The sequence below is a fragment of the Lytechinus variegatus genome, chromosome 5, assembly GCF_018143015.1.
Source record: "Lytechinus variegatus isolate NC3 chromosome 5, Lvar_3.0, whole genome shotgun sequence".
Lineage (NCBI taxonomy): Eukaryota > Metazoa > Echinodermata > Echinoidea > Temnopleuroida > Toxopneustidae > Lytechinus > Lytechinus variegatus.
Genome location: NC_054744.1, coordinates 2,149,217 through 2,210,164, shown reverse-complemented (window position 1 = coordinate 2,210,164; position 60,948 = coordinate 2,149,217). Strand labels below are relative to the sequence as shown.

Below are 60,948 nucleotides of genomic sequence, written 5' to 3'. Positions count from 1 at the left end.
AATACTGAAACCCAACAGAAAAATTGCAACCTGCCGTATTTTGAAAACCTTGTATCAAAGGAAATGAATTTAGCTGTAGACTTAAACGATAATAATGACAATAATTATCACAGTTCAAATTAATTTACCATAAATCAATTTAAATCTCCGGAAATGTCAGCGAATACATTTTCAATCATGCACATGAACATAAGGAGCCTGAGCTGCAACTTCGATAATTTACGTCTTTTAACTGATACATCTCCACAAACGAATTTGTCTGTAATCGCGTTAACAGAGACATGGTTATCTCAGGAATCTAACACTTTATACCCACTTCCTGGTTATACCTTTGTAGAAAATAATAGAGCTAATAGGAGAGGAGGAGGGGTGGGTCTCTATATTAATGAAAAATTATAATTTTTCATACATACAGATCTTAATTGTATGAATGAATTTGCTGAATCTATCATTATTGAAATTCAAATCCAAAAATCTAAAAACATTATTATAGCGGTATTTTATAGACCTCCGAACTCCAACACACATATTTTTTTAGAATACTTCCAAGATTTTCTAAAAAATCCAGTTTATATAAATAAAGATTGTTATATAGCAGGAGATTTCAACAAAGACATATCTAATACTAACCATAATGCCTCACAAGAATTTTTGGACATTATGATATCCTGATCTTTTTTACCATTAATTACAAAACCAACCCAGGTTACTAACCAATCTGCAACCCTTATTGATATTTTTTGTAATGTTACTCCTTTACCCGAGTCGGGAATTATTTTATCTGATATCTCAGACCATTTTCCGATATTTTCAAGAGTCCCGTTTAGGTTAACAAAAAATCATTCCCTGCAGCATAAGTTCCGAAAAGTAACGCCAAAAAATATAGCGAGGTTGAAAGAAGGTCTAGAAGAGACCGACTGGTCTGAGGTGTTCGGTTCGCAAGATACCAATACTGCATATAATATATTCATTAAAAATTTAACCACACACTTAGTTAGACAGATACCACTAGTCAATAAATGCTACAATTATAAAAAGAGTCCAAGACTTCCTTGGATATCGAAATCAATATTACGGTCAATAAATCGTAAAAACAATTTATACTATGCTGACAAAATGAATCGTTCAGAGAAGTCGCATCGCAAATACACCATGTATAAAAATACCCTCACAAAAATTTTGCGCAGCGAAAAACGAAAATACTTCACAAATCAAATAATTCATTTCAAGCATGATATAAGAAAAACATGGCAAACTATAAACAATGCCTTGAATAAGTATAGCGTAAAATCGATCATAAAAACACTAAAACACAATGATATCGAAATTCATGATTCTGCGCGGATAGCTGACATAGTCAATCAGTATTTTTCACAGATCGGAAAAAATCTAGCCGACAATATACCATCAACACAAAGGAAATTTACCGATTTCACTCACCGACCAAATCCTAATTCTCTTTTTCTATTACCAGTACATAGGAATGAAATAATAGATACAGTGAATAACTTAAAAAACAAAAAGAGTTGTGGTCATGATGGTATTGATAATATTTCATTAAAAAATGTCATAGAATATACTGTTGATCCTTTAGTACACATATTTAATCTATCCTTAATGGCGTCGTGCCCGACAATATGAAAATATCTAAGGTAATACCAGTGTACAAAAAACAGATAAGAATAATGTATGTAACTATAGACCGATATCTTTATTGCCTACTCTATTAAAGATTCTAGAAAGAATGATATATACAAGACTATTAGAATTTTTGAATAAATATAACATAATTTCTGACTTTCAATTTGAATTCCGCCAAAAGCATAGTACTTCTCATGCCACTCTTTCATTTGTTGAAAAAATCACAAAAGCTATTGATAAATGTGAACATACAGTAGGTGTTTTTTTGGACCTCTCCAAGGCCTTTGACACTATAAATCATGAAATACTACTATACAAACTTGAAAATTACGGAATCCGTGGAAAGGCCTTGGAGTGGTTCAGGAATTACCTAAATAAACCGTAAACAATTTGTTAACATAAATGAACAAAATTCTTCTTTACTAAAGGTTAATTGGGGTGTTCCTCAAGGCAGCATACTGGGCCCACTTTTATTTTCGATCTATATAAATGACATTCACAATTCTTCGACAATGTTATCTTATATTCTTTTTGCAGATGATTCAAATGTACTTTATTCTCATCCTAATCCCGATATTTTAGTCAATATATTGAACATTGAACTGGAGAAGCTAGTACAATGGATAAGATCTAATAAATTGTCAATGTAAAAAAAAACGAAATGCATGCTTTTCAGCAATTCTTTAGATAAATTACCATACGATATTAAATTGGACAATGCTGACATTGAAGTGGTTACTACAACAAAATTTTTAGGTCTGATAGTAGACAACAATTTATCTTGGAAAACACACATTGATTTTATATGCCGTACAATTTCACGCAATATTGGTGTTACAAATAAGGTCAAGTTTTTTCTTCCAACTTCCTCCCTAAAAATGCTTCATTCAACATTAATTTTACCCTATCTAAACTACGGGATAATTGTCTGGGGAAATACACATACATCATATCTAGAACGAATATTACTTTTACAGAAAAAGGCATTGCGCGTTATTTTTAATATGTCCTGGAGATCCCACACAGATCAATTGTTTATTGACAATAAAATCTTAAAAGTAAAAACATTATATCAATATAACTTGGGTCAATTTATGTATGAATTAAATAATGATATGCTACCATCAATCTTTGATTCTTCATTTAATAAAAACAAATACCTTACACGTCAATCCGAGGAATTTCATTTTCCTCTACCCCGGACAATTCTTGCCAAATCCATCTTCACTTTCGAAGGCCCTCGACTTTGGGGCACTCTTGATAATACTATCAAAGATTCCCCAAGCCTAAATTCTTTTCAATTTAAGTTGAAAAAGTTTCTCCAAGATACTCGTTAGTTTTTTAACTCTTCATCACTCATACATTATATTTTTCATATATACTCAGCACTACCAGATGTGAAATATGATATTTTTCGTTTTCCTGTTGATACGTAAATTCGCTGTGAGTGTTGGGGCAAGAATCTGGAGACCACTGATCTTGCTATTTTCTCTCATTTTCTATTTTTTTCTTTTTATTTCTTTTAAACTATTCATTCAGATAGATTTAAGTTCAAATTTCTACCATGTTGTGTTTGTGTTTTGTTTACATTCTTCATACGTATGTTATAGGAGGCTGCATCCTACAAGCTTCGCTTTTTAGCAGCCTCCTCCGTTTCCGACCTGTTATCTTGATATAAGTTTCTTTGTTTTATTGATTATAATTATATCAAGATGTATGTAACAAAACTATTGTAAATGTAAATGATTGTTGGAAATGGAAAAAATAAATGAAATGAAATGAAATATTTAGATACTCAATTAGATAATATTAAAAGGCTGAAATTTAATAAATTCATCTCTTGGTTCAAGCAACCAGACTAAAATACAAACAAAGTAGATATCTTTTTTCAGCCCTAACATAAGAAACTTGAAGAGAACATGATATATTAATAATACTGAAAATAAGAAAGGCCAAAATATACTAAATTTTTAGGATTCACAATTATTGAGGAAAAGTTGGAAACAACTTGTTTATTATATAACTATGTTTATGTGTATTTTGTTTTATGTCATGAAAGAAAAATATGTTATAGAGTAAAACTTTTGAGTTATAGAGTAAAACTTTTGAGAAAATCACATTTTAGCCATTTTATTATTGGAGTACATGGAAGAGTAGTCTTTGCCTTACATCACCATGACAACACAAATGCGGCCATTTTGAAGTCCTCACGGGCAGAATGATTATAATTTTTTTTATAAATTCTAAAAATTCATAACTTGCTTATTGTTTGTCTGATATTGTTTATATTCACTCATTGTCCGATTTCCTTTTTTTTTCTATAAAAACAACTTTTTATTTGGATCGGATACCCATTTTAGATTCTTCATAATTAATTAGGTCATTCCTATCTATTACTGTAAATCAAAAATTTTAGAATTCGGTGATCTTTGTACACGCAATTTAAACTGCAATCTCTATATATGTTTACGTACTGCATACGTTAACGCACAATTTTGAATGGCTTTCGGGTAATAAAATTACAAATCGGGTCATGACAGTACCTCACGCGATATTCTGATAACTTATATGTTCCTTTTTACCGATTATTTTCTACAACAGAAATTAAGTCGCAAGAGACCGCCAATGTGGACCACTCTGCCTTCTGAATATAAACACTAAACTCATTGGCCCGTATTCTGAAGTCGAGTTTAACTTAAACTCAGGTTTAAAGTTGTGGTTTAAGTATGGACAGCCAATTGTTACATAAACATTAACAGTACAGATATCATACTTCAGCTCATTCGGCTCTCATAAATCATTCATTATTGTGTAGGAAGTATAAATAGGTGATTGTCTACATCATCGATGAAACAGGAAAGATCACAGTAAACATAAGAAACATACAACTTAATAAAAATTTTGGTACTTTTGGCTTCCCATACTTAGACCACAACTTTAAACCTGAGTTTAAGTTAAACCCGACTTCAGAATACGGGCCATTTAGATTATATCATACCTTAAATCAACGAACTGCCTATTACCATTGCACTTTCTTTGCTTACTATCTTTTGTTTTGTTATATTTGCTTGTTGGTCTTTTATGAATTTATATTTTGGGGTGAATGTTGATAGCGGGAATAGCCGAGATAGTATAATGATTTTTTGCCACTCCCTCACATCCACATCATCATTTTAAAAGTACTTGTTATTTTTTTATTTGTATTTTTCTTGGTTTTATCATTGTTTTGTATATACATATATATTGTACATTTCTATTTATTAAGGATGTGGAATAAAAAAAAATGAATATAAGGTACTGTCATTTTCTTCTCTTATTCAAATTGGAATTTTTTCACAATATTGAGACGAGGAGGGTTGAATGCGTGTAGGAGTGCAGAGTAGCGGCTGGAAGAAGCATTTTAGTCAAGAAGCATGACCTTGTTAATTTATATATATATATTTTGAAACACACTGTATATATATATATATACAGTGTGTATCAAAAAAAGTTTACACTTTGAAAAAGTCCAGTAAAATAAAAAATATACAACATGTGGGTAATTTTTTCACATATAATCTTGGGTTTGGGTCTCATCTATCCAATGAAACTAAAAGGTTTTGACAGAATGTTACAATTGAGTGAGCACTTTTTGTAAAGCAGTCTTAGTCAATTGCAATGAAATGAATACATTCAAGCATTTTGTAACAATTTTACCATCCAAATTGAAATTTCGACACTTAGTAAGCACAACCTTTACCCATTTTGTGCCAGCTGGAACTGAGGACGTAACTGAATCTGAACAAAAGTTTATATCGGACATCTCAAGCATTTTTTCACTAAGTTTTTATAACTCAAAAGGGGTTTACATTTCATTTTTCATTTAATACTTGCTTCTCCACACTAACCCTTTTTCCAAGCTTGACAATGATTATCAAAACAAAAATCAAGCCTTCGCCATTTCATGTAAATCACAGCTCAGTGTAAAGCAAATATCGTCACGATGGCCTCGGTGTGTGGGAGTGGGTGGGGCGCATTGCACTTTTCGAAGTGTTTTTGGCAAGGAAACAAGAGAAAACAAGTTAAAAGATATCTTCAAATCTATTTTTCTAACTAAATTCCACGTGTTCTTCGTGATTAAGGTCTACTTTTATTCGCATAACTATTTCAAAGTTCTGCGCAAATCATTTTTCACTAACTTTTCAAAAGTAAGTGGTGCTCACTCAAGCGGAAATATTTTTCGACAGTTATATCATTATTTGCTTAAATGGACCTGTGCCAATGTCAAAATGTGGAAAAATCTTCAGGATATTGCAAATATATAATTTTACAGGATTTTTTCAAAGTGTAACTTTTTTGTGATACGCACTGTATATTAAGAGACATATACATTATATATATTCATTTTTTATGGTTTCTAGCCGATTCGAGGGTGCTGACTCCAAATCTTAATGATGCCACCCGTGTAACATTGAGCATTGCCGTTAATTAGCAAAATACAATTTGGCCGCCAAAATATGCAAATTACCCATGGAAATCACAAAACTGCAAAAAGATTGACGATGAAATGTACTTGATTGTGACGCAGGAATATAAAACAATATATCTGAAAACAGGATTTTTGAGAAAATCTTTATTTTTATGACATTCAAAATGGCCGTCAAAGACCCCTGTAGGTATATTATGTCCAATATGAACTATTTTTTTTTTACAAAAGTGAACACTATTAAATACGAAAGTAATTGTGATATATGAGTGAAGTAATGTCTGAAAATATGATTTCTAATTGCTTGGCTTATCTCATATGTCATGTATGCGACAAATTCTGTACTTGGATATTCAAAATGACCGCAAAAGGCCCTATAACATTATTATGCACAATGTAAATGGGGTATTTTTTGGAGTCATAGAAGTAATAACTATAGTAGAAGAATCTGCGTTCTCATCTCAAATAAACTGGAATTGAATGTATCGAGAAATGAATAATGTGGCCCAGAAGGGAGGTATATAATATTGGGAGATTGATGGACAGAACACAAAATTCTTGTAATTAATAAAGAAAAGGAACCTATCATCAGAAAAAAAACGCTTATTGAAAACAATTATTTTCAATACCAATACGTTTTTGAAGGTACGATCTTTTCTTTTAACATTTAATGCTAACAATTTTTAAGTTAGAGACATTATTAATAGAGAAGGCAAAATGAGGACGTTTTCTTTCGTTAGAAAAGGTCTAAATGTAGACGATTTATTTTCTATTTACGAGTTGTACAACAAGATGCCAATTGCATTGAATAATAACAGCACAGGGCGATAACACACGGCACGTTAATGTTGATTTGTGTTTCCAATTAATTTTGATATTAACAAGAGAACGTATCCTTTTATCTATGTGTCTTCCAGTATGATCTACATACAAGATCCAATAGCTTCTGAACATCCGGAGGTATTAGTTTTAATTAGTTTTATTGTTGATTTGAATCGATAGAGAAAAATCAAACAAACCTAACGCTGCAAATTTCATCGAAATCGGATGTAAAATAAGAAAGTTATGACAAAGTTTCGCTTATTTTTCACAAAACAGTTTAATGCACAACTCATCGATATGCAAATGAGAGAGTCGATGATGTCCATCACTCAGTATTTTTTTTGTTTTTTATTGTTTGAATGATACAATATTTCAATTTTTACAGATTTGACAATAAGGACCAACTTAACTTAACCATAAACTGTTAAAATAATGGTAATTCCACGTGTTCAGGGAGAAATAAAACTTTGTTTCACTTGACAAGGAGGAGAAAATTAGAATATTTCATATAATAGAATACAAAAGAAATAGTGAGTGGGTGACGTCATCAGTCTGCCAATTTGCATTACTGACCAGGATATACATGTAACTGTTTTGTGAAATTAAGCAAAACTTAAACTTTCTTATTTTACATCCGATTTTGATGAAATTTTCAGTGTTTTGCTTGTTGAATTTTTCTTTTTTTTTCAAATCAACCTTTTTCGGGGTGGACTTGTCCTTTAAATAAGTCGGCAGTTGCCACTTCCTCAGAGACTGGAAGCTAAGAGAATTTCAATACAAGCTTTTACAGAGCAACGTATATGATAAACTGAACCAGTTTGGTATAATGCAGTCCAATACAGTCATGCACCTTCTATAGAAATGAAAACAACGACCATTGCATGATAATGGAAACATAGTTAACAAGATGGATGCCCTCCTGGCTCCTCCCCCCCCAAATAACGGGAATTTCAAATTCACTATGCTGCGATTTCCTTGTAAAAGGTTGCTTTTGCGTGATATAAAGAATGGAATATTATTGTACCTGAATTTAAGGAAATGTTGGGGGAGGGGGGGGGGGTGGGTTTAGCAGAGTTTTTTTTTTTAGATACCATCGCTGCATATACGGTACGGCAAGAGTTGATTCGCTTGTGACCAGCTCTATACTGAAGAAACATAGACTACATTCAAAACATTTCTTTTTGCCCAAGGTTACAACACATTATGCATTACTATTTGAAAGGGTTCAAAGGAAAATTTGCTCTAAAAAATATAAAAAATACACACATACACACACACACACCCTCTCACGTATAAACCCCACAAACGCCCTCACACCATACACAAATAACAACTCACACTAACCCACTCTAACACTAAACCCTAACGCGCCTAACACCGTCGACGTAGTATATATAAAACAATCATTATTCACAATACTTTTAAAAAGTACTCTCAAATACAATTACAATCTTTTAAAGACTTGAAACAGGAAAAGAGTTGAATATCAAACCAATAATCACAGTGTCGAAAATATTCTTGGACATCATGATGCATTTTGCTTGGCGATCGATCGCCTGATCATTTTCTTTCCTGAACAATCTGTAGGCTGCTTAGAATATTACATAATACAAACATATTACAAACATTACATAATACAGATGTCAAAATATCGATGTCCATCATGTATGAATTACCAATGAAGACACCGAGGCGATTTTCACGCGATTGGCTTGTTGCTTGATAAAAACATTGCAGAAAAAATAATAGAATACAGTACTGTCCAAAGTTCTCCTGACCACGTTGCGCAAAGAACTCGCTATCTGACTTCTGAGCATGTCCTGCAGCATCTCTCACGAAAGTGCGCTTGAGAGCAGCTTCCTGATTGGACAATTATCATGCACATGGTGGTGCTGAGAGTATTCCTGCAAACTGACAAAGTAAAATAAAAAACAACCCTATAAATTCAGAGAATTACATGAAGGCAACTATTTCACATCATCGAGAAAAAATGGTCAGATAGATGTTTAACCAATATGACTTCGTTTCGTGTCTGATCATATTTTTTTATTGAATAATTGATTTGAAGAATGCTTTCATTTTCTCATGCAACTTGCTTTATCAAGGTTATTATCGATTTTTTTTTTTACAAAAGTAGCTTAGAGGAGATAACCACATATAAATTCAAGCAGGTAAGTTCAAATGTAATCATGTAATAGTATCATTCACACCTTGAGAACAGCTACCAAGGTTACAAGATTGCAATGAAATTGGTTGGTCTTCTTGGGAGCATCCCGAGGTCCTTTCACCAGTATTTATATCGATACAATCTACTATTCGTTGTTGAATACCATCGCCACACGTCATAGAACACTGTGGAACGAAATACAAGTGAGAATGGGTGATAGGAGCAAATCAAGAGCGGTCATAAGAATGCAAGAATTACTTATCAAGGCTTTTTCGGACGCTAGTCTCTACTTTAATCCTTATTTGTGGCACAATCATGGCTCAGTGGTTAGAGCGGGACGTCGTGGGTTCGATGCCCGAGTTTGATGGTAGCAGTGCCATTCAAATGATTTATAAATGAACCTTCTGCCTTCTTAACAGGAGCTGACTTTGCTAGAACTGAGAAGGGTTTTAGGACACGCTGATAGAACAGCTTGCAGTTTAAGTGGCTCCCCTGGGTAATTAAATCTAATATTTGTTTCATAATGAAGAGAAAATCGACCACCGCAACCCAGACCTACACGATTTTACATTATTCTAAGTTAACATATAGGTAAGACTATCGGATTTTTTTTTAGTAATGTTCTCTTTCATATTTTATAATCTGTTTTGATATTGCGTTCATACGTCAGCACAACGGCTCTTAGACACCGGCATTTAGTTGATATCACACCCATATAGTTCCCATTTTTTTCAATAAAAAAGTTATGACCTACTGGCTGCCAAGGTTGTTTTGACCATTCAATCAAAGGTTCTTGAGAGCGATGTTGGAGACCAGGGGTGGCATCTTGATTCGCAGGACGCTTATCATTCAAGGCAGATGGAAATAAAACAAAGTTTATATACGGGTAATCTGGCATAACTGGACGTTGATCCATCTTCGAACCTGTCTGATCTTGATCTTGGACACCAACATCATGGGTAGTAATATTCAGTTCAAAGATTGTCCTTGGAGGCACTTCTTTAGGTGGCAGAGACGGATGTAGATTAGTGGTATTGGTTGCTGATTCATATTTCTTGTTGGCAATCTTCTTCTTCTCCCACTCGCCAAAATTCACCGCGTAGTCGCTGCTGGGGTATATGCTTGCTGAGGATAGGTCTAGCAAAGATTCGTCTGCGTAAGAAAGGTTTTCAGGAGCCTGTGGATCGGAGTTGTAGAAGTACTGCCCTCTGGGGCATTGATCCAATAAGCAAGGTCTCCGGTCATTGGGTTTTCCTGTATCATCACAAGGTCTGTTGATGTTCATGCAGATCACTGACCGAGTATGCCACCCTTCACCACAAGATACGGAACACTGGAGGTGGTGGGTCGATATACCAGAATAACGGGAGAAAAATAGTAATAGATAATCAAATTATTTCAAAAATACAGCAAGTCATAGAAAGGAGTCATCACATTTTTTATGCACATATTTATTTCCCCCCAATACAGTCAAAGCTCATCAAAATATCAATAATAATAACATACTAATACTAATCCAAGTCGTGTTTTTTGGGGGTCTGAATGTGTCTAATCCATTTTATGTCTAATAGGCCTACTTTATCAAGTCTCAGTTAAAACTACAACCAAGGATTCATTGTCCTAGTTATGTACTCCAAGTGTTCAGAAATTGATACATTCCACTGCCATGGGGGGAGGGGTGCAGTCTGCCAGTACAGTCTCCTAATTAAAAATTTGATCAATAAATGTGTCTCTTGGCAAAGACTAGCACATACAAAACTTGCTGTTTCGAGAGGGCCTTCAGTACACAAGGCATGGGTGTAGGCTGCACATTCAAACCCTGAAGGGTTTGCACAGCAGACTGGGGGAGGGGAGGTGGTATATCCCCCAATGTTTCAGGCGGGTATGGTATGTGTTTTCATCTCGCAATAATACGGTTGAGAATTATAGTATTCATGCTAAATCTTGACAAGTGGATGATGATGGCAAGGAGGTACAACAGCCCTCAAAATGGTTCATTTCTAGTTCAATTTTCTAAAAAGCTTCAGCTCTAGTTCGTGTACTTTTTGTAGGAATATAGCTGACACATACTTAAAAAACTCAGTACATTTGTCTGGCTTGGGACCATACCCCCTAAAGTTTTACTATAAAGAAGGAGAAAAGAAAAAAAAAGGAAAAGAATAAAGGTAAAATGTGACATTTTAGAAATACTCAATATATGTCACAAATTAGTTTTTGTATTAAAGGTAAAATGTTTTACCCACTTTCGCCTACAGCTTTTATTAATGTTGTCCTTTATGCCATGACTGCCCCCTAAGAATTTAAGACTCAATACGCCACTGACCCCCCTCCCTCCATAATGTAAAAAAAAAAACAGTCCCTCACAGAGAACAAAAATATCACATTCATTTGACTCACCTGAGTCCATTCCCCTGTTTTCCAGTTGTCATTGGACTCACAAAGTAGGTGGTCAACCTGACAAGAGGCCTCCGTGGCGGGCTTATCTTGGCCCTGACTGAGACAATCGATGTCATCAAGGACAGTCTGTTCACCGTTGAGGGCGCCTCGTATGCAGAAGACACTCCTCTGCTTTTGTCCGTCCTCACCGCACATTCCTGTGCAGTGTTGCCACGGCCCTTCCCACCATCTGAAATCATAAAGGACACACAAAGGTAATTCAGACTTCCATTGTGTTCAATCATAACTCATAAAAAATAATTAAAAATCACATCACAGAGAGGAACCCCACATGCACAGCCCAACGGATCAAGACAGTATTATCATGATTATAGCCATATTTTCGGTCAGTTTACAGCAAGAAAGCCGACAACGCTCAAATAGTAAAAAGTACAGCCTAGTTTTACCAAAATGCCAAATTATGAAATGAATATGGAATCAAGTTTCTCTTGTGTGTTGTGATATAAAAATATTTTGTATAATTCTTATGAATTATTTTGATTGATAAAATCATGACGTTTCATTACTGCTATTCGATTGCATCACACGTCGATGAATTATGAGCCCTAAAGGGACGTCCCTTGAATATTTTTTTTCGTGAAGTGACAGACGCATAACGACTTTATCATGAAGTGTTGAGAGGAATTCACTTGACTTGCAATATTCTAGGTATTCTAGACTATGTTAAAAAATCTTTATATTCAAAAAATCTTAATGAACAGTTTATGAAACACCCTCGAATCAATTTCCTAGCATGGTAGCCTCTAAACTTATCTTTTCATCAATCAAACTAATATTACAAAGTTTTGATTCTATTCAAAACAAAGTACACCTTGAAGATATCTTGACGTCTACAAGAAGATATGTAAAATAGACATGCAAATATTCTGTGGAAAAAAAACTTTAAAAACCCTACTGAAAAATAATTTCATCCAATTGGATCCAAGCACAGAACAGTCCTTTAAACGGATCTATATATTTGTTTGAATGAAAATATACTCACGTTGCCGGACATTGTTGTTCGTTACATGTCTGTTGCATATCATCAGGTTTCACACCTTCACAGTATCGGTCATCAACCATACCCGCAATCAATTCCTTGCAGACAACGCTCGAACGCTGATACCCTGGTATAGTTCACAAGAAATCATTGGAAAATATATCAACAATGCACTAGAACGATGCTTAACTATATTAGAATGGGGAGAAGATATTCTGTCAAATTATCATTGAAACAAAAAATGTAGTTAACCTGACATAGCAGGCTATTTATCATATTAATAATAATAATAACAATAATAAAAATAACTTTATAAAGCATACAATAGATGAAACATCTTTCTATGCGCTTTACAGAGTAAAATATTCAAAGAATTATAACTAATCTTTATGCATACCTGGACTAAGTTGATCCATGAAGAACGGTTCCTTAGAGATGGCAAGAAGAACGGTTCCTTAGAGATGGCAAGAATAAAAACGGGATGGACGGATGCACAAAGGCATATTTCCTATCTCTTCTTGACGAGGAAGTATACTGAATACAAATATTTTGGCGGATCTTTGATAATGCGTTGGTCGGGCTTACTTTAAACACGAATCAAAGTTGTAATTTAACTATGGATATCCAATAGTGGCATAAATCTCTAATAGTAGAATTTCAATGTATCAGCTCATTTTTCTTTCAAATCATTCTTCACTGTTTAGGAAGGATAAATAAGATAGTTGTCTTCATCATCAAACACTTAGGAAAGGGCATTGTAAAAATAATAAACATACAATGTAAACACAATTTTGATATTTTAGGCTTCCCATAGTTTTAGCACAGAGTCTCCTTCAGAATACAGGCCATTATCTGTAGAATATCAATGAGCCTGTAATATAGGTATTAGAACTCGTTTCGATCACAGTTCTCCTAATGTGTGGTAGTTGGGGTCTGACTACTCTGTCCTTTCCACTTAACACAATTTATATTACATGCTTATCACACATCTGTAGGTATCACACCGGTAAATCCTTTCCCATAGACACGCAAGAGATCGATAAACACAAATTCATATAAACAGAGATTAAATCAAATTAGGGGAACTTTAATGTTTACTACCTGAAGATAGCAAACACATCTGAGATTTCATATCTGAACAATAAAGGGTTTGTTGAACGTGAACGGCTAATTTGGGAAATGAATCAACATGAATGGAAACATTTCATGACGATATCTCTTTCATCACCTTGAACTAGCAGAGATTCTTTCGCCAATTAGTTCTAAAAGAAAAGTGACAAAGGAAGTTAAGTGATTGCCCTTCCTAAAACCAGAGTATGACGGCAAATCTCTTAATATCTTTGTCAATCAGGCATATATCAGTGGGAAGGGTTGGTCGATTAACTGGTATTTTTTCCTTCATGATGTTATAAGGAGTGTGACATCTGTGAGGTATAAAAACACCTTACCGATGCCGCAGGACGCAGAACAGGGGGACCAATCGGAATAGACCCAAGAGAAATATTGCGGCAACACAGCAGTCTGGTTTCCATCCCTCGGCATGGTATACTGGTAAGCTATGCCAGGGTTCTGGACACGTCGTCCGAATATAAGCTGCAATGTGACAAAAAATATGTTCGTATTTACATTCCGACCATATATGATTTAAGAGGACCCAATCAAATCCAAGCTTAATTAACGCTCCTGATGACGGTCACCTGTGTACATTGGTAGGCCTACATAAGCCTAGGCATGTATTTCTTTAAAGAAAAGTTTACTTCTTATCGTTGTTTTGTTTTCCTTACGTAGTACGATTATCATTATGGATTATTCATAGCCAGACCTCGACTGTTCTTTACCAAGTTAGTTTTTAAGTAAGGAGGCAGTAAAGTATTTTTACAGGGTTAAAATCTATAGGAATTCTAGAAACATTATCCCTTGGAAGAAGATTCCTAGAAAGCCATTACTTACATAGATGTGTATTGGTTCGCTGAGGGGTCCTAAGATTTCCACCTGTTCTTTATTATCTATCCTCTGGTAGCTGATGATGGTCCCTGCAGCCCGATATTCCCCGCTCCACTCAATAACCCAGTCCATGTTCAGTAGGTCATGGCCTAAATCATTGCTGATGGCCAAGTAGTTGTTCGAAGGTACCAGTTCCTCTACCACGATGTTCCTGGCACCAGCAGGGATGGTGGTGATCTCCACGTAACCTTCTGGAACAACCACAATCAACTTGATCAGAATTCTGGGCGCCGTTTCTTAAACAGTTACAACTATTATCATGGTAACTTTACCGATCTTTATCGATAACTTGATTGAGAATGGCTGCTGAGCCCGAGCTTTTAGTTGAAAAAGGCCCCTGTAAGAATTTCGTGACTTGTACATGTTACCTTTGCAAGGAAAACCCATTGGCGGCGGAGCCAAAAAAATGAGAGGGGGTCCACCTAAAATTTTGTGATGGACACAGGTAAAAAATTTGACAAGCAAGCAAAAAAAAAGTTATCAACAAAAAATCTAGGGGGGGGGGCCGTCACCCCTACCTCAAATTTAGGGGGACCTCAGTGTCCCCCCGCTTCTGCCGCCTATGACAAAACTCCAGCTATATCACCATGATAGTGACACCTGAGCCTCGTTTTATGAAGAGTTACGATTGATCTAATCAACTACAATTATGGAAAGCCAGCAACGTCAATATCTAAAATATAATTATATCAAAACATGAACATGATGAATGGATCGCAACTGTGTTGATAATCAAAACAAGCACAAGTCATATTTCCGAGCATTTCGTAATTTTCAAATCGAAATGTGCGGTTGCTAATGATTGTGTCAATTCGATTTTAAGTAATTTCTAAGTTTAATTTCCTTTTGCTTCATTGGATGGACGGTAAAATCAAGATGAAACTTTAAAAGTGGCGACCAAAAACGTTCCAAACAAAATGACCTCCTCAAGGCCTACACCATATAAAAGGACCCAACTTACTAATGACGGAAGTTCCATGTAAAAATACACATCGTTTTAAACGCATCATGATATTCTATTAAAAAACTCATTTATTTTGAGCTGTACATACCTCGTCCATACTTAGTGTTGAAAGTATCCTTGATAGTCAAACACGATGAACCATCACCATGACAAACACCACACCTATCCTCAACTGCTCCAGAACTTACAACATTATCACAACCTACCATCTAGAGAAAAACAAAACAAGTATCTTTAAATTCAACGTCAATAATACCAACAATAATTATGCATTATTCATATAGAGCTTGAAATAATGTTTCTATAAGCGCTGCATACACTGCCAAAACTCAGGTGTTGATTTAACACCAGCCTGGAATCTATTATGTCCACACCAGAGAAGTGTTAAACAACACCAGAAAGGCGTTTATGCAACACCAATTAGTACCAAAGCAGCATCGGTTTTATTCTAAACTGGTGTTGTTTCAATACTTCTCTGGTGTGGACATATATAGATTCCGGGCTGGTACTAAATTGACACCGGAGTTTTTCCAGTGTACTATTACTCACTGATGTTTTAGCATGTCTACCCTTATTGGTCGCTAGAGTATTCAAATAATTCCTTACTCTGGGTACCCATTAACTACACCCGGGTTGAGAGTGGCAAATGCAAATAAACTTCATTTCTGTTGTACAAAAATTAATATAAAGCTTTAAAATATCGGGCACCTATAGCTTAATTTGTGTAGGTCTAAATGGAAACTGTCCTTGTCAGGCCACAAATGTACCGATAGTCTGGTCCAGATTTGAGAAAAGTAGACTGCCTTAGGCAAATCGTGTTAATGCTGACTTTAGAAGTGTTTTAGCATAATTTGAGGGCGCTGAATCCAAATTTGCTGTTTGCCAACCTTGATTTTGATGTTAAAATCCTCAAATTGGCAAAAACAATATGGCCGCCATTCTACACCCATTTTTCCTCTATTCTGACCCCCAAAACATGGAACAAAAATGTTTGTCAACGATTTTTGGTATTATTTGATCTCAGAAATAACATACTAAAAATTCACCAAAATCCGGATCCGGGAAAGTGGTTATTTTCAAGATGGCGTCTAAGATGGCCGCCATCAGCTGAAAATTAAATTACCGGCAGTTTCTCTACCCTAGACAAATTTTTCGGTGCATACATGCATTCAATGGTGTAGGGGGTAAAAGGAAAGAGTAAACATAAGCACCCCAGGGTACCTGAAAATCAAAGATTGCGTAAAAATGGTTGCCATATCCTAAAAATTCACAATTCATCTATTACCTGTTTTAGGGTCTTTTATTTGGGTTTTATTCATTGGTGATATGCAAGGGTCAAGAAGTAAACCGGGACAAGTTACAAGGACAGTCAGCGCTCCACTATGTCCAAAAATCCAAGATGGCTTTCAAAATAGGAGTCTGAAATAGCTGTTTTTATCTAAAAACCCTAAAATCCGAAATAGTTTGTTTAATATCTGCTTTGGGGATATGATGTTGGTGTCTAACCCGTTGTTTAATGGGTCAAGAAATACGTTGGGACAAGTAACAAAGATGATATGGTCCTCTATGTCCAAAAATCCAAGATGGTGTGCAAAAATGGAAAATAAAATGTCTGTCATTAACTACAAACCGACATAGTTTGTTTGATAACCGCGTGGAGAATATGATTTTTTAGTATAACACATGGTTTAAAGGGTCAAGTATTAGATTGGGACAAGTTACAAGGACAGTTACTGGTTCCATTATGTCCAAAAATCCATAATGGCTTCCAAAAATTGAGTCTATATAGGCCTTTCTTACCGAAAAAAACTGATATAGTTTGTTTAATATCAGCCTGGGGTATATGATTTTGGTGTTCAAACCATGGTTTAAAGGGTCATGTAATGAATCACGACAAGTTACATCGACAGTCAGAGGTCCAGCATGTCCAGGAATTCAAAAAGGCTTCCGAAATTGGAGTCTAAAATGGCTATTGTTACCTAAAAAGCTGACATAGTTTGTTTAATGTCCGCCTGGGGTGTATGATTATGTTGTCTAAACCTTGATTTAAATGGTCAAGTAATACATTAGGATAAGTTACAAGGGCAATCAATGGTCCCGTATGTCTAAAAATCCAAGATGGCTTCCAATTAAGGAGTCTAAAATGGCTGCTGATACTTAAAAATTGGCATAATCTATTTAGAATCCATCTGGGAGATATGATTTTGCTGTCTATACTATGGTTTCAAGGTTTAAATATTACTTTTTTATTATTTACAATGGTATGAAGCTGCCCATTTACCTATTATTTAAAGATCGCTTTCAAAATGAGTCTAAAAAGACTTCCATTACCTAAACAAAGTCAAAATTAGGTGAACAAAATCTACACTACGTGGTTTGAAGGCTGCAATAATAAATCGGGACAAATAAAAAGGATGGTCAGTCGTAAAAAGTCCAAAATGACTGATGTCCCGTAATCTTGAAACCATAGGATAGTCCTAAGCACATAAATGACATGTCTTGAAATTATCAGTGAACTAATGGAACTTTTTAGGTGAAAGTGTACGTTAGTTTTTAGAATTTGTTTTTCGGATATTTACTTATTGTTGCATCATCATCAAATTCTTGTAAAACGTATTTTAACGATTCTTAAACAGACACACCAAAATAGTGGCACTAGATGAGATATGAAGTATTGTCGTTTTTGTATCAAAGGTGGCCAATTGGAATGTAATTTTTGGAGTGTTCTTCAATTTTCTACAAAATGGACAATGGTGTATCCATGTAATTCGTCTTCACTTATATTATTTGAACCTTGAAATCGTGAGAAAGACACAAAAATGTTTCTAGGTAGATAGTGTATGCACTTTGCATCCAGATTTTTTTTAAAATAACTATTATTTTTTAGGTCATCATTTTTTTTGCAAAACTGCACGACTGATAAACCTTGAAATTTTTCCAATATAATTTGTTCCCTTTGGAAGCATGATTTTTTCATATGATTTATTTTATTCTCGGTAGACCCCAAAGGTATTTCTACCAGGTGTATACATGTATATAATGAATTTGGACCATTTCAAAGTTACAACGTCCTGACGTCCATTATTGACGTCATTTTCTCTGACTCTGGATTCTCTGACACACTCACTGACTATCTTGGAAACCTGTCCTGATTCATTATTTGCCTTGATGAATTTGATTTCGATTTTGAGGATTTACTTTATTTTAGGAGTTGATGGTACAACGGCTGCCGTTGTGGACGCCATGCTTTATTTCCAATTAAACTTGACGACCTTCTGTAACTATAAAACCTGTCTCAATATATTTTGTTTAATCCTAACATGCCTAAGTTTCATGAAATAGACAACTATACCCTAAAAGTTATGACATTTCAAAATCTTAACCTCAGTTAAGATTTGATGTTGATTTCGCCGCCGCCATGGTCATCGCCGCCATCGGAAAAGCGACGTCCATGTCTTGCTTCTGCTATGCAGGCAAGGCAAAATGGCGGACACGTTAAAGATATCACAATGTAAATATGCCATCATCGCCCCCAAATTATCAAACATTTGGCCAAATTATTTAATATCAATCAGCAGCTGTGAATCATGGCAGCCATTTTGGAATTAAAGATGGCTGACGAATCAATCGGACACATTATGTTTGCAACCCTAGGTATAAAAAATAACGCATAGATCCCAATTTCTGAAATATAATCACCCATAAAGATCGTTTAATATGGGAAACTGCATTAAATATGCCGCCATTTTGTTTTTTGCCAATTTGAGGGTGAAAACGTCAGAATCAAGTTTGGCAAACAGCATTTTTGGATTCAGCACCCCTGAATTACCTTAAAACAATTGATAAATCAGCATTAACACAAAATGCCTAAAGCACTTTTTCTGAGCACATTTTTTAAAATCTGGACCTGACTACGAGTATGTTTGAGCTTTACAATGATAATAATATGGACCATTTATATAGCGCAGCTACTATATACTGCGCTTGGCATTTGGCAGTTTGGGTATAGCCGAGACGCCATATACATGTAGGCGCTCTATGTGGCCATATTATGTACCACAGTTACTTTTATGCGGTTATAAGAGTGAGTATAAACATCTAGATGAAAAAAAACATTTTGAATGTGTGAGTGACAAAAATAGATACATGCACGACTAAAATCATTTCAATGGTTTCATATCAAAATATATGTCCGAACTTTAATTAGCACTGAATTCGGAAGTTTTCTTTCTTCTTATATTCCCCTCGGCACAATATTTTATATGGAATACAGAAACGTGTTGCAAATCTGATTTAATTGATAACCATTGGAAATATATTAGTCAGAGTGTATTAATATAAGAACTCATACCTGGCATATCCCGTCAATGCATATATCACGTGAGAATCTAGTACACGGGGTTCCATTGGTCACCTGATCGGATTTCTTACTGACCACTGCTTGATCACGACGTCGGCAAAATAATGCACATGGTTTTTCTACGAAGGGAAATCAGAGACAATGAGTGAAATTAAGGATTTATTACTTGAAGTCGTTAAAAACTGATTGAAAATAACCACCAAAATGAATAAGTAATAAAAGATCGGAAGGGGCAAAAGTAGGCCTATAGTTTTTAATCTCCATCAAACATGCAAAACCTTCTATAAGGTAATTGCTGTGTTTTTCCAATGTATTAATTATCATTGTCGATGCAATGTGTAACTTCAGAAAATGACATTATTGATAAGTCGCAGTATGGCCTGTTTTATATGCAGAGACAAAGTTCCCATTCGAGGATTATAAGTTCTGATTTTAGATATATGTCTCAGCGATGAAGGGTTATGGTCAGGAAAATTACAATTTTTTAATGTCATAAAATCTCCCAGCATTAATCGTCTGTATCAGTTGACCAGTGCACTGTTGGTTTCTTCTGTAAGCATGGACCGCATGGCTCAAACTTTCCCTATCAATACAATATATTTCCGCTTAATAACTATTATTCATTTCAATGCTATCTATTTCATTTTAATGTATTGATTCACTTCAATTTATATATAAATGCATCACAATTCGGATTGGCCGCCGTGATGTATGACTTTTATCAAATAAACCATCTATCTATCTATCTATCCTGCTAAGAAACTGGGATCAAACTCTGAATGAATGAATGAATCAATCAGGGTCATGCCACATACCTTCCATCTCTACAGGGATCCATGTTAGTTGGGTTCCATTCGTCTGTATCGAGTCGTATGAGCTGCATTGGACCGCACGAACACTCTCTGATTGGGGATCACAATCCTGTCAATATAAAATGAATGAAAGACTAATTTACAAGAAATGCCCCCCCCCCCCATATATCCCTTGCAAAATCGAAATATAATGTTAAATCAACTCAGTATCTATTATAATTTTGTTTAAAAAGGTGTGGTTGAAAATCTTAAACACTTATATGAGAGGTGGTTTCATCGGTGAAGTTGATGCTATGGTATGGTATAGGACTAAATGTAACGTTTTTTATAGTGCTTATTCATAGTGACTTGTCATGTTAATGGCAATTACTAGTCCAATTTTAATTGGTAATAGTAATGGTGGTAATGGGAGGCTTAATCTTGGTGGTAGAGGTAATAATGGTAATACCAATTGATATAACAATGGCAAAGGTTAGTGGTTATTGTGATGAAAGTGGTAGGGATAATGGTTGGTTAAAGGTGGGGGGGGGGTATAGTTGATTGGCTATACACTCTTCAATCGTTTGGCAACATATACTGTCAACAGAACAATTGGTTTAAAAAATATCCAACTCTGGGTAATTCTCAACCAGAATTGTGTTGTTTTCACCAAAAGAGCACACATTATTGGTTTAAAACTACCCAGATCTGGATAAAGTTTTAACCAACTGTTGTGTGGACAGTATGTTGCCCAACATTTCTAAGAGTGTATAGAGACAATCCATAGAATCATGCTAATTTGATAAAGCTGGTCATTTAAAAATATGTCCTTATATAGATCAGACACAGTCGGCATACACCAAAGGATATTCTTTATTGTGTTCTCTTCCTCATGCAGTATGCGACATTACGAAAAAATGAACAAAGTACTGAAAGATGATCAATGTTCTTGAATAGACAATTGATAGGGGATGTTTAATATCAACTATACCTGAAGTTTACACATGGTATACTTCTTTCTCTCGCCAACGCAGTATCTTCCTCCGTGTGATGGGCTGAAGGAAAACACACATTTTATAATTATTTCTCCTAGATTCGATAATACCATTCCCTTTGCATACACCAACACACACATACACACACACACACCCATCCCCATCCTTACCCATAATTATGCACCCACATACACTCAAAAGCACACATCCCCATCAACCAACCGCTCCCCTCGCACACAAATTTCATATACACACATATTCACATTTCTAATGATGTTATTAATTACAGTGTCATATAAATGAACTTAATTCATTTTCATAACCTGACTTTTTTTCAAGATCCTATTCACGACCTTTTATTTTATACTTCCATTCATCCCCCCGAAAAATTTAGTCGTTGCGTACATTATATAACGAGCAAGAATGAATGTCATTGTTCACATTGTCAAGTAGAAATAGATAACTAAGAACTTATTATCAAGAAACTATCACCACAAAAAGAACACGGGGACTAGAAACTTCGAAAGAATTAGAAAAGAATCTTTACGGCAATTATATTTCATACAAATTATGCATTTAATTTCAAAGAAAATAATCTCAAATATCTGCCTGCCCTGCCCTCCTCAAAAAAGATTCACTGCATAAACATAATAATAATAGCAGTGCATTTTTATAGCGCCATGAGCACCGAAAGGTGGACCTGTGCGCTATATAAGTAGCCACCATTATTATTATTATTATTATAATTCGAAATCATACCTTGAAAGAAAATATTGATAAATGAACAAAAACATGCATCCTAATGCCACAGTCATAGCCAAGGAACTTTCTTCATATCGACCAATGGTTTGACATTTAACTTAACGTATTAAGTTTGATTGGTCTGGATCTGGTACCGTTGGTACGACTGGGACTAGACCCCCCCCCCTCACACAAAAATAAATCAACAAAGGTTACCTTGGATTATTACAATGTCTCTCCTTAGATTTGACGGCCCGTCCACATGTCAAGGAGCACTCGGAATATTCACTCCACGGACCCCATCCGCCATCGATGACCACGGGATGTTCGTCAATGTCGATACACTCCCCAGAGATACACCACTGTAGCAATTGAAATGATATATTCATATCATGTTTGAGAAAATGCTGTCGAAAAAAAATCATCCTTGATGTCAATGGGATATTTTCATGTTCATGGCAGTACTGAGATCCTGCAAGTTAACGCTGGGCAATTAGGAGACCTTGTTCTTAGACTCGGGTTCTTAGTCCTGGCCTCGGAGGTCTAAACTCATTGGCCTTAAGATCTTGGTTTTGCCACTCAACTTATAAAATGTGAGAGCTCATAGTTTGTTAACTCCTTGAGGACATTAGCAACAGTTCATACTGGAATCTCCTTTCTCTATGAGATAGACACCTTTACAAAATACAAAGGAAAAAAGGGTTCATGGTTTCTTTAAACAAACAAGTGGAATGCCCCTGGCCGTCTCACCTGCATCACGCAGTTCAATATAGCAGCAGTGCTGACTTTGAAAACTACTCTAACTCGCACAAGATGTTTAGTGATACATGGTTACTCTTATGTCCACTTTTTATGAACTAGACCAATAAACTTACAGAGATATGATGGTAATTCAACAAAAAACCCAACATGGCCAAAGTTCATTGACCTTACATGACCTTTGACCTTGATCATGTGACCTGAAACTCGCACAGGATGTTCAGTGATACTTGATTACTCTTATGTACAAGTTTCATGAATCAGATCCATAAACTTTCAAAGTTATGATGGTAATTCAACAGATAACCCAATTCAGCCAAAGTTCATTGACCTTTGACCTTGGTCATGTGACCTGAAACGCGCACAGGATGTTCAGTGATACTTGATTACTTTAATGTCCAAGTTTAATGAACTAGATCAATAAACTTTCAAAGTTATGATGGTAATTCAACAGATACCCCCCGATTCGGCCAAAGTTCATTGACCCTAAATGACCTTTAACCTTAATCATGAGACCTGAAACTTGCACAAAATGTTCAGTGATGCTTGGTTACTATTATGTCCAAGTTTCATGAATCAGATCCATAAACTTTCAAAGTTATGATGGGAATTCAACAGATATCCCCAATTCGGCCAAAGTTCATTGACCCTAAATGACCTTTGACCTTGGTCATGTGACGTGAAACTCATGCAGGATGTTCAGTGATACTTGATTAACCTTATGTCCAAGTTTCATGAACTAGGTCCATATATTTTCTAAGTTATGATGACATTTCAAAAACTTAACCTCAGGTTAAGATTTCGATGTTGATTCCTCCAACATGGTCTAAGTTCATTGACCCTAAATGACCTTTGACCTTAATCATGTGACATGAAACTCTGATAGGATGTTTAGTAATACTTGATTAACCTTATGGCCAAGTTTCATGAACTAGGTCCATATACTTTCTAAGTTATGATGACATTTCAAAAACTTAACCTCAGGTTAAGATTTCGATGTTGATTCCTCCAACATGGTCTAAGTTCATTGACCCTAAATGACCTTTGACCTTGGTCATGTGACATGAAACTCTGATAGGATGTTTAGTAATACTTGATTAACCTTATGGCCAAGTTTCATGAACTAGGTCCATATACTTTCTAAGTTATGATGTCATTTCAAAAACTTAACCTCAGGTTAAGATTTGATGTTGACGCCGCCGCCGCCGTCGCCGTCGGAAAAACGGCGCCTATAGTCTCACTCTGCTATGCAGGTGAGACAAAAATGAAATGAAACTTCTCAAACCTTGTCCTTCCCACAACGAGTTCCCTGTTGAGCAGGAATCATCCGTGATTTTCTCATAGTCCCAACGACACACCAGAGAGTGGTACACAGATCGGACTGGTATTGGCAACATGTATTGAGGCCAGAGTATAAGAAGAATTCGCAGGAAAAAAACACAGAAAGCATGGAAAATGGAATTAAAGGTTTGAAAGGGGGCAGAAAGATTAAGAGAGCAAAAGAAAAAAAGAAAGAAATTTCATTCATCGTTGTGTTAGAAGTAACATAAGGTGATAGGTGATAAGCCAATGTCGCTCTGATGGCAACTAGCATCCAGGTACTAAATTAAAAGATGTTTTCCAATGTTTAGTAAGGATTTAGAATAGATTTGCAAGGTAATCAAACATTTCATGTTTTTTAAGTTTACAATAACGATACGGTTTCAACCGGGGTTTGTCTTATCTCCGTCTTATCTATTTTACAACCTACATTTTCAAATATACATTAAAGATAAAAAAGAATATGTGCTAAATTGAGCCTATGTAAAATACATTAAAATAAGAATGATAGGTTAATCTTTACCCCACGTTGAGACTGTAAAACAACCCTAAACTACTACATGATCGTGTTATCTTTCAATTTATATGGGAATATTGAAAAGTAAATGAATTTAATGGAATTGATCCTTATTTTCATCCATCATGGCTCTGGAAGGTAAAGAAGCAAAATGAGATAAATTAAAATTGATTGGAACTGTCGTTACAATGGTAATGTAGCATGAACACCTAGTGTCCACTGTGTTGAGTAATGTATGTTGGTAAAATATATTTATATACTGGACAATTATTACACAATCGAGCAAATTTATTTCCCAATTATTAGTTTTCATTACCCAATCTTGACAGATTTTAACCAATAGTAATGTGGACACTATGTTGCCTAAGGTTGGTTAAAAGTTTGGAATTTTTCCCCATTTCAAGAGTGCAGAAATGTTTTACATTTGGACATTTAAATAACTTAACGAAGCGGAGTCATATAAATTGCAGGTAGATGATATAACGCACTATCATCATTTAATATAATATTTCAGATGCATAAAATATATTTTTTTTACTTCAAACATGGGGCTGACAGTAGCATTTGGTCCGTACTGAAGTCGACATTGGTGATCAGCTGTATACATGACACCTGGTAGAACCTTAGGATAGTTGTATGGTGTGGAAGATGGCATATCCTCAAGGCAGCTCCCACGTCCACTGCTGTAAACATAGTAAATAAGATTGATAGTATCAGACAATAGGATTCATTTTATAATTCAGAACATATTTTATCCACATTCAAACTAATGGTTCGCAATCACCGGCCAATTCTACCGCAGTTATGCTAGTTCCAGGTTGGAGATATAAATGATTTTGTAAATGGCTGTTCAATTGTATTAATTGGTCTTAATATTCAAATGGACTTGGCGTTAAAACCGGAACTCTATAGTAGATCCCACCGCTGCCACCATAAGTATCCATCCTTCTTCCCTTGGTAGAGATACCCTTTAAATCGATGTAAGATCCTTTGAAAGTATATAGTTTGATGCGAAATTTGATTACCTATGATGGGTATTGAACCAGAAATCCCTTATTATCATACCGTTGCCACCCTGGGGTGTGTTTAATAAAGATTCATGATCAAGATAACGTTACCATTACGGTAACTATCTTGATTTTGATCGACTGCCGAGCCCTGCTAATAATAATCATACTTGCTTATATAGCGCTTAATACTTTGTCAGAAGTCTCTAAGCGCTCTACAGTATGCAGCATAATTACCCTGGCTTTAGCAGTGCAGCTGTTACGCGCGCTGCGTTTCAAGGAATAAATTCCTGCCAAGTACCCATTTACCTCACCTGGTTTGAGTGCAGCACATTGTGAATCAATTTCTTGCTGAAGGAAATTACGCCATGGTTGGGATTCGAACCCACGACCCTCTGTTTCAGAGTCCGGAGACTGATCCACTGGGCCACAACGCTCCACATGGTAACATGGTAATTGGCGCAAGTGGTGGTCGGTTTATCATATTAATCGTTAAGTCTGTATCAAACAGGTCCATTTGGGGCATTCATTAAAGTAAAAGAGATTTATGGTTCAATACTCTTCAGAGCACTAGCGTACAGAAGGGGGGGTTATGGCCATGCTCCCCCCAAAAAAGTTCAACGTTCGATAGAAAACAACAGAGGGGGGAAAATGAAAATGGGATATGTGAGGTGTTTTTTCTGAATATTATGTTAGAACCAATCACAAAATTAGATTTTTGTTATAAAAAGGTCGAAGTATAATTGTGCTTGCATCACTCATTCGAGACTTTCAAGAAATTTTGTCACAAACACAATGCTGTGTCCCCTCAAAATGTTAAGCTCATTACATAACTTCGTCAGAGTAGATGAAATATTTCATAATGAATGTAAAATGAGCGTTCAGTAAGCCATGATTTGATGTCTTCATAATTTGAAAATGATTAAGATCATTGTTCGTTGATAATCTCGACCAAAGTGTGCATGAAGGACAATTCTTATGGCAGCAGTGGGATCTACTAGTGTAACCTTCTTTTTAAGGGCCGGGCCATGCATACAACAGATTGTATACCTACTCAAGGAAGCGAGTGATGTATTCTCTGCTACAGAATGACCATGATGTTGGTGTGAGACCAGTGGGAACCCGTGGAGCCATCACATATGGGCCATTTGAGTCGCATATGTTTTCTTCTCCATCGTGAAGCATGCCAAGGCTATATATGAACGGAAATATCAATAATGTTTGATGATTCTTATTTTTTTTCACTGTACTGGACCCGTTTCACAAAGTTGTCATTAAAACATGATTTCACGCAAGACGGGTGACCATTTATTGCGCTACATGAGACACCCCTATTTAACTAAGAATGATATGTTCCAGCCGTGCATGGGCAGCTTTACGAAAAGTTTTATGAAACACCATCCAGGTATCTATAAAGAAAAGACCTCTCGATTCAGTTCAGTAATCAGGGCAGCGTTTTATCAACGTTTTTGTTCGATAAGTCGGATCTGACAATTTCCCATAATTTTGATTGGCTGTTACGATGGTAACTGTCGAATAAAATGGGACTTGTAGGATAAAACGTCTGACAAGTCCTTTCATGGAACACTTCCCTGATAACCATGAGATGTAAAATGGTCTAAAAATTTCATAGTCATGGCATTTTTATGTTGTATTTTTTAAAGAAAAGCGGTCTTTGCCTCTTCCTCAAAATAATCCATGAGCTTCGTAACACATTTATTTGCGAGTAATCGCTAAATATCATTGGCTAATCAAGATCATTTTGTTTAAAACACTGGCGAATAGCCAATCAACAATGTCCCTTCGTATCTGCAATCCATCACAATACTTAGTGTCTCTGTGTTCTGGACTAAATATCTGACTGAAATAAGGACAGTTCAGAGAACACGAGGGCAACGACAAAGTGAAAGAGAATTAATAAGAAAATGATAGAGGTTGCATATTATTATTGTATATAGAATCTTCAAGTTTCTCGCTCCAAATTCACTTCAAATTCATTCTTCATAAAGTGAAGATTTTCGTAACTATTATTTTTTTTTAGAGAGAAATGATATTCATTCTCACTTGTGTCCCATTTCGTGCGCCACGGTGAATCCAACAACAAGGCCAGTGTCTTCATTGATGCTACAACTTTTTTTCTTGTTACACATTCCCGATACATGTGCCAATCCTACCGTAATACAGGCATTGCTGTTATCAGGACCACGACATAGGTTCTTCCTTTGGACAAAAACAAACAAACAAAAAATACCAGTAAATCACATAAAACAATATACATAATGATGATACTTCCTATTTGCCCAGGGTAGCCAATTAAGAAAATTCTCGTCTGGAGCGCCCAGCATAACATAATGTAAATATAATGTTTTGTCATCAACGTTTTTCATAGCCCAAAGTAAGAAAATAGACGCTTGGATAATGGAAATTAAGTATGGATGTAGATCCTAGCTCGCAATAATACTCGAAAATGAATAAGGAATAAAATATTTCCAATGGGAAATTTTTGTGTGTCTCTCAACGATCATGATTACATAAAGTCATACCAAAGCAAGGAATGGGTTTACAAAACGAGTAAAAATGAAAATTATCGTTACACCACAAGGTGCTCCATTCTCATTCTTTAAACTGATTTTTTAGCTCCTAGGAATTGGCGCACTAGTTCTGTAGCTCAATGATGAAATAGAAAGGCTGTCTTAATCATCATTATTACCAAGGTTACAAATAACATTAACATATAGGCCTAGTCAATAGACGTAATTAATAGTTGGGATACAGATTACATATCATGGGTATTCTAGGTTTTAATTGAATGATGTTAATCATTTATGCTTTTTAATATCAAGTAGTTTATATATTATGGTTACCTGGTAAGTAGTATTGCGTTGTCATGGTGATATTGATGTTCACTCCTTTCCGAGTTTAAAGTGTCTTGCCATGCGCAGAAGCTGTTCAATGTGATGTCTGCGTCGGTAGATATCTCTAAGTCGTCCTATCAAACAAAGAAATAGGCCCAGTGCATTGTCATTCTCATGGTTATACTAAGAAAACTATGCGGTTGACAGAGGGACCAATTAATGAAGGGAAAATACATTATAAAGATCAACTACATTCAACTCCTAAAGTAAATACGATCAGAGGAGGTTCTGGAATTTAATATTCTCCAAAGAGAAATTTATAAAGGTGGCCAGTTTTCAGAGGAGATAAAATTGAGAAACAGATGAAAATTGTATCTATCTATCTATCTACCTACCTATCTATCTATCTATCTCCATACCTCTCTATCTCATCTGACTTTGCATCCTTCTATTTTTCAAAATTTATATATCACCCCTCAGGGAAAACAAAATCATAATTTTTTTTTCAGTAACCTGTTCATCCTCCAGTAGGATAAGCCGCACGAGGGCGATGTTCACCAAGTTCCCAATGCTTGGGTCACGATAAAATTTCGCCACCTGTGCATGAAAAATCGAGAAAAAACCCCGAATAATTTAACCTTTGCCAAATATAAAGTCAATTTGATTTATCAACTTATTACTTATACTTTTCAAATGGAGTTTTATTCTCTTTCTTTCACTACAAGTCATTTTCATTGCGAATGTTATTGGAATCACTTTCTATCAACCCATTTCTTAGACTGTGGGTGCATCAATAAAAAGGTAACAAAACTTTCATAATTCTTAAACAGATAATTATCAAATTAGCTATTATGAAACCAAACAAGAATCGTTAGACAGAAATAAGTGCGATGATGATGCTTATGTTCCTTTCATTTTCCAATGCATCAATGTGCCATGTACGTAAGTGAACCAAAGGAAATTCTGGATATGTGCAATTATGCATGGCCAGACAAGCACCACATAGATACCATTCGAAATTTCAAATGTATGAGATGTAAATTAAAGACATCGGTTTTTTTTGTCACTGATCGAAGGAAATAAACGTTGGGTTTGTTTCATTTTCTGAGACATACATCAATTAAGAATTCTTCAGATTATTTTGATACCCACAAGATTCATGATGGTGAGGACGTACGTCTCGATATCCTCGTCTTTGTGGTAGTCAACCATGGATTGGTCGACGACCACCAAGGCTTCCACTGTTCGTTCCGTGCTAACCGACTTCCGTACACGATCTCGTACACGATTAGGCCATGCACTCGAAGCAGGCTCATCAAGAGACAGCTTCCCTAATATCAAATGAAATAAAGTAATGAAAAATAATGGGCACCACTGGGTACGAAAACAATTGAAGTATTATCTGTTGATTAATATTTTCAGGGTCTATCTTTCTTTGTGCTTGGGTATGTTTTATTTATCATACTCTATCATTGTTAATATAATAATAACAACAACAATTTTATATACCGCAAAATCGAAAAACTGCCTCTAAGCGGTTAAGAGAGAGGAAAATGAAGTATAAAGGAAATAGAAATACTTTGCACAACAAAATGTATCAAAACTAATATTACAATATTGTTGTATCTTGTTGCTCCATTTTTTTTTTTTTGGGGGGGGAAGGGCAGCAGAAAAGCCGATATACGCCTGCATATACCCCGTGTTTTTAATGTATACATTTACATGGGTATTTGAAATATGGAATCCACTTTGCGACATGCTTATTTTGGCCCTTAATAAGTTAATCACCTTCTTTGTTGACATAGTTGAGAATTGCATAAGAAATGGTCCCTTCAAAATTATAGGAATAAATCAAATAAGACAGAACTAAAATCAGAGCAGAAAAAAAAATCACCATACTTGCCTTCCAAAATTGTATTTCTCTATATAGGGGGATACCAAAATGTAAAATCTATATTTGAGCACTCCAGGACAAATGTATTCTGTATGTTTATTTCAGAAAGAGTGGTCATAATGCAAGTCAGTAAGCCATTCAGCTAGTCAACAAAATACATTTTTTAATGGAATGCTGGAAAATGATATCTCAATGTTTAACGTGTAAGTGTGGACACCAAATATTTATTTTCCATTTTTTAAAGTGTTCTTCAAGGTAGTCACTTTTTAATCATTCATGTTTACAAACCAAAAATAAGATATAAATTAAGTCAAAAGAACATATGATAAGAATAAAAAATGGAAGAATTGTTTTGTCACAACGTAAACATAACATTTTGGGGGACATCAAAATCATCTGCAAATAATAATAACCATATTTCCATAATTTTCTACATTTTTGCTTATTATTCTTTAGGAATATTTAAAACTATGTTAAGGCGATCAAAAACTCAAATCTCTCACTTTGGAAGGGTAATATGGATTCAATACTCAAAAGTGCTGATTTTGGGTACACCAACCATTGCCAAAGTTTACATGGTGAAAATATTTTTAGATAGATTCTCTATTAAATTCCTGTTCAAAGCCCACGAAACGGAAAATGGGCCTTCGAAGATCATGCAGATTAAACGCCCCGTCGTTCTCACTCCGCTCTGAATGCGCTGTACACAGTGCGTCATGGCCATTTTCTTTCCACGCAGTGAGAACTGCATGGACGTATATAGCGTTGGTGTCAATTGAGTATACAACGTAGAAGTAATTTGCAACATTACTATTCATTTAACCTTAGCACGGGCCTTAGCAGAGAAAAAGGTTTAGTTTTTGACAAATCAAACATATGAAAAAAAAAATAGAATGAAAAATAAATAAAAATTTAAAAATCGCGCGTAAGGGATAATTCTTGACTTTTAAAAATGGCAATTGAATTTTTTTTATATATCTTAGTTAGTTTATTTAGAACATATAACATTTCACACTACCCCTGCCCTTTGTTCCCACTTTTTTGTCATATTTTTTTGAGGGGGCTGCTCCCGGCACCCCTATCTATACATCTGCGTTTCAAAAACATAGCGATACATAGTCTATCCGATTTTCTCCAATCGGTGTCTGTGTGACTAGACTAGTGCATCAAAACAAAACACTTTGTGACCTTATCGAGGACAAGGACACTGTCAGGGTTGACAGGTGGAAGGGGTCATTCAAGGTCACACGCGACGGGCCGCCGACAGATTTACCTCATTACGTAAGCGAGGAATGTCCACGCGTCTTAATCGAGGTCAACTAGCCTTGCCCCGGAGAGGAAAATAAGTACTTGTAATTGCATGGAGATATATCATGATTCTCGAACCAAGGAGAGAGGGGCTTCCGTGCTTTGGCAGAGATAGACACAGACCTATAGGTGCATGCTGGTTGAATTGCATGTCATTGAAATACCTGAAACATTGCAACTTAAAACGTTGAGGACGAAAGCCCTCCCACACAAGCCTGCCGTAAATCATCGGAGATCGATGATATATCGCAATAACATATTAAAAACAACAACATCAACATTCATACTGTAAATATTGATTTGGTAACAAATATTTATATACTTGATTGTAATAACTGCCAATTGAAAAACTTTAGCAATTTGTCAAATAATTTTGACAGAGCTTTCCCCGAAAATGTCTTTCAAACTTGATCGTTGTGTTGTCGTCAGCGTGGTCGATATTAAATATTGGCTAAACTTACCCGTGTGAGAACAGAAGGAAACATTAGAAATTTGATCGGTCTCTCCTCTGTTTAGGGACGGCTTGTAGATGATATGTGAGCCATCATTAACCACCTCATCATACACCGACGCGTTGACCGGTTCGATGAAGAAATCATTGTCCCCTCCAAGCGAAATCAGCCCTCTCTTTTTCATTCACATAAGACAAAAGGAGATAAAAGGAACTTGAAATCAATTGTATGTCATCAAATTCTTGTCACAAAATCAGTCAATTACGTCAATAAATTGTAAATTCGCAATTGTTTGCTAGCTTCTTGCATCAAGAAGGAAAATAAAAGTGTTATGGATGCAATTGATGTATCAATTGTAAATTAGCAAATTGAAAAGAAAATATATTTGCAATTTAAATATTTTCTTGAAACACCCTAAGATTCCTAACTAGCGTACCCGGAAAACCTCGTCAAGAGGGTCAATTTTTTTTGTGAGATATACATCATCAACATTCTTTCCTGATGGAAGGGGGTGGGGTCTACCATCTGTCACCATGGAAATCGATCGAAGTCCAGGGGAGCGTTTCATCAATATTTTTGTCGACAAGTTGTCAGATCTGACATCTTTCCTTGATTCTGATTGGCTGAGAGGTAATGTTACTATGGTAATTGTCGGATAAAACAGAACTTGTCGGACAAAGTCCCTTCATGAAACGCTCCCCTGAGCACACTGGGTTATCTAGACAATTAAGCATGCGCGACTTTTAATCCTAACTTCATTTTCCAAGATGATCTAAATGGACGTTTGCATTCCATTTTGTTGTTCTTAAAAGATTTCTACAGCTGTGATTGTTTGGATCAATTTTCACTCCTTTGTATTTTGTAAGACGAGGCTCAGAAATAATAGCACATTGATTGACATAATGCGCTTTGGGGTATCGGTGATTGAAATGAAATATCTGGTTGTGGTCGTTGTGATTTTCCCCTTTAAATCTATTAGCTAAATCCCCAGTCACACCAGCACACAGACACCCAGCAGATCAATGATATGACAATTGGAATAATGTAATAGCCGTCACAGGTCTAGTGTCAGTATCGCAAATGTGACTGAGGCATTCGCGTGTCCATAATATCACAATGTAATAAAGTGAAAAGGACTCACCAATCCTCGACACACGTTGACAGCGACCTGAGACTTCTCATGTCCACGAACCACACCGTGATAAGAGCAATGACGATGGCGTTGATACGCTGATTGAAGCCGTGATCGAGACACGTTCGACGACGACCGCCGCTCAAGGACAAAATCAGGCGAAATGAGACCTTCGTTCAGAGTCAGTATCAAATGGAAGTCGGTCCCCTTCGTTGCGAATTGATATTGAAGGTTTTTGTGATGATGCGATGTCGATGAAGAAGGTGATCGACGATGACGGCTGTCCAAGTCGTTGTGGACAACGCGCGGGTGCACGATTTCAAAATCGGAGGGATGTTTGTCTATGAAGAAACAAATGTATCAAATTCTTTATTTTGAATGGACCAATGGAGGTGTTTGTACAGGCTTTAATATCACATAAACGAATTGTGTTGTGCGTGCACGTGTGTGTGAGGGTGTGTGGGGTGGACAGAGAAGAAGAGTGTATATTAGAGTGGATTGGAATGCATCGGGGATGCATGAGGGTTAAGGGTTGAGTGCGTGTGTGGGTTTTATGTTTGAGAGTGCGCGTGTTTGCGTCATTGGGAGCGTGTGTGTGAGTGTCATGAGATGAGGGGGGGGGGGGTGGGCCTGTATTGTGTTTATCCACAAGAGAAGAAATTGAAAGGTGTCAAAATATTCAACATAAAATATACAAACAATTACACATCAAATATGTCGCTCCAACAAATCACGTATCAGTCATGACGAAGAAAATATCTGGTGAATTACAAACCTGTAATATTCCCCATAGACATTCCAAGGGGTGCCTCTACGGGATGCAAGGGAGCGACCCCATGATTTTCCAATGAATTGAATGTAAATATTATATTTTATATGTCATCAATCAGACCCTTTATGAATATTTAAATAAAGTAATAAAGGAATATAAAGGTAGGGAGAAGAAACAAGATTATTCAAAGGAGAGGTAGAAGTATTGGTCGTGTTATAGTCCATATTATCCCTCTAATTTAAGAAATTAAAAATAGGAAGTTTCCAAAACCCATATCATATACACTGATCTCGCCCCTAGACTATAACCTTTACAAAATGTGCAAAACATTTTAAATTGTAAAAGAACTACGTATATTTTACATAATACGTGCAAAATCTAAGCATAATTAACAAGGGTAAATTTATCAGCTTAAGCTTATCCCGAAGAAGATGCCATTTTGAAGTTGTAAAACTTTTGTTTTCGTCCTTACCACCTTGTTGATGTTCAGTCAGAGCGTGAGAAAACTGGATGTAAAACAGAATGAGAAGGAATTTCAGCGTCAACATTGCCAGGCGTCGGTAAATTGGCGAGAAGTGGATCTGGGTTGATGTGTGAGGTAATCCCATGCTGAGAAAGAGGTGTGATGATATGGTATCCCGCATCCTGAGTAAAGTATTCCGATGAGCTTATGTCTGCATCTATTATCTATTCGAACGCCGTGAATATGATCCTCGAGAAATGAAGGAGTCGCAATGAACTTGGTCTCACTTCGGCAGTACGTCCGTGCGTCCGCTGTCGTCGGCGCACCGGGTCACGGGTGTCAACTAGATTGTTTATTGAAATATGTGACACTTGGAAATGACAAGATCCAGGAATCGTGGTCACGATGAAAGAGATAGGTTATTCCGACAACCTTCTAAAGATTACCCAACTGTCTCCACATTCTCCCTCCCCCTTTCTGTCTCACCGTTTTGAACGCTTGCCAGAGAGATTATCCGGTACGTTCCTGTTCCGTCGTCATCAGTGGGTTTCGGAAGATTCCGGAAATGGAACCACTCACAGAATGTAGGGCGTCATGAGAAAGTAAATTGTGTTGGGGTTGGATTGTCAAAAGAAATTGAAAGCACGCTCGTCAGGGGAGGTGTATATGATGTCAATAATTTATGTTAAAATTATCGCTACTAATCATGCTTTACGTCCCGGCGAATGTCGTTTGAGCGTAAAACATGCTGATCATCATTATAGCAGAAAGGCACCGTCACTTCGTTAATTTACTACCAGTTTCAATATTATACAGGGTATGAACTATTCATCTGTTCCGATGTTTAATAGAAAGGTATCTAACAGGTACCTCTCCAACTTAATGCTTGTTGACCGATTCAGGCAATCATCCAAACATCCATTAGCTTATTTCTGATACAATTAATGATACGCATACTTCATGATGATAAACATGCAACGCAATTACGAATTTTCAATGAAAGATAATTAATAAGGTTTCAGTAAATTTGTGATATGTTACCCCGCCCCCTAATTCCTAGAAATCTACGCCGCTACGCCAGGGCGAAAAACAAGAGGACTCAGATCATCATTCATCACTCCACTTGACATAGGGGTGATAAACCACGCATTCTCCGCCCGAAATAAATTGATGCGCATGTTTTTCAAGGGCACACTGACAGTTTGAAAATGAACGGAGGTCGAAGTGCGTGTCTCTCACGGGGGAACAGACAGAGAGAAAAAGAGAAAAAAAAGCTTCATCCACAACCTCTGACTCGATCTGTTATAAACTCAAACGTGTTTACCAATGACGTTGCTTCGTTGGAATTTGAGAGAAATTTATGAACGTATAATTTGCATCACGTATTATGCAAAGCAGCTAGCTTTTGCACGTATCTTTTTGCGAGTTTTCTATTGTTTTGTGCAAGCGTTTGAATAATTTTCTTCAATCAAAGCTGATTACAATGATGTACATTTCTCAATTGTGGGATGAAATCACTGTATTTTGATAGGGAGACAAAACGAATCAAATGTGACGTCATTTTGTTTGAAATGAATAAAGTGGAAATGAAACCTCTTGTTATGAATTTTCATTATTTTTGCTTCCTCCAATTTTATTCTTCTTCTTTCACTACTTGCAAATCATTGGGGCGTGACCAATTGGATCCCTGTAGCACCCGTATGACATGTTGTTAGAAGAGTAGAAGAATATTTAGTGCTAGTTGTGGCGATTATAAGGGCCCCGTCTTTAAGAGTTACGATTGATCCAATCAACTATGGAAAGCCAGTAACGTCAACATCTACAATACATGTTTGTTCAAAATGTTTTCTAAAAATGATGTATATTCATGCAGTCACCCTTTCTTGACAATTCAGTATGCTTAACTTTGTTTTCAAATGACATTGTACAAATTTATTAAAGAAAAAATGATGACATTGATGGATTTCCATATAGATTGACCAGATCAATCGTAAATCTTTGTAGGACGGGGCCCAGATCACCCATATGATAGCCAATGGTCAGTGGTTGGTCCAAGCGGGGGCGCAAAGGGGACACTACCCCTATGTATATATATGATATATATACAGACGTAAATGACTCAATCATTGATGCAAGACGTAGCTTCAAGTATCTCTTTATTTCGGCTAGCTTTCGGCCAGAAGATTAGGGCCTTCATCAGGCCGGCATTGAGATTAACTGTGGATTCTGTTCATCTGAAGTAGTAGTAGATCTTGTGTAGGTAATACTATCATTCCAGTGTCTGGGAGTGTGTCGGCTAGGTGTGCAGGTATGATATATATATATTTAAGAATTATCAAGTAAACTTACATGTTGAAATCTATGAAAATTTTCATATGCGCCCCCTCTATTTCTTAATTTCCTATTTGCGCCCTCTCTAAAGGGGAACGTTCTAAGCACCATTTTATTTCACGAACGGGGAAAAAAATTCACCCAACAAATAGAACAAGCGCGAACAGCAAATAGATTATGTTATCAACTAAACTGAAAACACTTTTAGGACTATTTAGTAGAAATTCATGAAAAGGACGATGTTCTTGTAATCGAAAATATAGTACTTCGTCACTTCTGGAATATTGTGTGTCGTATTAAAAGGAATCACTTAGTTGTTTGTAGAAATTCATGAACATGATACTTATCTCACTGAAATACAGTGCAATGCGCGAATTGAAGATTATTTTTCTTCTATAAAATGATGCATTTTTGTCATGACTGGATGCGTATAGTATAACTAAACAATTAATGCGAGTGCAAAGCGCAAGCTTAATATTTCAATGTACTTGCGTGAAAAAGGGGCCTTTTTAAAGGAATACTCCTGGCTGAAAATATTACGATTTGAACAGATAAAGAAACTCAGACAAACACACTGAAAGATTCATCAAAATCGGAAAAGAATTAAAGAAGGTATGATATTTTAAAGATTTGCATTATTTTTGAGAAACAATCTATGCATGTCTTCATGAATATCAAATTTTGTCCCCAAAGAACTAAAAAAAAAATGGATTGGCAACATATTTAATGCATTAGATAGCCATTGCTGTATCTTATTTTATTATAAGCGAAACATACATGTATGAAAATATAAAATGAATATATAAAACAATTTGACATCATCGTTTTAAATACTGAATATTCATTACGACATGTATATAACTTTTTTTTTTACAAAAATCTAATATTCAATATCTTCTTTATTTGATATCCGATTTTCATTAAATTTTCAGCATTTTGTTTGGTGAATTTCCCTCCATTTATTTAGTGCAATTATTTTTCAGCCCGGAGTACACTATTAAGGACTGATGTGAGATTTGCTGAAAAGGGGTATGTCAGATCGGCCAATAATGGGAGCGGGAATCGACGCGCGTGCTTTAACACTTTTTAATATCAGTCCTGAAAAGGAAAATTTTCAGAACTGTTTGACATCGACAATTATTGTACACAATTAATTATCTAAAAAATAAAGACAAAGGGCCAAAGAAAAAAGACGGTTGGAAAGCCCATTATCACCTGCATCAATGTGTGCAACTCGTATTCCATTGGGACCAACTTAAAAACGAGAGAGAAATAGAGAAAAGAAAAAGAACAGAACAGAAAAGAGAAAAGGGGAAGAAGACAAGAAATTAAAAGAAAGGAAATGAAAAGAAAAGAAAGAGAAAGAAAAGAAACGAAAAAGGAAAGCAAAGGAAAGGGAAAATATAATAACAATAGGTTCTGGGTAGATACACAACTGCTTTTATCCTTTTTCAAATATCATACTATTAGGATTGTGTCATAGCTTATTTCATGTAGCCGATGGAGCTTTGCATTAAAGGGCTGGTCGGACGTTTTATTCGGCAGTAACAGAGCTTTTCAGCCAATCAAATCAATGAAAATTTTCAGATTTGACAACTTGTAGGTTGAAAATGTTAATCAAATAATCAAATAATGTGCACTCTTAAAAAATGTTGGGCAACATTATCCACACAACTTTTTGGTTAAAACTTTGTCCAATTCTGGGTAGTATTTAACAAATAATGTATGCTCTAGGTGAAAACTATACAGTATTGAAAACTTGGACGAGTTGGATAATTTTTTTAACCAATTGTTGTGTGGACAGTATGTTGCCCAACATTTTTTAGGGTGTAAGATTGAATTGAAGTTGAACCAAAGTTACATTGGATAAGATGATACGGGTCATTCATATTATTACGTATAACGAAGATGACGTAATAATATAAATAATGAAAAGTACAAAGCTGAATAACGGCGCGCGCAGCGCCTTCAAATACATGCGCAATCTAAGTGACAACGCCCTGGTAACAGTGTTTGTAAACAAACCCCATTCTCTTTGCAAATTTGCTATCTTGAGAACCTACTGCCAATTTTTTGACAGTTTTTGACCAATTTTGCTTGCACTTTCAAGTCATTTTTGCCAATTGCCAGGTCAGTATCATTTCATTAGATATTTCTTGATAACTAGAGCAAGTTTGGAAAAAAAATGACGAATATTCTAAACACAATGAACAAAAATGTTACATGATGATAATGTCAAATTTCATGTTTTTGGTAACCGTCGTGCTTAATCGATCAGTGTGTAGTCTGTAGATCGACGCCTAAAATATATTTTAAGAATTTGCAAGTGATATTTCATAAATTGTTAAGCAATGTCTGACAACATGTCAAATTTTAATATCTGTAGAGAATCTAATATTTGATACAAAGCTCTCGCCAGGCTATATTTTGACAAATCTAACCCCAAAAGAGATATTTTTCTTTAACGTTAGTTTGAGACATCTACTCCACGGCCATGACCGGAGCACACCTTTGATTTCTATTTCTCTTTTTCCTTTTTAATTCTAAAAAGTTACTCTAATTTCTCTCTTATTAGAACAAAGTTTCTTTTAGTTTGATCACGGGAAACAGATTTTGGCGATGTATTGCAATCGACTTGTCCGTCCCCCTACCCCCTGGGTCCTGAGACCTCTTCCCCGTACTGGGTCAGCTTCTCCGGCCATCAGAGCACCGATGGTTAAGCCAATGGATGTAAGCAAATTATATGCAGTTAGAATATCTAAACGAAAAGAAAAAAAAAACGAAACAAGTATCAGACTTATATATACAACTGTACGCAGTTTATTATTGAACAATGAAATAAAAAAAAATAGTGTCACCATATTCTGGAATAAATGATCACTTAGTAAATTGTTACTGATATAACAGAACAATTATAACAATTTTGAAACAGAAAGAAACTTCGAAAATTTAAGTTTTCATTTAAAAAAAATATATAGGCAAGTAAATGAATAATGAAAAAAGAATGAATAAATAAATGATTTAATAAATGAGCAATTAAACAAATGAAAATGAAAAAGTAAATAAATGAATATAAGATTATGAATTAGAATAAATGAATAAAATAAAAATTTTAAAAATTTTGCAAACAGCAAATGTAAATTTGATATGGGCCTAGAACCAGTAAACGGCTCAGCTTAGTCTATAATGGAATAGCCAGACAATCAAAATGGTTGACTAACAGTAAATAATTTACACTTTTAAAGCTTATACCAATGCTTAAGTTATAGTCTTTCAAATGCCATCAATATTTCAAAACAAAAAAATACTAATCCTAAACAGGAGCTGTGTTGGTCACACCAGGATCCAACTTTCTCCCCATCCACCATCTCACCCAACACATCAGCTGGCAACATGTCGGGCAAGCTGCTTCTGCAGTGCTTGCAACAGTCCCTGGAGAAACAACAACTTCAGGAACAGATTGTTGTACGTCTATTTACATTCTCTCAAGTACATTTCACTTGTCCTTTTCCAATTTCAGGATTTTTTTCTTCAAAATTTAATATCCAAAGCACATCTACAAACAAAAAATATACTTGAGAAATAATATTTGTAACAAGAATGTATACTGGCATATACAGTATATATTTCTACGAATTGGGAGAATTCAGCATTGTTTGATATCATGATGCCTAAGAACTATATAAAACAAACAAGTTAAAAGGAATATACTTATAATTATACATTTCTTGTTTAATTCTTGCAACGTGAAAATAGAATTAATTTCTTTAATTCAAATCACAGAGCCTGGCTTCCCAGCTTGGTGTTGGGCCTGATGGAGACAGCGCAGACCTCCTCGCTAAGATCAACTCTCTGGTGACAGAATCAGAGGGAAGGAGGCAACAGGCAGAGAAGAAGGCCAAGGATTTCCAAGATCGGTTCCTGGACTCGGCCATCGAAGTCCAGGTCTTGAAGATGGAACTGGCAGAGGCCAGAAAGCAGAGAGATGCTGCTTTAAAGAATCTTCAAGTAAATATCTTCTTTTTTAAAAGATGATTTAACCTGAAGGGATGTAAAGTTTTAATGGACTTATTGGAACAAATAGATATTTGGATAGAATATCTTTCATGTTTTGTTGTACAGCAATCTTACTGTAATGGTATAATGCTTAGCGCAGAATAATGTCACAAAATGTTCAAATTTTCAATTTTCATCAAACAATTTATAAATGATAATCTATCCAGTGATTAATTTTGTTAGAAATTTTATTTTCTTTTCCAAGGATTTGACTTGGGAGCAAGTTGAGAGCTCTTCTCCTGCCGATGGAGCAGCTACCAGAGGCTCTTGGTAAATGTCAAATAAATTGATAAAAGCTATTAATATTAAATTCAAGCAAAGCGATATGAATATAAAAAATCAAAGTTATTGCAAAAATGTGTATTTATTTACCTTTCGCGGTGAAATAATTATTCTTTCACCTTTTATTTTGTTTCCTTTCAAACAGACGCATGGGGTAAATAGAGGGGAATATATCAGGCCTACTGCATTAAGAATCATAATATTTTATAGCTGACAGACACTTAAACATTTAGATTAAAGTTAAGTATTGTTGTTGCCTGTATAGGTTTTCTGGAGACAACCCCCAGTCACTGTCTTCAGCACCAATAGACCATGAAGTAGCACCCACCTCTACACCAGACACAGCACCACACAACCCATCTACTCCAGACACAGCACCTTACAACCCATCTACACCAGACACAGCACCTTACAACCCATCTACTCCAGACACAGCACCGTACAACCCATCTACTCCAGACACAGCACCATACAACCCATCTACACCAGACACAGCACCTTACAACCCATCTACACCAGACACAGCCCCCGTTGACACCATGTTATTGCCCCTTGCGTAAGCATGATGTTATACTAATGTATTCTAAATCAATATTTTGTAAAACATTAACCCCCCTTAAAAAAGAAACATAAATCAGTTACACATGTATCATAGAACAAATTTTTTTCTCTCTCCCTTAAACTCTTTAATAACCACTAGAACCTAATAAAAAATCAAGACACTCACGAAAAGTGCCACGTTTACCTTCAGACCTCATAACTTTAGTTTATTTAAATGGAAAACAATCATTATGAAACGAATAACTTAAATTGAATAAATATTTAAAATTCATTCCGTTCTTCACAATTTGTCAATTGTAGAAAACCAACACCTGAAGCAGAAGTTGGTACCCCTCCAACAGTACCACTATCTGCTCAATCCCCTACAGTGGTTGACCATCATACACCGAATACAGCCTCACGGTATGTAAATGAAACCTTACTGAAACATAAGTGGTAGGGCAATATTCAACAGGCATATAACTATCCGAGCACTGTATATGCAGATTATTTTTTCATTATCTGGTTGAAATACAGGTGCCCTAAATATAAATCGTTGATAAAAAGAAGATAAAAAAATGATAACATAACAATGAAAATTATGATAATGATAATTATAATAATAAACAGTGCTTCATGGTTTGGAGGGTAAATTATAGAACAGAAGAGTTCAAATGTCGTATCCACTCCCCTTCGAAAGATCATTAGGAAATTCAAATCGTATTAAAAAAATCATAATTATTATACCATTTTTGTAGAGTAACATCAGTGAGCACAGCTGTTGGTGTTGCCACATCTCCTTCCAGCGGTTCAACTGCCCGTGCCCTTGTCCCGGCATCTTCCTTCGTCCAGGGAATGGGCGATCTGAAGTCCTTCCTTCCAGGAGGTGGGGACATCTTCCTGGGCAGTGGAGTAAACGGAACAGTCCATCTCTTCCGTCATCGTGTGACCGACCATCCCATCGCTTTGAAGACCTTCGGGCTCCCTAAAGACTTTGAGGAGATGACTAAGAAGGTTGGTTAAACCCATACAATAGATAAAGGATTGCATTAGACAGGGTCATAATCTATAGGACCATACAATGTAATCATAAAAAACGTGCTCAACGAATATGTTTTTGTTCTACTGGAAAAAATTGTAATTTAAATGTGATCTTTGCAATGTTTTGCATTTTCGTAGGTCAAGGTCATCCAGTCCGAAGCTTTCATCCTCGATGTTCTTGGCAGAGAGGAGTGCTTTCCGACTTTCCTTGGATGCTTGGAGATCAGCACAGGTACGATTGGCCTTGCGATGGATTTCATCGGAGACACGACTTCGGGAGAGACCTGGACACTCAGCCGTGGCATGAGAGAGTTGGTACTGAGTCAACAAGAATGGTAAGTGGGATGATTTATTCCAACTTTTCAACATTATGATAGATTTTCATTTGGAGGTTTTCATGTTTTATTACTTATATTATTTCCTTTCTCCCGGTCTTTTCGTTTCTTGTAGGTTCAGTCTGGCTCTCGACATTGCCAAGTCACTTGGGGTGATTCACGAGAGAGGCTTCTTGATGAACGACCTCAAGGAAGACAACTGCTTGCTTCGTAAGGCTACAACTGGACGATGGCAAGCAGTTATCGTAGACTTTGGGCTGGCTTGTTCTCGAACCGAACCCTTCTCCTTCTGCTTTTCCATCGAGGATAAGGAGAAGTACCGACGAAAGGTAAGTTCATCATGTCGGTAACCTTAAAATTCATCGAAACATTGATGGTGTTTTATTGATACTAGTAATCTCTTTATTTATCTAATTCAATACAAATTTTGCATTGTTTTCTGTCTAATTTGATTAAACATAAGCCAAACTGTAATGAGATGATTTCATAAGTAAATTATATAATCGTGTTATTCATTTATACTTTTTTTATATTTTAAACTTATACAGGAGATCTATGCCCACATTGCCCCAGAATGCGCCCTCGATGACCATCCGATCTCTGTCTCGAGCGACGTGTTCCAGCTCGGCCGTCTGTTGACCCTGATGGGAGATCGTACGAACACCGCCGATCTCACCGCCATAGGGAACATCTGTCGGCAGAACACCCATCTCTGCCGACCTACCATCGATGAGGTCGTCGACGAGATCGAGAGGGTGATGTAGAAAAACACTGTATTTCAAGAGATATCAAATCGTTTCCCCTTTTCACACTTTTCAATGTAACTTTTAAAAACACATTTTAAGTTATATGCCTTTTGCCTTATTTCAATTGAACATGCTATTTGAGACTCAGATGCATATGCAGAGAATATTGCCATTTAATAACAAACTACATTAAGTTTTCAAAGTATCTTGAATTCATGAAGACTAGTCAGTGTTTAGTTGGTTGTTGTTTTTTTTGCGTGAAACATGCAGTAGAAACGTCAAATATCGTCCTAACAATAAATGAAAGAACACATGATTTTCAAAATGATTTGTTTATTCTATATTCATTCATAAGAGATAAAAAATGTATAACTTCGTTGTCCTTTCACTTTAATTCAACGTTGTATTCACATATAACTCACTATTATTATCATTATAGTGATAAAACGAATATTCGCAAATTAATGAATTTACCTGAAGAAATTTCGAACTTGATAACCAAAAAGGGTACAACAGCCTATTCTATATTATCTCTCCGATATAACAAACAAGATATAAATTTTTTTATATATTTTACTGCTCTGAGTCCTCGCTACTTGAATCTTTTCAAAGAAAATTTGGATTTTAAAAAGTATAAAGATTGAAAATTCAACAAAGTAATTAACGGAGATTATGTTTCTGATATTTTATGAACTTTTACTCAAAGAAAGAACTATAATAATGCAGTGTTTAGTTATTACTAATTCTATTTCTGAAAGCTATAAACTAATATAATAGTATCGTTAGATTTTCAAAAGGAAATTGATTTATTATCTTTTGAAATGCAGTGTTATGGTAAGTATTGTAAATATTCTTTATATATTCATTTTACTCTGAGCTGCTTTATATTTACAATTATGATTGTTGGAAAATATTGAAGTCCTATTTGCACTAAAGTTGTAGTTTGGCAACGATTCCATCCAATGGTAACTGCCATAGCTCATCAGTTAATTAAAATCAAGGATTGATCATGGAAAATGTAAAAGTTACCATTGAATGGCAAAGTTATTTTTAAGAAAATATTGCATTGACAAGAAATTTGCTCATTTAAATAGAAAAATTTCTGCAGTAATTTTTTAAATAAAAAATAAATGCAAATACCAATAATGATTCGATTTTCGATATTCCATTTCCTGTTCGAGTTGGTCGGGATAATTTGTATATAATTATTATATGCTATATACTCTGCAGACGCGTACATACCATCAATGAAACTTTTACTCATGAAATAAGTCTTGATAATGTCTAGCACAAATACTACTTGTTGAAAGCTAGCTTCAACAAAGCAAGTCAAAGCCGGGGCCTTTATAATAGGGTGCAAATTTAGGCCACTTTTCCAAAAAGAAATGGTTTGCCCAGCAATCTTACCCAAGTATTATATTAAATTGATCATACAATAGAATCAGCCGACAAAGAAAATTCAATTCAATTCTTTTATTTATTCTTTTGTTCATTCTTTAAATCTGCATCTGAATTATTTCATTTTTCGTTTGAAACAAACTAAAATGTGTAAGCAAACAATGATAGGCAAAAAAAAAATTGCCTGTCAAACAAAAACTGAACAAGAATTAATATTTGAAATGGAACTTACTGCAAAAGAATCTGGGAAATATTTAACAAGATTTTCATTCATTATACGGAGATGGAGCAATCGGTATATAAAAACCCGAAGGTAGTCCATCACGGTACAGAGCGGGGTGGGGCTCTGTACACAGGGGCGGTCCTGGGTATTTTTTGATAGGAGGGTGGGGGGTGTAAGACGAACTAAAGATGACATATTTTTGTTATCAGTTGAATTACACGAGACACATCTCTCTCTTTTACACCCTTTCATTCTCGTCCTTTCGCTTCTCTTTTTCTTTTTACTCTTCCTCTATTTGTCTTTACTTTAAAAAATAAGGGTACATCCCTGCCCCACCTCTTCTGTGGAGCCGCCCCTGTCTGTGCATATTAATATCGAAAACATGTTTATTTTTTCAGGGTAGGTGTTAAAATGGGTTAGTGATATGAAGTAGACTATAATGATTTCTCTCCCTCATTGTTTTTTTAAGGTTCAACAATTAACAGGCTAGGAGGAGGAGGGGGGGGGGAATTATACAAAATTGTGTTGGGGGGGGGGCTACATTGCGTGCGTGCGAGAGGGTGTGTGCACGTGAGAGGGGGTCATTCTGGAAAGCATTTCATGAGGTCACTATAGTCTGACGTTTTATCCGACAATGTAAGCTTATATCGACAGTTATCACAGTAATAATGCCTCCAAATCTATCAAAATCAAGGACAATTGTCAGATCAGGGCCCCATCTTACAAAGAGTTACAATTGATCCAATCAACCGTACTGTATGGAAATCCATCAGTGTTTTGATTGTTTCTACAGAAAAATTGTAAAATGTCCTCTGTAAACACAAAGGAGAACACACCAAATTGTCAAGAAATCAATGAATTTTAGTATAGATATACATTTATATCTAGAATTTTTTTTTGAATAAACATGCATTTTATATGTTGACTTTGCTTGCTTTCCATAGTTGTGATTGATCGGACAAATCACAACTCTTTGTAAGATCGGCCCCTGACAACTGAACATGTTGATGAATTCATGTGAATTAAAAACGAATAAGAACGGAAAGTATATACAGAATTCGATTTGGAAGATATTTGCAGAAATTCATGAACAAGACAAGAGTCCCGCTAATGATATTGTGCGAGAGCAATCGAAGGTTATTCTAAGCACGTTTTAAAATCCAAAAGACGATCTCTGTCGGACATATCTCAAAACCTGAAAATAAAGCAATCGAAATGGAAACGCGCGAACTTAAACAATTTGGTTTATTTGTTTAGTTTACTGATTTACCTGTTGTAAGCATGGATACAGGACAAAATTTGGTATAACAGAGAGAGGGAGAGGGAGAGAGAGAGAGGGGGGGGGGGCAGGGTAGTTGTTACTTCGACTTCTTTAAAATTGATGTTATTCATGCAAGACAGGGTAGCGACCGAGCAGAAATTTTAAACTCTGACACTTAGCATTATAATACGGAATACAGTCTGGTATACAGAAAGTGGCTTAAATGTTGACCTCCCCAAAATGATGAAAGCTTTTTTATGCATGGGGGCGTACGCCACCGAACAAGAAATTTCAAACTTTAAAAGGGACATTTTCGTTCCTTGTATGCGATTTAGCCTAGCGATTAGATAAATCAATTTGCAAATTTCAATATTCAATCTTATCATTATGGTAAACTAATGAAGTTCATATATATATATATATATTTTCAAACCATACAGTACTCCAAAAACACGCGTTGGAGAGCTTCTCAACGTTTTATTCGCAATACATAGTACATGAACTATTCCAGTTCTAGCAATTCATAGGTCATATTTAGTTCAATTTAATAATTAATCGCCAACCCTCGTAGGAAAAAAAATCATGCATGCCACCAGTAGTAACCCCCCCCAAAAAAAAAAAATTAAATCATTTTTTTCCCAACAAAATTGGGGTTCTATTGCGGAATAAGTGTCATTGTTTTTCCAAAAAAAAAGAATACCGTCCCATACTTCTCTTAAAAGATATCGTGATGTTAGCTTTAAAAGTGGCTTTGAGATTCCAACGAGTGCCTTCTTCAAATTGTCAGACGCATAATAAAAAGGTTGAAGTATAATAAATGACAGTCATTGATAGTAAAGATAACCGCATGTACCCTCAACCCATCCCCATTAAACTCTGTCATATCATGATAAAGCATTGATTTCCGGTATGACAGCCTGTAATGACAAACAGGAGGAAGATTCGATAACGAGAAATTCATTTCCGACCAGCTCTCCAAGAATAATTTCCTAATGACATCCTCTCAAACATTATTTTTCGATAAATCTGTAATTCATTTCAAAAGTTTGAATTCATCGTCAGATAAAATTAAAGAGTACATGATAAAACAAATGTGTGAAGAATGCGGTCTATAAACCTCATATTTCTGGATAAAAATACCATTAAAAAAGTTGAGTCTCTTGAACGACAGATTGATTACCCACTACTGTTGACTGCCAAATTCAATTTTGTAAGTTAAAAATTCCAATACAGTTCGGGATTTTGAACCTTGATGATAGTTTAGAAGTTTCGGACTCTTTTCAAAGGCACTTTTCAATGTATATTACTCAGAGCCCAATTTAAGCTTGGCCTAATTTTTAATATCATTTCTTGATATGTTGTTGTTTCGTGTAAGTACATGACATGCTTAGATACGCGTTATGCGCTGTAAAAGTTATTATTTTAGACCTGCTCTAGATTGGGTTAGCATAATTGACCTGTTCATTAGTCTTTGTTCAAGTCTTTATGGATGGGAGGGGGTCGATCTTGTCTATTTACATCCTTTCTCCGTTTCATCAGCCGTCATTGCTCATCCATTCCCCCCTCCATCGGTCCCCTCTCTCCTTACCTCTATCCATTGCTCCTTCAGTATCCCTTCATTAGTCGTCCTCCTTTCTTCCATCCATCCATCCATCCATCCATCGTTAGCTTAATCAGTATCTCTCCCCATCTTCAGCAGTCTCACCCATTCTCCTGCCCTTCACCATTTTAAACTCTTCTTCCTGTTATCTTCTCTCTTCGCCATCCTATTTTCATTCATTCATTTATATTTTGTGTGCCCATTGCATACCTATCTTCACTTCACCTATAGTACCTTGTACAATTTTTCCTCCCTTTATTCATAACATTTTCTTGTTCTTGAACTTTTCCTCTTACAACTTTCCAACGACCAAAATTAATCTAGGTTATCTTCAATAAATACGGAAGTGAGTAAAACCAAAGGAATTTCGTTGAATGTAATATAAACATTGCGCTTAAGCAATGGTTGTCCTCTTTCGATTTTTATTTGAAAGAATATTTATCTTCTTCTTCTTTTCTTTCCCTTCTTTTTTATTCTTTTTATTCTTCTTCCTCTGATGTTTTTCTCAAACTTTTTCCAGAGATTCACTATTTTTTGTAACTTAAAAAAAATGTTTTGTTCTGTTGATGATTATCATTTTCTTGTTTCTCATCCTTAACTTCTTTTTTTTTCAGATTATCAAACAAGAAAATTGTTCAAAACGTAATCGCATCGGAGTCTTTTTTCTAATATTGTATATACATACATAACCAGCGAAAAAACCCCCCCACAAAAAATAGTATAATCAAATGTAAATGATAATAATGCATAGCACTTATGAGGCGCCGATTTATCTAGTTTCCTATATTCAATGGCGCACTTCCCCGACTGTAGCTCCAGCTGCTAAAGGCGCATTGAAGGAACTAATCCTGTCAGGTACCCATTCACCTCACCTGGGTTGAGTGCAACACAATGTTGATAAATTTCTTGCTGAAGGAAGAAAACACGCCGTGGCTGAGATTTGAACCCACGCCCCTCTCATTGAAAGACGAGATTGGTAACCACTAGACCACGACGCCCCCGCAAATACTTGTTATTACCATTTTTTGTGTATATACATTGTACATTGTATTGAAATTTGTGTAAACCAGTGAAAAAAAATAATTTCCTTTAAGGACAATAAAGTTATTCAATTCAATTCAACTATTTCTATCTGAATATTCAATAGTGCTGAGTATAGTACATAAATAATTTTGCATAGCGTCCTCTATCGGTATACGCTACTTGGTTGCCATGATAAATAGCCTGGACCCGTTTCATGAAGAGTTACAATTGTTGTAACTTTGCCATTATGGTAAATGCCACGGTAACCTTGATTTTGAATGGCTGCTGAGCCCTGTTACCATGGTAGTTGCCATAATGACAAAGTTACAACAGTTGTAACTCCTTTATGAAACGTGCCCCTGATTGCACTTGACTCCTGTACTTTGATTTTATGCGTTACACACTAATTTGTATTCGTGTTACAAAAGTTTGAACACAATTTCTAAAAGATGGGAAATTTATGTTAAGGGGGGAGTGGGGTCGTTATTAATCAATGGCTATGAAATCTTTGTTAAACATTAAAGACGAAAACTGACAAATAATCCTGATACTTCGAAATCGGATAAATCATGAGTTTCAATGTTTTTAAAAGGCCAAGTCCACCCCAGAAAATGTTCATTTTAATCTGTAGAGAAAAATAAGACAAGGATAATGCTGAAAATTTCATCACAATCGGATGTAAAATAAGAAAGTTATGACATTTTAAAGTTTCGCTTTTTTCACAAAATAGTTATATGCACAAATATTTATTCACACGCATGAGAGAATCGATGATGTCCCTCACTCCCTATTTCGTTTGTTTTTTATTGTTTGAAATATACAATATTTTAATTTTTACAGATTTGGCAATAAGGAACAACTTAACTGAATCATAAAATGTCAAACAATGGTAATTCAACGTGTTCAGGGAGGAATGAAACTTTGTTTTACAGGAAAATGATAAGAAATTTAGAATAGTTCATATTTCATATAATGAAATACGAAAGAAATAGCGAGTGATGTCATCAGTTCCCTCATTTGCATACCGACCGGGATGTGCATATAACTATTTTGCGAAATTAAGCAAAACTTAAAAATGTCATAGCTTTCTTATTCACATCCGATTTTGATAAAATTTTCAGTGTTATGCTTGTTGGAGTTTTCTCTTATTTTTCAAATCAACTTTTTGTTGGGGTGGACATGTCCTTTAAATTAGTGACAGAATAAGCCAACAATATTGAGGGGGCTAGATATGGCGTATCGAGCCAAAATATTAGCATTTTTATCACAAAAAAAATCAAATTTTGTGATAGATTTTGACATAATATTCAGACAATGATATCAAATTTCACCCTTCTCTCTTTTCTTTTCTTTCCTTTTCTTTTTTTTCTTGGTTGTTATTGTTTTTGGAGGGGGGGGGCAAAACCCCATCTGTACGCCATTGTTTAAAAAACATCAAAATAAATGATAATACTCTTGTTTATATAGTTATTTTCTTTCAAGTGATATTTTCTTTCATTCCCTCAAACTTAAGTGATATTTTATTCATTACCTCAAACATTTAACATATTGAAAATAATGTAATGCATTTATTCATTTACATAATTACTTCACACCAGTTTTGCTTATTTATGAACAATCCGAAAAGGGTAAACTTTTAATAAAATCTATACCCACATTTTGATCATTCATAATGTTTAAATCTCAAATTAAACATGATTTATTTTTTTTCATTTGCAATATCACGGTTAACAGCCTAACAGAGCTAAGACTCTTGAAAAGCAGAATAGTTCTCGTCGCGTGTTCTTCAAGATATTTTGTGAACAATTATTCAATAGTTCTAAAAGTCAGCGTAATGCAGTCGAGACTGTCACTTGTTTTATTCTTCTTCCTTCCTTTTCCCTTATGTCCTTCTTCCCTTATCTTTTTCCATTTCTTTTGTTGCTCATCTTTCACTACTTGAACAAAATCATGAAGGGCGGTCGCACCCTGCCCCCCCCCCTTGGAGGGTCCCCTGTATTTATTAATAATTAATCATGTGTTCTTGTTCAACAGTTCATCCTAAAATAATACAAACGGACGGATGGGTTACAGGAGCACAATGAACTTATATTTGTCATGACCTAAATCTGTAACCATATGCTAACATGATTCACTCGATACCTGTGGGTGCTAGATGAGTAGGGAAAGGATTGTATATTGGAACAGCTGTTCATAATTATATTACACTTATCGTGAATGGAATATCAAAGGTGCCATATTTCAACTTATTTATTCCTTTATTTTAAGATTTTCTTCTTAAATCAGCTTATTTTTAAGCTTTCGGGTGGCTATTTCTTGATGCCAGCATACATATTTATTGGTAGAAATTAAAAATATGTTTTTATAGGAAAGGAGAAAGGCATAAGACTGGTTTACTTCCACCCACACGCCTTTCCCCAAATATTTCGGATAAAGATAAATCTTTACTCCGGAGACTCTGACTTCATGGGGAGCACTTCAAGACAGTACGAAGAAAGAGCATATAATAACGCTAGCCGTTTGGAAGTGTCTTGGTGTAGTTCTTCAGATGATCCCACTAACTCAGGCAAAGTGTCCTTTGGGCCACTCTCCACCCAGGTGTTTAAAATGGGTAACCGGTAGGATGCGTGCCAATGCCTATGTCGCTCGCTTGACAATAATTTAGAGCGTATTGACTGCTCATTGGTGGAATATTCCTCAGGGAGTGGAGATTGTGCATAATACTGTATGCGGATCAGACAGACTCTAATTACAGGGGTATTATATGTAGCGCCTAGATATGATAAGCGCTGCATTATTATTATCATTATTAGTATTAGTAGTAGTAGAAGTAGTAGTAGTAGTAATAGTAGTAGTAGTAGTAGTAGTATTAGTAGTAGTAGTAGTAGTAGTAGAAGTAGTAGTAGTAGTAATAGTAGTAGAAATAGTATAGTAGTAGTATTATTATCATTATCATCATCATTATTACTATTATTGTCATTACTATCATTATTATTGTTATTTTATAATTATCATTATTATTGTAATTGTTATTATCATTATTGTTATTATTATCTTTATTATCACTATTACAATCATTCTTGTTATTATTATCAACTCCATCATCACCATTATCATCACCACCACGACGACCACCATCATCATCTGGGCAATTCCATAAAATATGTACATCAGAGAACATACAATATTATTATAGTAGACCGGCCAAACCTCAAAAAGTGCTCTAGATAAGGATTCGACGGCAAAATTTGTTAATGCTTGGCATTCCAGCTAATAGTCTTGCAAAAATACCCAGGAATAGCGTACGGGCGGATGCCAAGCGCAATTTTGCGTGAAAGTGTCATTTTTAGCGTAAAATCCGAAAGACTGTCGAAAATCACGCATTTTGATATTTTGACGGATTATCATCATATTTTTTATTATCTTTGATATGAAATTATTTTTATTCAAAATTTCAAATTATAAGTCTACTAAATATGCATTTCAAATTTGAATATTACACACACACATATGGCACAGGGAAACATAAAACCGCGATTTCCTCGAAATAAAAGTTTGAGAAAACTATCAATAGTTTGAAGTTTTTTACGCAACATAAATTCTTCGATTTAAATGCGTTTATCCATCGAATGTATAGTAAATGTCCTAGTGCCACAAATATTAAAAGAATTTTCAAGTAAGATGGTAGATATCTCATTTTATGTTATCCGAAAGGAGACAATGTGCATTTTACCAGGTGCGCATTTTGAAAGAAAAATTGAAAATACCGTACATTATGTACATAATTACATACTAAAGTACATACTAAAGCGAGTTTTTATTTACATGTATAAGTCCATAATAAAGCGAGTTTTCAATTGCATAGCACAATTTGTCAATTCCTTGCATCCCAGCTAAAAGTCTTGCGGAAATACTGAGGAATAGCGTACGGGCGGATGCCAAGTGCACTTTTGCGTGAAAGTATCATTTTAGCGTAAAATCTGAAAGACTGTCGAAAATCACGCATTTCGATATTTTGACGGATTATCATCATAATTTTGATTATCTTTGATATGGAATTGTTTTTATTCAGAGTTTCAAATTATAAGTATACTAAATATGCATTTCAAATTTGAATATTACACACACATATATGGCAATATGAAATATAAAATCGTGATTTACTCAAAATAAAGGTTTGTAAAAATTATTAATGGTATAATGTTTGTGTTCCGCATCTCAATTTCGTCAAGATTTAGTGCTAACCGAATAAATACTTAATAATTGTTGTCATGTCACATATAGTGAAAACAAATACTGAAATAAGATGCAAGATATATAATCATTTTATGTTAGATATGCGAAATATAACAATGCACATTATTTTATCAGATGCGCATTTCTGATGAAAAAATAAACAGCCCACAATATTACATCGATATTGCACATATTATCTTATATCAGTGCGATACTCTGCATGATATTATATAGGATTATGTTTGCTTTTGTAGAGTTCGATCTTCTTGCTATTTCCACGACTGAATTGGTGCTGAACTTAAATCTACCTATGTGGCGATATCCAGAAATAGGTCTGATATTTAATTTGCCGTACATTCATACATACATATACATACATTATTCATACATGTATGTTTTCTATGATTTTGGATATAGATATTCCTGTAAAATTAATGCTACCATGGTAACGGCAAATTAAATATCAGACCTATTTCTGAATATCGCCACATAGGTAGATTTAAGTTCAGCACCAATTCATTCGTGGAAATAGCAAGAAGATCGAACTCTATACTACAAAAGCAAACATAATCCTATATAATATCATGTCGAGTATCGCACTGATATAAGATATGTGCAATATCGATGTAATATTGTGCGCTGTTTATTTTTTTATCAGAAATGCGCATCTGATAAAATAATGTGCATTGTTATATTTCGCATATCTAACATAAAATGATATATATCTTGCATCTTATTTCAGTATTTGTTTTCACTATATGTGACATGACAACAATTATTAAGTATTTATTCGGTTAGCACTAAATCTTGACGAAATTGAGATGCGGAACACAAACATTATACCATTAATAATTTTTACAAACCTTTATTTTGAGTAAATCACGATTTTATATTTCATATTGCCATATATGTGTGTGTAATATTCAAATTTGAAATGCATATTTAGTATACTTATAATTTGAAACTCTGAATAAAAACAATTCCATATCAAAGATAATCAAAATTATGATGATAATCCGTCAAAATATCGAAATGCGTGATTTTCGACAGTCTTTCAGATTTTACGCTAAAAATGATACTTTCACGCAAAAGTGCACTTGGCATCCGCCCGTACGCTATTCCTCAGTATTTCCGCAAGACTTTTAGCTGGGATGCAAGGAATTGACAAATTGTGCTATGCAATTAAAAACTCGCTTTATTATGGACTTATACATGTAAATAAAAACTCGCTTTAGTATGTACTTTAGTATGTAATTATGTACATAATGTACGGTATTTTCAATTTTTCTTTCAAAATGCGCACCTGGTAAAATGCACATTGTCTCCTTTCGGATAACATAAAATGAGATATCTACCATCTTACTTGAAAATTCTTTTAATATTTGTGGCACTAGGACATTTACTATACATTCGATGGATAAACGCATTTAAATCGAAGAATTTATGTTGCGTAAAAAAACTTCAAACTATTGATAATTTTCTCAAACTTTTATTTCGAGGAAATCGCGGTTTTATGTTTCCCTGTGCCGTATGTGTATGTGTAATATTCAAATTTGAAATGCATATTTAGTAGACTTATAATTTGAAATTCTGAATAAAAATAATTTCATATCAAAGATAATAAAAAATATGATGATAATCCGTCAAAATATCAAAATGCGTGATTTTCGACAGTCTTTCAGATTTTACGCTAAAAATGACACTTTCACGCAAAATTGCGCTTGGCATCCGCCCGTACGCTATTCCTGGGTATTTTTGCGAAACTTTTAGCTGGGATGCCAATCATTAGCAAGCATTAACAAATTTTGCCGTCCAAAGTATAAAAAATCGTTTTGGCCGGTCTACTATTATGCGGGACCTTCATGAAATTGGTTCTTTTGACAGTCTGTAATGTTCTCAATGACCATGTATTGGTCAGTTTGTGAAGTGAAGTCAAACTTGGGGAAAATGGGGGTCGGATGTACAAAAAGGTTAATTATTTTATGGAATTGCCCATCTTTATACCGAAGATAACATGGATAATGAAATACAAATTAGTTAAATAAGGTAAAAGTGCCCCTAATCACATGCTGCGTCAGTATCACATTGATTTTGAACTTATATAGAGGTGTGATTTTCATTAGGAATTCTAACATTTAAACCTCAGAGCTATTAATAGCTCCATGATTTAAACATAATGTTGTAATGATTTAAGATGGTGTCTGATTATTTTCGTCTTGGATTTTGAGCTGCCATTTAATGTCTTTATTTCATATCTCTCGCTCTCTCCGAGAATTATAACAACATTATTTCCCTTTCATACACACTGTCAGTTCCGGTACAAGCACTGCTCGATATTTTGCACGGGGATTTCTGGAATACCAAACGGCGCCAAACATTTATATGTAATATGTTACTATTTATAAAAATCCGAAGTCAGATTATTTCCACATTTCCATGTTTCCGTTTTCAGAAAATATATCGATCGCGAATAAATCATAACGAGTTCATGATATTTTTTTAAATTTTCACCGATATTTTTTATTAAATGACACGTGCTTGAGGACTCCATGTGACGTCATATCGGCCCTGTCGCAGTGTACACCAGTCGGTAATTGAAGTGGTTCTCAGCACGTGTTAAAATTAACACCAGTTTGTTGACAAACAGGATGTGATTACCATGATTACACATCATGTTAACATCAATGGTATTGAATTAGCACTATGAATTTAACACTGGTGTAATATGCCTGGTGTGATCTTCTCACAGTATCGACTGGTGCAGTTATGGGACCCGTTGTATAAAATATACTATTATGGTAACTTTGCCAAGACAATGGTAGCTTCCATGGAATCCTTGATTTTGATTGGCTGTTGATCAGCGTTACCATGGTAGTTACCATTGGATGGCAAAGTTACCATGATATCTACTTTTATGCAATGGGGCCCAGTTAAAATATTGTCGATTCATGAGGCCATTAAAGGTATAGCGTCTCAGAAACGAGCGCAAACGTTTATTTGATTAAAAAATATTTTCTTAAGGAGAAAATCCATCCAAACGACATCAATAAAAATATTTATATGAATAACAAAAATCGGAATCGATTTCAAAATATGGAATTTATGACATTTAAAATTGGTCTGCTGAAAGAAAACACGCCTTGGCTGGAAATCGATCCCAAATCCTTTAGAGTGAAAGACGAGAGTCTTAACCACTAGACCAAGACGCCCCCACATATTTGCAATTTTCTGTCAGCTCCGAAACGGATGATGTATCCGCTGTTCCAATTTTCGACAAAGAACCTCTCGGCTTTTTATTGTGATTTGACTTGTATTTTCAATACATTTGCCGTGTTGTAGGAATCAATCTGCGTCGCGATGTGAGAACTCCCTGAAAGCGTTTATTTGGGCTGCACGGGCCTATTAACATTGGGAAAGCAAGAGATATTCATTCGAGCCAACCCATTGCTATTTTTTTTTATTTTGATATGGCTGATTGACAAAGTGTATGCATATGATTGTCCATCTCACACTGATTCTATTTTTGGTAATTACTGAACTTCCTTTTCCCAAATTGGGAAGAAATATCACCAATTTTGGACTATATTTCGACTGGCGGAAGGTTTAGGGCTATTTTGCTGTGTGAGGTGATGAATCTGCTCCCCCCGACGATGTCTTCAAACACGCCAATTTATTTCAAAATGAGCCGGTCGAGGGACCCTTTTCTGGTCAGATATGGATTGCCAGATATATATCCTATCCACTGGTAGTAAACATTCGACCCCCGAATTTCATCCTTATTTTTTATGAATTTCTTAAAGTGCCAATTTAACACACGAGTCTATGGGGAATGAATTAGGCCTGTGATACCTTTGCTCCCTTTGCGCTCTTTTCAGAATACCCGAGGACTGCCCCTGCCAGCAGCCTATAAAAGTGTGTTTGTCGGACACACGTACTAATTAAGGAGTAGACTTTAATTCGACAAGCAAACTGCGTAAATTTCAACAAAATCTGAGGAAAACACCACGGTAAAAATTTTGTTTAAAATGGTATAAAACACTGGTTACTATATCTCACAGTAGTTGTTTAATAGTTTAAACAACCATGCTTAATTCCTCGAGAGTTCAATAAAAACTTTGTTGTTTAAGATTTGAAACATTTGTTGAAACTGTTTAAACAATTTTTGTGAGCTTCGTATATTAAACAGCTTTAATTTGTATTAAAAAAATGAGCAGCGTTTTAACAGTGCAGTTACATGCATGCTCTCACGATCTGAGGATTATGCATTAGGTCGACTAGTGGTGTCATATCCCCACTTTTCCCCCTATTTTATAACATGAAATCAAAATAATTTGATATGTTCATACATGCGTTCAAAACATTTCGACCTGCTCTTGTTTGTAACAAATAAGTAGTCAATCCTATTTTCGCATTCTCGATGGACAAACGAGAGAACCAAAAAACAACATGATTTCGTATTTATCACAGTGCAAATAAACTTTTCACCGAAATAACGCAAAACGTTGAATTGTCACAACTTTATTCTCCTTAGTCCAATTTTGATGATATTTGTTTACATAATAATACAAAAACATTTATAAGGCGCTTAATATGGGCTTTTCTATACAAGCGCGGTATTTTCTGTTCATGATATTGTTGTGTTTTTTTTTAGTTATTTTACTCTGGTCAAAGCCTTCAGTACCATATAGGCGGCGGAAGCGGGGGGACATGCCCCCCCTAAATTTGGGGTGGGGGACGGTCCCCCCTAAATTTTTAGTTGATAAACTTTTTTTTTTTTGCTTGTCAAAAAATTTGGTGATACACTCCTAAAATTTAGGTTGATAACTTTTTTTGGCTTGTCAAATTTTTACCTGCGTTCATCCCAAAATTTCAGGTGGACCTCCCCTAATATTTTTTTGCTTCCGCCGCCAATGTTCAGTACCCCTTTGATAAAGCACTGTCAACAATATGGATAATGTGTGATTAGATAAGCATAAATTTGGGCTATTGTGTCTTTCTTTATATTTTGTTGAACATACGATCTAAATCTGATGCTAACTGTCAAACTTCATTCACCATTTTTTTTTATTTGACAGCCGAGTGATAATGTATGACGTTTATTTTTAATTCTTATTACTAGTTATAGGGCATGTGATCAACAAACGATTATACGAATGAGTGGGAGTTGCTATATTAAGGTATTTATAATGACTATATTGTCGAATGATTTTTTTATTTCTTTAGTTTTGTTGTATAACTGGTCCCCAGTAGCGAATAGAGTTGTTTTTTTGCAAACGCAATTTCCCTAACGTTCTCTCTCTCCAAATAAAGATGAATAGAAAAAATGATAAATAGAATCAAAGAAAAAGGGAAAAAATAGAAAATTGAATGGAAAGGTATGAAAGTGGGTGAAATGTAATATTCTCTCAATTATCATGCCAAGACATTTTCGTTCGCTCGAAAGTGTGCCCCATACGCTTAATTGACCCCTCAATTTCTTGTAATTCTTTCCGTCACTAAAGCGACACATTATTAAAGTGAAGTCCACCGCAGAGAAATGTTGAACTGAATCAATAGAGAAAACTCAAACAAGCATAATGCCGAAAATTTCAACAAAATCGGATGTTTAAATGAGAAAGTTATGGCATTTTAAAGTTTCGCTTCTTTTTCACAAAACAGTAATTTATATGCACAACTCGGCGATATGCAAATGAGAGAGTCGATGATGTCCATCACACACTATTTTTTTATTGTTTGAATTTTATATACAATTACTTAATTTTTTACAAATTTGACATTAAGGACAAACTTAAGTGAACCATAAAATGTTATAAAATTTGTAATACCACACGTTCAGAGAGGAATAAAAATTTGTTTCACAGGACAGTGAGGAGAAAATCTAGAATATTTCTTTTTTCATATAATGAAATACAAAAGGAATAGTGAGTGAGTGATGTCATCAGTTCCCTCATTTGCATATCGACCAGGATGTGCAAATAACTGTTTTATGAAATTAAGCGAAATTTTAAAATGTCATAACTTTCTTATTTTACATCCGATTTTGATGAAATTGTCAGTGTTCTGCTTTTTGGATTTTTTTCTTTTTATTCAAATCAACTTTTTGTTGAGGTGGACTTGTCCTTTAAGGTGTATTTCGCTGGAAAGAGGAAGATGTAAGCTTTTTGCTGACAAATATCTTAAACTGAATATTGTCCTTGCCAAATGAATAACAATTCATTTGATTCATCAACCTTATTTCTATAGATTACATTCATCTATAGATTATATTTCTATAGACGATGAAGAGGTTTCTGTTGAATGACAAGGAATGATTATTGATGATTAATATTACCTCAAAGAACCCACCTGCTCTTTTCTCAGTGGGCTTAATCCATTTATTCATCCACCAACTGTTTGATGACTTTATGAGAATAGAATTGTTCTATTATCAAACCTATTCATTGTTCATTGTTACCTTGCCGTTATTTATATTGTAGTTGAGCAGCCCCTATTTCGTTCCAATGCGTCTTGTTTTTAGATCAACTTTTCTAATTCATTTTGGATGTTTTTTTATAAAGAATTCCAAAATAATGTCGATCGGTGGCGTAATGAGACAACAATAATTGTGGAGTTGATATATAATTTTCTTTTTTTTTTGGGGGGGGGGGATTTGTGAGCGAAGCTAGCGAATCAATTGTTGCAGAAAGAGTTTGCGATCAAACCTACATCCAAATATCAAACTGTTACTTGATTTTCAACAAATGAATCGACATTAAAATGAACAATATCTTGAATAATAAGTGCCTCTCTTGAATCTAAAATTCCTTCCAGGGGTCGGTGGATTTTTCTTATTTGACCATGAGTAAGTGGAGGCCCAAACTGGAAAGGGTAAGAGGCGGAAATGGAGTCACTAGTCAGTTGCCAAGTATTGACCTGTAATCTCCTTTAATCCAAGTCGATGTATTCAAACTTGACCAGAGAAATAAAAAACACACGACAGTCTATTAATCGCTTCGACTATAAGTGATGAGA

General features: G+C 35.3%; 1 protein-coding gene across 1 annotated transcript; it reads right to left on the bottom strand.

Moving 5' to 3' along the window:
- Positions 1-7,599: 7,599 nt before the first annotated feature.
- Positions 7,600-35,144, bottom strand: LOC121415049 (A disintegrin and metalloproteinase with thrombospondin motifs 7-like). Its single transcript, XM_041608123.1, has 22 exons — positions 34,875-35,144; positions 33,640-33,971; positions 32,508-32,673; positions 29,997-30,175; positions 29,358-29,441; positions 28,854-28,978; positions 28,054-28,209; positions 27,044-27,181; positions 25,521-25,665; positions 24,431-24,526; positions 22,603-22,748; positions 21,642-21,705; positions 20,675-20,780; positions 19,851-19,978; positions 15,588-15,708; positions 14,482-14,723; positions 13,980-14,124; positions 12,535-12,658; positions 11,493-11,721; positions 9,850-10,428; positions 9,139-9,280; positions 7,600-8,839 (listed from the first exon to the last, which is right to left on the bottom strand). Exons 1-22 carry the CDS (start codon positions 35,044-35,046, stop codon positions 8,727-8,729), a joined length of 3,732 nt encoding a protein of 1,243 aa, XP_041464057.1. The 5' UTR covers positions 35,047-35,144; the 3' UTR covers positions 7,600-8,726.
- Positions 35,145-60,948: the final 25,804 nt, after the last annotated feature.

Coding starts and splice junctions, on each gene's coding strand:
- LOC121415049 (XM_041608123.1), bottom strand. CDS start 35,046: ATGCGGGATACCATATCATCACACCTCTTTCTCAGCATGGGATTACCT. Junction 14,724..15,587: donor CAACACTAAGTATGGACGAG/GTATGTACAGCT, acceptor TTGTTCCAGAAG/GTTACGTGGAGATCACCACC. Junction 10,429..11,492: donor AAACAGGGGAATGGACTCAG/GTGAGTCAAATG, acceptor CACCACCTCCAG/TGTTCCGTATCTTGTGGTGA.